Source organism: Nicotiana sylvestris, chromosome 1, assembly GCF_000393655.2.
Source record: "Nicotiana sylvestris chromosome 1, ASM39365v2, whole genome shotgun sequence".
In the NCBI taxonomy this organism is placed as follows: Eukaryota; Viridiplantae; Streptophyta; class Magnoliopsida; order Solanales; family Solanaceae; genus Nicotiana; species Nicotiana sylvestris.
The window spans coordinates 148119940-148192028 of NC_091057.1; the positions used below are offsets into that span (position 1 = coordinate 148119940).

At 32.6% G+C, this 72089-nt stretch overlaps 1 protein-coding gene across 1 annotated transcript; it reads left to right on the top strand.

Moving 5' to 3' along the window:
* Positions 1-9002: 9002 nt before the first annotated feature.
* LOC104222327 (flocculation protein FLO11-like) lies at positions 9003-26611 on the top strand. The gene is made up of 5 exons (XM_070154776.1): positions 9003-9179; positions 13599-13730; positions 13815-14575; positions 15328-15627; positions 26462-26611. Exons 2-5 carry the CDS (start codon positions 13604-13606, stop codon positions 26609-26611), a joined length of 1338 nt encoding a protein of 445 aa, XP_070010877.1. The 5' UTR covers positions 9003-9179; positions 13599-13603.
* The last annotated feature ends 45478 nt before the right edge of the window (positions 26612-72089 follow it).

The following is a 72089-nucleotide window of genomic DNA, read 5'->3' on the forward strand; positions in this document are numbered from 1 at the left end:
GGTTTCACGGACCTAGGAAAAACATCAAGCCCCCCTCCTTCATTTGGAATAGCATTATCCATGGTTGGAGCATTTGTAACAAAGGAATCACTTGATTCCCCAGCAAATCGTCAAGCCTTGGTGTTGGAATAGCCAATGGATCTCAACATGCCACCCATATGTCTATTAATGGGCCTCTAACTCAAAGGGATGAAAATCTCACTCTTAGTTTCAAGTATCTTCGGTCTATAATCCAGGGTAACAGGGAGATTGATGATGAGATCTCCCACCGTATCGGTGCGGGGTGGATAAAATGGAGGCTCGCATCTGGTGTTTTGTGTGATAAGAAGGTGCCACCAAGACTCTAGGGTAAGTTTTACAAAGTGGTGGTTAGACCTACTATGTTATATGGGGCTGAGTGTTGGCCAGTCAAGAACTCCCATGTTCAGAGGATGAAAGTAGCAGAAATGAGGATGCTGAGATGGATGTGTGGGCATACCAGGAGAGATAAGATTAGAAACGAAGTTATTCGGGACAAAGTGGGAGTGGCTCTCGTGGAGGACAAGATAAGGGAGTTGAGGTTGCGATGGTTCGGGCACGTGCAGAGGAGGAGTACGGATGCCCCTGTTATGAGGTATGAAAGGCTGGCCGTGGCGGGTCTGAGAAGGGGTAGAGGGCGTCCGAAGAAATATTTGGGGGAGGCGATTAGGCAAGATATGGCGCTACTTCAGCTCACTAAGGACATGATCCAGGATAGAAGGGTGTGGAGGTCGAAGATTAGGGTAGTTGGCTAGTAGGTAGTCGAGAGTTCCTCGTTCGCTCTGTATATCGTATGTTCCAGTGTGCTATTGTTCGATGCTATTCTCTGTTAGTGGTTTCGTTGTTGTTGTTGTTAGTGTTGTTATTATAGTTGTCTTTCTCCCCTTTTCCTTATCGTCCTTCGTCCCTCTATTTTTTTTTTCTTTCTTCTTCCTCTTTCTCCTTCGTCTTCTTTCTTTCTCTCTTCACCTTTTCTTGAGTCGATGGTCTATTGGAAACAGTCTCTCTAACTCGCTAGGTAGGGGTAAGGTCTGCGTACACACTATCCTCTCCAGACCCTACTTGTGGGATTATACTGGGTATGTTTTTTTTAAGGATATCTGGATTAATAACAATTGGGACTTATCCAAACTATCTATGACCCTCCCCCTAACTTTGACAAACAAAGTAATTGCTATTACCCCAAATCCTAACAATTGTGACACCCCATTTGGTCGCTTAATACAAACGGTTTGTTTACTATCAAGTCTTGTTACAAATTAATTAGTAGTCACACTCCTTCAAATAAGGACTTCAGCTGGATTTGGGACCTAAATTGTCCGAACAAAATTAAATTCTTAATATGGAAATGCTATCGCGAGAGACTGTCTTGAATAGCCTACTTATGTCACATTGGCATGAATGTAGATCCTGTATGCACACAGATCAAGCGAAGAAACCATTAAGCATATCTTTCTTGATTGTACCACTGTTAGGGACTTTTGGCGCCTTTTAGGTCTTGACCCTCGCACCCGGGTAAATAATAATAACTGGATAACTAATATCCGCGACCATAACTTTGACCTAAGGAACAATAGCATTAATTGGAAAGATTTTTTTCCGTTTGCGATTTGGAACATTCGGATCAACAGAAATAGTAACATTCATGACAACACTGCTTACAAGTTGTACTTAAATAATGTTTATAAACTAGCTGAGGAATACAAGCTGCTTGCATAGAAGGAAATCATTCCTTACAAAAAAGTGCCTATTACTGTTACATGGCTCAAACAACTTCGGGGAAGCTAAATAGGCCTGCTCACAAGCTGGCTAGGAATGCTTTACAAGAGACTAGGAGTGGCAAACGGTCGGGTCGGATATGGTTCAGGTCGAAAACGAATAATGAAAAAACGGATAAATTATCCGACCCTGCCCATATTTAATACGGATTAAAAACGGGTTAACCGACGGATAATATGAGTAACCATATTATCCATGACTTTTTGAATATGATCACTTTTGGGAGAACTCCTATTCTCCCATGAAGAACCCCCAATTTGAGGCTTTACAAATGTAAAAGTTAAACTCATTGGTTATCCATTGGTTACCTCTTGGTTATTCATTTTCTAAATGAATAATATGGTTGTTATTCATATTTGACCCGTTTTAAAAAAGTTCATTATCCAACCAATTTTTTGGTGGATAATATGGGTGGTTAACTGTTTTCTTCTAACCATTTTGCCACCACTACAAGAGACTAATGCCGGGATCTTAATCTTATGACTTATCCTTCTCTTTTTATAACTAATGCTTTGAATTTAGACTATGGAGGAACTGTTTATCTAGTTAAATATCTTAGTAAGGATGTTTGCACTAAACTTGCATCTCTAGGAAATTAAAATGTCCTAAGTGGCATGTCTAAGCTCTGTAATAGCCAAGTAAGAAATGTTCATATGGACAAATGTAATGGTGTGAACCTTATCTATCTATATAGAATAGGAGAAGCAAATTCATATTATTGTGCCAAGTGTCAACACAGAAAATGAACATGTGTCCGATTTTAGGACAAACCTCCAAATAATTTGGAGGTTCAAATTTATTTTTAAAAAAAAACGTAAAGGACACTTTTTTTAAAAAAAAAACATTCAAATTTTTAAAAATAATAAGTAATTTTACATGGCACAATTTAAGGACATGTTTAAAATATAAATAGGTTAAAAAAAATTAAAACATGCTAATCTATCTATAATTAAAAGGAGAAGAAAATGCATTATCATTACGCCAAGTGGCATCATCACAATATGCCACCTGGCACTTTAGGACAATCCTCCAAGAAAATAGGAACTATAAAATATTTTGAAAAAATTAAAAACTCCTCCACAAATTTCAGGTTTCTTTGTTTGTTTTTTTAAAATTAAATATTTCTTTATTTTTTAAAAATTAACTGATTTTAAATATATATTTTTTTAATCTTTAACTTTTAAAAAATAAATCTAATTTACACTATTATTAAAAAATTAAAAATTAAAAGTTGCACAATTTAAAAATACATTTTTTACTCTTTAACTTTGAACCATGAAGACCAAACTTTTTTTAAAGAGCTTTATTTAATTCAAAATTTCAGCTTTATTTTCTTCAAATTTCATATTTCTGTAATTATAACACATTAACTAATTTTAAAATATACATACTCTTTCACTTTAAAAAGAGAAAACTGTTGTAAATTAAAACAAAGGAAGTTACATATTTTAAACCCACTATCCCTAAATCTTCTCTACAAAACCTAATCTAAGGATAATGGACACAGTTGCTCAACCACGCATAACTCATGAAACATACGCACATGAAACTCACAAAACCAAACTGCCGCCCAACTTCTATTTCTCCGATTGATAGTGTTCTTAAATTCAAATCTTCCACTGCTATAAAAAATTCAAGAAACCATATGATTTCTGCAAAAATTGAATCAAGACTATAAAAATTTCAACAATGCAATATTTGGAAGAACCAGACCATTACAATTTAGACGCTACTTTCTCGATTGAATAGGTTCTATAAGATGAAAAGGTATTAAAAATCTGTTATTGTCTTATAATTTGTTTTGGTAATTCTGTCTTTTAATTTGCATGAGTGTATTCATGGGATAATCAGTACCAAAACTCGATTGAAGAATTTGTGCACCAAACATATGTATCCTCAAATATGTTTCTCAGTGATATACTACAGCATATATCAAGTTTGCTTCTACGTTTTTTTATTTTCAAATCTGAATTTTTTAATTTGCTCTTCGTGTATTTTTTAAATTTCTATGTGCATATTCATGGGATAATCAATAGCAAAAACATGTAGTTAAGTTACAGATATTCTTAAATCTATTATTTTTAGTCTTTTTCGAACTCAATAATTTTTTTTATATTTGTTAGGATCCTAACTTTAATACTATTCTAGGCGTAGATGAAGAGAAGGAATGCGAGGTAAGTACATGCTCACTTTTAATTTGTCCTTTAAGATGACACTTATTTTACTTATATATGTGGATAGATATATTTGACAATAAAATTTTAGATCTGGTCAAACCCGGGTTCTTCGAAGGATACACTAAAGAACTTGATTATTAGAATTCAAGGGTTTATATTCAGTAGTAAGTAGGCATATATGATGTATTAAAACTTAATAAACTGCATTAATATTTGTATCGCAAGATTGTGTTTTGTGATAAACTGGTGCTATCTTTGTAAGAAGGATGAGTAAGTCAATTATTATTTGTTTCTTTATTCTAAGAGGGCACAATCAGGTTTGAAACATGTTTCTTTTGTATAACATGCATTGGGTAGTGGTTAATTGTGGTAAGGCTTATTAGGGCATGGTTTGATACTAACATTTATAACTGGATAATAAAAACTTGGAGCACTCCTGTTCTTATCCCTGGTTGGAGCCTCCGGAATAAATTAAGATAGATCTCCAATGAGTTGCTTTGAAAAAACTATCTAAAGTTGTTTTTGGCTGGATTGCTTAATATTGTGTTGTTGAATCATACAAGTCACTGTATTAAAATTTTCGAAAATTTAAATTTTAAAGTTATGTCCTCTGTGTGTTAGCACGGAATATAATTTACTTTTGCCTTTTCAAATGAATAGGAAACTAAAATCTTTTAGTTACTGATTTGATTTATTTGAGCACGTTAAATCATTCGTTTTAACTAAATTATAATTATCGTCTTATCTATCCAATAATAACATTTAATTGTAATTATATAAACAACTCATATAATTATCAAATAACTTTTGAATAATACTCAAATATTGTAATTATATAGGCTATGCTACAAATAATATTAAAATATAAGATGATTCAAAACGAATAAATTATAAATAAATGAATCTAAATAATTCTTTATTTACTAATTTTCTAACTTCATTTGTTATTTATCCATCATCATCGTTACAATATTCAATCCCTTTCTACTTATAACTCGTGATGAAAATCATAAAGAGCTTCATTTGTAGATACATGTTTATTTAGAAATAGCCCTATATGAGATAATAATTCATCTTGACTTATAATGATGATAAAAGAATAATGTGATAGAAAAGAACTAAAGTCATACTATATGGATTGCGTTAATTCAAAACATGAGAAACTGATGATTCAGCCTCTCTGGTATTCCCAATTTTCTCAAAGTAACTTAATTTACTTATTTTGGTTTCTTCTGGCGGCAATACCTTAGGGCCAGAAGTGTAACAATTATGGTTATATCATTTCTTTGTATCATATTGCCTCAACTATTACAGGTTGAATCAGTTCATAAGTATTTTGACTAATGTTTTAGAATCTTCTACAGAAGGATACATGTTCCTTTAATTTACATTAAAGCTAAAGGATGCTATCAATCGATGCTCCTTTAATTTAATTTCCAAATCAAACACCCATAAGTTCTTTTACGTTCTCCAAATATGTTGAAATTTCTAGTGCAAAAGAAGGGTCATGCCAAAATAGGTGAGCATGGGCACAAATCCATATCAGATTCCAAGATGCAGAATTAAGGTTGTTGGAGAAGACCCTTGAGGCCCCGCAATTGAGCTAGCTTGCTTGATATAAATTGGAAAATATTTGCTCAGTAAGCTCTCTTTCTTTTCTTCTTGGTCTCATGGTTATTGGTAAAAATCAATCTTATATGTTCTTAGGAGCTTTTCATTCTTTTTTAAATTGGATGTCTCGAAGAGACCTATGAAGTTTTTCTTCCAATTAGGCAAAAGAACCAAAAAAGGAACGAGTGAATTTCTCATGTAATTTTTCCGAATTATTATGGCACTGTTACTTTTATGCAAGTCAAGGATATGGTACAGTTCGTTTTATGCAAGTAAAGAATATTAGACGACGACATATGATCTGGAGCATCTATGCAATATATTATTATCAAGAATATGGAAGAAAAGATTATGCATAAATGTTCGAAACGTACTCTTAAAGGTAAAAATAATACGCCTTTAATTGGTGCAATAATGGAGAGGAGTTTGGTCTTTCCCGTGGTTAATGCTATATATACTTCTTTTTCTATTATCTCTCTTTGCTCTTTTTCCCTTTGAACTAATCCGCGCATCGTGCGGGTATGTATACTAGTTCCTATATAATACATATTGATCCCTGTTTATCGGAAAAAAACCCGACAAAATAGAATAATCATTAATTATAACCGATTAATGTATTAATAGTGTGAATAATTCGTTACAATATAAGTGGATAAAATTCAAAACCAGACTGGAGTTTTTAGATGCTTGTAAGGTTACAACAAACCTTAAAGAATTTGAGATCCTCAGGACTAAAGCCATCCTTATGTTTCTCTGATTGATTAACAACAAAGAAATTTATTGCACACTAAAAGCAAGTTTTTTTCTTCAGGTACTTGAAAGATGAAAAAGTACGTAATTTTTTTTATTTTTTTTTACAAAGTAAACCAATCGACTGACACTAAGCAATATAACCTCATAAAGCAATCTTTCCAACTCGAGGTTAACTGAGTCCACAACACAATGCTAGTGTGAGAGTGCATCCCCAAAGTTGCAGGCCAACTCTAATATAAGAGAAATAAACACTCCAAGAGAGTGACCCCTGCCACTTTGTTCTAATGATAGTTCAACGACATAAAATAGAATTTCTCAAGGTCCATAGAACAAACAATCAGATGGAGATTCTAGACGAAATAACAAAAAAGAAGAATAACCTCTTCCCTTCCTTTTTGTCCCTCATCCAGTTCATAATAATTCATACATACCCATGATGAATGAATGGTCAAATGTAAAGCTGCATAAAGGCTTAAGAACCAAACCCAAATGAGAAGGTTGGAGCTAACAATTCCACCTCTACATAAAATCTCAAGCCTTCTTTTTTTTTTTTTTTTTTTTACATAATTGGTCATATTCAGCTCACTTCCGCTACATAGAGTTTTGAGGTACATCGAAAGCCCATCACAGGCTCACAGCCATAACTAGCATATATATAAGTAAATCCACTTCTGATCAATTCAAATTGTCTCGTTTATTAATAAATTTTCTTAAGCTCCTAAATGTACTTTCTGATTATGTTCACGGAAAGGCACAAACTTTAATCAGTTCATCAACATTTTAATCCAATGGGCAGACTCCAAGATTTTACTAACCCAATTTAACATTTTCTAAAAGATTTAAAAAGTTCCTCCCTAGTTTTAGTTTACCTAATGTATCATAATTACTCAAGCAAATTAGTACATGTAAAATGAACAAAAAGCATATCAAATCTAAAATTTCACATACTTGTATAAGGAACAATAATGTAGATACAAACAGAAATCAAAAGGAAATTTCGGCAAGAGTAAAGCACAAAAAAGGATATTTCGGTAAATGTAGAAAGCGAAAAAAATGAGGAAAGCGACCGTGATGAGCGTAGAGGTACGCGTTTCGCCATGAATAAATGTGATCTCCTGGCTTGAGTTCATCTTTTTGGATCTTGTTTGACAGAATTCCGATCATCTCCGGCACCGTCCACCACCGTGATCCCGGCTCCGGCATCACTTCCCTTTTTTGATAACTTAATTTTTGGGGATGTGATGTGACGGTTTGCTTAGTCTCTAAGAATTAACTCTTTGATCATGTTTTATGAAGCACCATCAAAGGAGGATTAACGCTACTTCAAGCATAGCTGCAAATTTTTCTATCTTTGATTAGCACAGGACTGCTCTTTATTCTCTGTCAATAATTCTCACTGCTTTCCTTAGAACTACACAACTTATCTTAAACTATCTTGCCTTCCCGTTAGTTATATGTGCCTTCTTTTGTCTTATGATGTCTATTTTTGCTTGGAACAAAGTCTAATTAGGGCTGCAATTCATGTGCATACATTAGCTGCAATTTTCTTTCTTCTGTTTGTTTAGCACAAGAGTGCTCTTAATTCTCAGTCAATTATTTTCATTTCTTTTGTCACAGAAATTAATTGATATGAATCTAACATAATATATATATTTTTTTAGAGTTTAGATTAGAATAATAATGTTATCCAATTTGGCTAGATACATCCTATCTATGTTCGAGATGGGTAGAGTTTGTTAGATAAGATATCTAAAAGAATTGGATTCTTTCTCCTTTTTTTTAATCTCTTCTCATTCAAACGGATTTGAATTCGTTCTTAAACAACTCTGATTAAGGGTGTTCATCTGTCAGTTTGGTACTATTTTTATATATTTTGATTCTGTATATTTGTTTTTGACTTTTTATAATGTTATACCAAATACTATACAAATATATTCTGTATGTTTTAGTTTACACTTACGGTTTCGGTGTGTGTAGGATTTATCAAGTAATCATTGATTAATTAAGATGTATGCTTACCTGAATTCTATCTCCTCCACCACCCTTGAAATTTTAAAAATCTTGGTTTCTCCTTGAGGAACGTGGAAATTGCTTTCTCAAAAATACCACCATACAATATACATCAACTTAAAGAATATTACGAGTCTATGATTTCTACATCATTGATTATCACTGTCAATTGCTTACGCCATCCAAATAATTTTTTTTCTTCTTCCAAATCTATGGGCCCATGATAAGTCCACTTGCGTCCGAATTATGGGAAAGAAAGTTGGGAATCAAATTATTTAAATAATTTTTATAAGGTCTACTTACATATTATTCTTCTTAGATTTTATTTGTAGAATTATACTGAATTTGTTGTATCTTTTTCCCGAACAAAAATGCAAACAAAATTATAGAAATGATATAAGTTCATTTTGTACTCTCTCTCTCCCTCTTATGGAAGGTCCTCATTTCAAATTTTCAATTATACATTTTATTTGTATTGGTGGATCACGGATTTCGAATAGAACAAATATGACATAACACATGCATAGATCTTGACCTAGTCCTAAATCTATGATCACAAACAAGAGACATATCACATATGGAGGACATTCCCATCAAAATAATTGAAGTTTATGGCATCGAGACATGTTAAAGGACAAGTGGTATTACATTTCAAAATCAACCTGGAAAATGCTCTCCCTTGAGAGATTCTCCTTCCCCATATCTTTTACCAAACAACTTACTAAACCTACTCAATTCTAAATGGCTTTAACTGATGATCACATGTCCGATCAAGAAGAAGATCTACTCAATAGAAGCACCAATAATTATCAGCAACCGACTGAAAACAAAGTAAGCTTCCGTGACAAACTTCTAATAGACAATTGCTTCATCCCAGTAGATAGCATACTACATGATGATTTTGCTCATTTTAATCTAGATGATGAATATGATAACCCTACTAAACACCCATTCTTTATGCCAATCTCCTCATCAGAAAAAACAAGACTCTATGAACCATGGCAACAGGCAATGACAGTAAAACTGCTAGAAAAACTGTTAGGATTCATGCTATTTAGGAATAAACTAAAAATTCTTTGGAACCTAAATGAGGATCTAAACTTGATAGATCTTGGTGAAGACTATTATCTAATCAAATTTACAACCTCAGAAAATTATGCAAAAATCTTAAACCAAGGCCCCAGGTTTATAGGATCATAATTTATATCCGTTAAAAAATGGGAGCCAAAATTCAACCCCACTGATGATCAAATGCTTTTTTCAACAATTTGGATACGACTGCCTGAATTGCCAACAGAATACTATGACTTGGCAATCCTCCGAAAAATAGGAAGTCAAATTAGATCAATACTAAAAATAGATAGTTGTACAAGAAACACTAGTAGAGGACGTTATGCAAGACTTTGTATATTAGTCCAGCTAGGAAAACCAGTGCCCAGGGATATAATCATTGGAAAGCACCTACAGAAGAATATTCACTATGAGAGCTCAACTCCTGTATGTCAAAGCTGTGGATGCCTAGGTCACACACTGTACCACTGCAACAGTTCAACAAGCATGGAACAAGGTACTTCTTCGAATACTACAAAAAATGAAAAAGAAAAAAAATGAAGAAAAAAAAAGAAAAAGAAAAAGATCAGAAAAAAAAATGGAAAAGAAAAAATTTACAAGGAAAACCATATTGAGATATCGGAAGGCCCGTGGACAACAGTAACCTTCCCCAAAAATAGCAAAAAACATTTTTTAACATCTACTACAAATTAAAATACCCAATTTTACCACCCAAGACCCATAACAATTTTTCCAAATTAGAAATCTACCAAGAAACATCCCTCCCAACTACACACACGGCAGCCAAAGAAACCAATCCAAAGATAAGTACCAACTCATTGCAAACAAACGACATCTTCAGTGAAGATGCAACCAAAAGCAAAAATCCATCATCAAGTACACAACCTATTATTACCAAACGGAGTCCCTATCTTTACTAAAACAACACAGCCCCATGATCTAGAACACATAAACAAATTCCTCCAACATACACCTGCCTTTCCAAACCACACGAACGACAAGGACACACCCCAAAGAGGGAAAGTACAAGCACTCATAAGTGCTTTGACAAACAAATCTCCAGAAATAACTATCCGAAATCCCTTAAAGTCCTCTAACAGTAGCCCTACACCTGCGCCCTCCCTCTCCTTTAATGCAAATCCTCACACAAATTAAAATCTGTAGCTCTCTCACGCAAACTTCTACCCAAACCTAAACGTAAATCCCATCATTTAAGACACCAAACCTTTCAGCCTTCTATAAAAACACCCTCATCTTCTCACCCTCCTTCACCATATCCAGTTAGCAACGAAGCAATACATCAACAAACCCCAGAAAATGCCTCGCTCAAAACACACTTCCACCGGCCAACCTCCACGTCTGAGGAACCAAAACAGACGATCAACCCAGTCTTCAACATCAACAATTCAAACAACTGCACCTCCATGCACACCCACGCTGCCTCCGCCTCCGCCATGCATGTTCCAGCTAGCACCCTCGACTCTAGGCACAAACAGTGTCACTCCCTTCCACAAACCAAACCACCACTTCAACTTCAACACAATCCAGGGATCACTCCCTCTACCACTAGACCCTTTCCAAATCCAGTCGCCCATCCCAAGCTGGAACAACAACTCGATGAACTATCATCCAACCATGCCATTAGAAATTTTTCCACTACAAATGACCACCCCAGAAATGATCCAAGCATACCAAACGCTTCTCTACAACCAAACTGTCCAGCAAGACGACCTACTATCTTTGGGAAACATGTTGATGAACTCCTCCAACCTCATGCAATACCAGAACTCCAACTCGCCCTCATACCAACTAAGCAACTTTGCCAATTTATCGCTAAATCAAGTACTCCAAACACTGCACACACCAGTCACACAAGCCCAACTGGAGCACTTCTCCATGGAACAGGTAGTACCAGTGATGGAAACATCACCTCCATCATTCCATTCAACTACTCAAAGTTCCCCTCCCCCGCAGGTCCCGGAACAGGAGGGTAGCAATCCAAACACTCAAGGCCATGTGATGGATCCCATCATTCTGACGGAGGAGTGTCTGACTCTGACCTTCCTAGAAAATGCAGAAGAAAAAATCTTGCTTCAAACTCCGCCAAACATTCGGAAAGTGTCGTTGAACATAAGGTCGTGTGCATGGTCGCCCATGCAGCAATATGTCCTAAACCAAACCAACTCTCAAATGAATTACCAAACCAACTCTCAAATGAAGATACTGCTATGGAATTGTAGGGGAGCAAATAATCTCACTTTCAGGCGTAATTTGGACGCCATCCTCCATGCAAACACACCATCTGTTCTAGCTCACATAAACTAGAATGGCTGACCATGATATGTTGCTACAACAGTTGCCTTTTACTGATTTACTGCAGGCACCAGCTTCCGGGTTCTCAGGGGTGTTTAACCAAAAATCTGAGTCTTTGGTCAAAGCTAAAAAGAAATTCGGGTTACTGATAATCAGGAGACAAAAATAAAATACTTTTGAGAACGATGGTAAAGAAGCAAATAGATGTGTATTTCAATAAATTCTCAATAGTATTCCGTGTCCTTACAAATGATGATACTTCTTCCTTTTATAGATAATTCTAGGTAAAGGAATGAAGCCTCAGCTTTAATGATATAATCATGAGTAATAAATGATATTAAATAAGCCGTTATACAATCATTCCTATTAAATACCAATTTCGTAACGTATCAAGTATTTAATAATGAATTTGGACTCCTTTCTGTCACCAGATCTTTGCTTTCAATGCATTCTATCCGTTGGCTGTAAATGATTTAAATTGGTACGAGACTCGTATCTATACGTCGTCTCGTGCCTATTTAAATTCTTCTTCCCGTAGCTGTTTCCATCCGTGCCTCTTAGTCAATTGCTGCGCTTTGACCATTTAACTAATCCACGTGTCATGCCACATCATCTTTTAATATAAACTCAGTTTTTTCCCAATACAGATAGTCCCCCCACTTTCCATTTTTTTATCAATTAAATAATTGGGAAGTGGATCTTCATGTAAAAGGAATTTTTGCCACAATTAATGCTCATGACAGTACTAACGTCTCAGCAGTCTTTTCCATTTAATGTTCTGCCCATGTGTCATTTTCTAATTGATTCCGCTATTCATACCCTTTTTCGAGACTTCTTCATTCTCACTATTTACGAAGTGATAGCTGCCTTTATTATAGGTTTTTCATCATTACACTTAAAAAGTTGACGGTTCCCATTTTACACATAACTTTGTCTTCCTTTGTCTTCTTCACAAATCTTCAGCACATACTTCCTTCTTAACAATGTCTTCTTCAAACCCTAACCGTAAAAAAGTTCCAATTCTAGATCAATTCCCCAACGCCCCTGTTAGACACAGAAGAGGCGGAGGAGGTAGGCTTCGAACAGGGTTAGAATCTACGCGAGGCGGCTCCTCTGGTTCTTCTTCAAGGAGTTCTATCCCAAAAGCCCCTTCTTCTAAAAGTAGGGAAATTCTTGATCCTTCTCAAGAACCCTCAGTTGATGATATAGTTCCCGGCGATTTGTCTTTTGAAAGTGACAAAACGTCTCTTCAAAAACAAATTAAAAATTTAGAAAGAGCCGATACTTACCCAACAATAGTAACCGAGCTTACAATCCCCACCATAAGAAGAGATTGTAACTGGAAGGATAGTCTCCGAATGTCAATTCCTTCCCCAAATCAAAGAATTTCCTCTTTTAGAAGTGGGTATTCTTCTGTTTACACTTACCCCTTCACTTTAGGTTTTAATCCTCCGATTGACCCAGTTATTCTCGATTTTTGTCGTTTCTTTACAATTTGTTTGGCCCAAATCGGTCCATTGGTGTGGAGAACAGTGGCTTGTTTGAGATATTTATCCTCCAAGGCCAATGTCAATTTCACCTTTTCTCACCTCATTCATCTATACCATCCTAACTTAATACGCCATGGGGTTTTTACCTTAACTGCAAGGAGCAAAAAAGTTTTGGTAAATCCTGAGGATGACAAAGATCGTGGATGGTATATCCGTTACGTTGCTGTCCGTACAGTGGACTTGATTGGCGAAACAAATATTCCCTTCCCTGAGAAGTGGAATTTTGAACGTAGGTTTCCTTTTATTTACCGTACCTACTTTTGAGAATTTCAAAAGAAAGTTGTTTTTAACCTCGTCCCTTCTTGGTTTTTTGTAGCAACCATGGGAGATGTGGAACCTATTCCCAACTTTCGTGGTTGGGTAGACTCACTTTTGAAGATTGCTTCTAGGGAGCAGAGAACTTGGAAATCAATTTCTTCCTTACATGGCTGGAAAGTCAAAACACATGGTATCCCCCTTTTATATGAAATTTTTTTTACATGTTAAGCACTTTTTCCTCAACTTTAATCATGTATATCCATCCTTTAATCAGGATTTGGAATTAGAGGAATGACGGCTGAAGTAGCTATGGTCATTCGCATGTCTGCGAATGCTGCTCTTGATTTGGATAAGGCTCGAGCCTTGCTGCCTAAAAAGAAAGCTACAAAGGAAAGTTCTGAAGAAGAAGATGAGGGTACCTCCCTAATTACCAGGCCAAGGATCAGGAGACGAATAATCATTGATGATGAAATTGAAAACACTCCTGCTCGTACCTCCGCCACCGAGCCTGTTTTGATTCAATCTGATGAGGACGCCGAACCAAGAGATAATAATGAGTCAATTCAGCATCTTTTTGAAAGTGGTTTCGGGAGTGGCGAGCTCGGTCCTGTTTTTGATGAAGCTCCTCTTTCCTCATTTGTTCCTATTTCCTCCATTCCTCTGCCAACCGTAAGTATTTCTTTACCAGTTTTGACGACTTCTGTTCTTTTGCCAGTTTCTACCGCTCCTATATTCGTTCCCTTGGCTGTTTCTTCCACACCTGCTTCCGCTCCGGTGTTGGTTTCTACATCTTTTCCTTCCATTCTTTCCACTGCTCCTCTTCCCTCTGTTCATCATACAGAGACAGGTTCTAGCAGTGGAAGTATGACTATGAGAAGTGTTACTTTGGAGGTTCCTGCCAATCATAGCCTCTTGAGGAAGACCGGCAGAGCCGATGTTTGGTTCGAACCTCTAATTGGAGATATCGAGAAAAAGAATATGGAGAGCCATAGTTGCTTAACTTTGATGAATGACGTAGTTCATTCTACTTTGAAGGTATTTTTACCAACAAGTTTTTTTTTTTTTTAAATTATCTTCAATCTCTCATTTCCATGACTTACCTCTGTAGGCTAACCTTATTGGCATGGAATTAATGGGAAGAATTTCCCTACTGGAAAGAAAAGCTCGTGAGTCTGAAAAGACTGTCCACGAGGCCGAGGAAATAGCTAGGGGAGCCCAGCTTGAAGCAACCAATTGGAAGGAGCAGTTCGAGAATGCTCAAGGGACCATAGAGGAGTTTGCAAGAAGATAAAAATCTCCTGGAGCAGCAAAACCGTGGTTTAACTTCTGAACTGGCAACTGTCAAAGCCTCTTCAAGCCAATTGAAAAGAGACAAAGAGCTTTTGGAATGCTCTTTGTCAGAACAATTATCCAGGGCTAGTGAAGAAGTTAGAGAGCTGAAGGCACTTTTGGCTAGGAAGGAAGAATATGCAGGAGAGTTAGTGCAAAGCTTGACTCAAGCTCAGGCTGACTTACAGACTTCTTCTGACGAGATTCATGCCTTGAAGAGTTCTCATGCTTCTCTTGAAGCTTCCCTTGATTCCCATTTAGCTGAATATCAAATCTTAAAAAACGATCTTGCTATGTGGGAAAAGGAATATGGACTTCTAGAGGAAAATTTTAACATAGAAGTGAGTTGGGCTTTCCTGAAATCTCGTCGTGATGCTTTGACGGAAGCTGCTCAAGAAGGTTTTGACTTGCAGTCTGAACTGGCCAAAGTCATAGATACCATCGAGAAAAGCCAACAGTCTGCTGATACTCCTTCTCCTGCACTTGAAGTTCCTGGAACAGAAGAACTTTTAAATGAAGAAGTGAATACTGTAGCAATTGGGATTACAATTCCTGCTTCAGCTAAAAATGTTGCAATTCCAGCTTCAGAGGGTGAAACTTCTATGACCCAGTCTGTGGAAATTGAAGCTTTCGTGACTCTTGTTTCCCTCATTGATCCTAACATTTCAAGCTCTGCTGAAATCGTTCCTGTTGCTGCTTCTTCAGAAGTTGCCACCGTGCCTGTGGCTGAAAGTGAAATAAATATTGCAACTTCTGATGTGCTAACCCCTTCAATTGGATGATGGTTTTATCCCTTAGTTTTTAAGGGATTTTTTGGTGAAAGTCCTCAGTTATCATAATGGGACACTTGTATAAACTTTTATTGACTAAGTTTCTACTTAGTCTTTTTAATTATATTAAGAAGTTTTGTTAGTACTTCAATGTGTTCTATTCTTGCCTTTTCCTTACTTATTTAGGACTTATAGAATAGTTTAGCATTTTTATCCTTTGAAAATGCTTTATGATTCTTCTCATGACTTATTAACATGAGGCTTATAAAAGAGGGCCCTTTTATTTTATCGACACTTAATGAAGAAGACGTCTCAACTTCATAATGGTGTTATAATACGATGAAAGTAATAGGAAAACACACGTTTTGTATGAAACAACTTTGGCAAGTTTTTATTCATAAACTTTTAACAAGTGTTTGACTGTTACATGTATTACAATACATCTACAACTTTCTCGTAACTGTTTTTCTTGTAACAGATTTGTAAATAACATAAAATAAACAAGGTTTTTCTTCATAACCTGTTTCAGTACATAGTCATGACCCTATCTTTACATGTTAAGAAGGGTTTGAGAGGTGACTTTGTTTATGAGTTTGAGAGATGACTCTGTTGTTCTCATGAATGTTGAAGACTTCGTAACTTTTTCTCAACACTTGCTTCTTTGTGGCCGATTTTTGTTCGATACTCGTATCTGTTTCTCTACACATATCTGTGTATAATATGTAGTCCCCCAAGTGTTTGAGCGGTGAAGTATGAAGCCTCGAGCACTTGTTTATTTCTTTTACTTTGGCCCTTTTCCTGAAACAGAAAGATATACGGGACTCGACGGTGCGATTATAGATGAAGACTGCCTAACTCGTGTGTATTTCCATCAGATTAATTGTAACCCTGGGCTAGGAATTTAAGAATACTCCATTTTGCCTTGCAGGTTGTGACTCATCATTTGGCACGAGTTAGGATATTTTGCCTAGCATCTAAAATCGTTAGTAAAATATTAATAAACCAAGAGAGAAATTTTAACATGATGATACCTGACCGTAGGTACTTTCTTAAAAGTAATATCTTTTTAAGTGGACAGCATTCCAATGTGAGGGTAAAACTTTACCATCCATTGTTTCCAACTGGTATGCTCCTTTTCCCGCAATGCCACGGACTTTGTATGGTCCTTCCCATGTTGGACTTAGCTTTCCTGAGTTAGCAGCTTTTGCAGATTGGAACACCTTTTTAAGCACGAAGTCCCCAATTTTGAAAAATCTGAGGCGTGCTTTCCTATTGTAATATCGTTCTATTACTTGTTTTTGTGCTGCCATCCTTATCAAAGCAGCTTCTCTTCTTCCTTCAAGTAAATCTAGGCTAACCCGCATCTCTTCATTATTAGATTCCTCCGTTGCCTGATCGTATCGTGTGCTTGGCTCACCTATTTCTACTGGAATTAAGGCTTCCGTACCATAAACCATCGAAAATGGTGTTTCTCCAGTGCCTGTTTTGGTCGTTGTACGATAAGCCCATAGTGCTCCAGGTAACACCTCAGGCCAATTACCTTTTGAATCTTGTAACCTCTTTTTCAAGTTATTGATAATAACTTTGTTAGTTGATTCTTCTTGTCCATTCCCCACTGGATGATATGGCGTAGACGTTATTCTTTTGATCTGCCAACTTCGAAGAAATTCTGTAACTTGTGCTCCAATGAATTGTGGTCCATTGTCACACACGATCTCCTTTGGTACTCCAAAGCGGCATATTATATTTCGCCATATGAAGTCTTTAACTTCTTTTTCTCGTACCTGTTTAAATGCCCCTGCTTCTACCCATTTAGTGAAATAATCTGTAAGTACAAGTAGAAATTTTACCTGACCTTTTGCTTGTGGAAGTGGACCTACGATATCCATTCCCCATTTCATAAAGGGCCAAGGGGCTAAAACAGGATGTAGTAACTCAGCTGGTCTGTGCATATTATTGTCGTACCTTTGACATTTATCACATTTGGACACGAAACTGGTTGCCTCTTCTTCCATCTTAGGCCAATAATATCCTGTGCGAATTAACGTTCTTACCAGTGACCGTCCTCCTGCGTGATTCCCACAATGTCCTTCATGTACTTCTCTCATGACATATTCGGTTTGAGAGGGACCGAGACACCTTGCTAGTGGTCCGCCGAACATCTTTCGATAAAGATTACCTTGATATAAACAATATCGTGCAGCTTTTTTGCGAAGCGCGTAAGCCTTTCCTTTGTCATTAGGCACGGTTCCGTGCTGTAAAAAGGCAACAATTTCATTTCTCCAATCCCATGTTAGATGATTAAAATTTACCTCGTTTTTATCAGGTTCAAGAACGGAATGAAATAGATGTATGACTGAAGCATCTGTATTGTTTGCCACGTCTGCTGCGGATGCAAGGTTTGCTAAAGCATCTGCCTCTACATTCTCATCTCTTGGGATCTGCACTACTTTCCAAGTTTGGAATTGCTTTATTAACTCCCGTACCTTTGCGAGGTATTCTTGCATTCGTGACTCTCTGGCTGTATAAGTCCCCAGCATCTGATTAACCACGAGTTGAGAATCACTCTTGATTATAATCTGTGTTATGCCGAGTTCTCGTGCCAATTCTAAACCTGCAATTATAGCCTCATACTCTGCTTCATTGTTAGTTATAGAATGACATTTTATAGCCTGTCTAATGGTCTCACCCGCAGGTGGTACGAGGACTATTCCTAAGCCTGCCCCTTTTACATTAGATGAACCGTCAGTGTATAAAACCCAAGTCCCCGGGTTCGCACCATTAAAAACTAATAATTCTTTTTCTGCTTCTAAATGCATCCCCTGGCTAAAATCAGCCACGAAATCAGCTAGTACTTGAGACTTTATAGCGGTCCTGGGTTGATAAATAACTTCATACTCACTTAGTTCTATAGCCCATTTTGCTAATCTTCCTGAAAGTTCGTGTTTATGCAAAATATTTCGAAGTGGAAAAGCAGTAACTACTACAATGGGATGACATTGAAAATAAGGTCTTAACTTTCTAGATGCCATGATCAAAGCTAATGCTAATTTTTCTAGCTGTGGGTATCGTGTCTCAGCTTCCAATAAGGACTTACTTACATAATAAATAGGAGATTGTTTACCTTGGTCCTCGCGGACTAAAACAGCACTTACTGCGACTTCAGATACGGCCAGATAAATGAGAAGTTTTTCCCCCACCTTCGGTTTTGCCAACAACGGTGGTTTTGACAAATAAGCTTTCAAATTTCTAAGGGCTTGTTGACAATCTTCATTCCATTCAAAATGATCTTGCTTTTTAAGTGCAGAGAAAAACTTAAAACACCTTTCCGAGGATTTGGAAATAAATCTCCCCAAAGCTGCAATTCTTCCCGTTAATCTTTGTACTTCCTTTTTATTAGTAAGTATATCCGGGATTTCTTCTATTGCTTTGATCTGAGAAGGATTCACTTCAATACCACGATTAGAAACAAGAAAACCCAAAAACTTACCTGATGCAACTCCAAATGCACATTTTTCTGGGTTGAGTTTCATATTAAAAAGAAGGGTCCTCATTGAGTTTGTGAGTCATCACATTTGGTGGTATCCCTGTCATATCAGCGTGGGACCAAGCAAAGCAGTCTAAGTTAGCTTTTAAAAATTCGATTATCATACCTCGCATGTTCGTGCTTAAATTGGCCCCGACATAAACCTTCCGTTCAGGCCATTGATCAAATAACATCACTGCCTCAAGCTCTTCAATTGTCGTTTTGATGCTTTCATTTTCTTCAGGTTCTTGAATTGTGTCAGGTCTTGAGTCCAAATCCGTCTTTTCCTGTTCAGTTGAAGTTTGATCTTTTTTACCTTCAACTGTTTCCTGTAATTGCTACTTTTCTTTATTCTCGGCGCTCGTACTTGTTACAGCGTTGACACTTTTAGCCATCTGCTGATCCCCACGAATTTGGCAAATTCCCCATGGTGATGGGAATTTAATAACCTGATGTAGAGTTGATGGGACAACGTCCATATCGTGTATCCATGGTCTCCCCATGATCATATTGTAGGCCATTTCCATATCAACTACCTGAAATTTAGTTTCCTTCACAACACCCATAGCAAAAGTTGTTAGAAATACCTCACCTTTTGTTACTACACTTGAATTGTCAAAGCCTGACAAGGTGTGCGCCTTGGGTATCATTTTGTCTTCAGCTTGCATTTCTCGTAGTACCCTTAGTAATATAATATTTACAGAACTCCCTAGATCAATCAAAACTCGTTTTACATTAGTATCATGTACAAGTAAAGATATTACCAGTGCGTCATTATGTGGAGTTGTCACTCCTTCGGTATTTGCGTCATCGAACGAAATACTTTCATTTTCAAGGACCTGCCGCACCCGTTTCCCGTGTGTAATTGTTACCTTAGAAACCTTGTTGGAGGCTGTGTAGGTTACGCCGTGAATGTCCTCTCCCCCGCTTATGACATTCACTGTCCTCTTGGGTGAAGGAGGTTGTGGTGGCTCTTGTCTGTTTTTCATATAAGCTTGTTTTCCTTTCTCACTAAATAACTCAGTGAGGTACCCTTGCTTCAATAAATGATCCACTTCACTCTGCAGGAATCTGCATTCTGAAGTTTTGTGCCCGTGATCGTTGTGAAATTCGCACCAATGATCCGGATTGCGTCTACTTAGATTTGACCGCATCTCTTTTGGCCACCGTACCTTATCTCTCATGCTTCTTAAAACAGCTACGAGCTCGAAGGTAGAGACATTAAAATTATATCCACCGAATCGTGCCTTTAAACTCCTGTCATCATCTCGTGATTCTTGTCTGTTCCGATCATTCCTGAACTTTGAAGAAGAGCCAGAATCCCGGTTCCATGATTTTTGATCGTATTGCTGGCTATCTTGTTTCGACCGTGGGTCATTTCCTGCGGGTCCCATATATGGATCGTACCTGTTTTTACCTGATCTTTTTTCGGTTTCTGACCTTCGGGTACCGCCCCTTTCTTCATGATGGAGCTTAGGTACGGTATCTTCTTCGATTCGCAGCTTCGTGCTATACCTGTTGTAAACATCATTCCATGTGGTTGCAGGAAATTCTCGAAGACTTTCTTTGAGTCGTCTCGTGGCTTCAGAACTTTTGTCATTTAAATTACTTGCAAAAGCTATAGCAGCCCAATTGTCAGGCACACGAGGTAGAGTCATTCTTTCACGCTGGAATCTATCAACGAAGTTTCTAAGCAACTCCGAATCCCCTTGTTTGATTTTGAAAATATCTTCCATCCTTTTCTCAACCTTTTGTGCTCCCGAATGTGCTTTAATAAAAGAATCTGCAAGCTCAGCAAAAGAATTAATAGAATTTTCAGATAAAAGAGAATACCAGGTTAATGCACCCTTGGTGAGTGTTTCTCCAAATTTCTTGACCAATACTGATTCAATTTCTTGTTTGGTCAAGTCGTTGCCTTTTACGCCGGTTGTAAATGCAGTCACGTGGTCACGTGGGTCTGTAGTACCATCATATTTCGGGATGTCAGGCATTTTGAACTTTTTCGGAATTGGAAGGGGAGCAGCACTAGGCTTCCATGGTTGTTGTGAGTATTTGTCCATGTCTACTCCTTTTATTACAGGTGGAACTCCAGGGATTTGTTCAATACGCTCATTTTGTTCCTTAAGCTGTTTCTGCAAGGTTAGTACTAAATTTTGCAAATACGAATTATTTAAATTACCTGGTCCCCCTTCTTGTGGTTCACTGGGGGTTTCTCCGTTTCCAGAATTATCAAGACCAGAACGGGGGTTCTCCAATGTATTATTATTAGGAGTTGGTGTAGGTGGCGCAGCAGGCAATCGACTAACAAGTGCCTGAAGAGCTTTGCCGACCTGTGCATCAATTAGCTTTTGCAAAGCTTCAGTTGTAACTCCTTCAAAATGTTCAGATTGCTCTTGTTGATCAGCACGGGATTCAGTAACAGGAGTGCCTTCACGAGATTGACGTGGTGAATTTAGAGGAGAGGGAACCACGTTATCTTGATTTTGATGTATTTGATTCTCATGGTTTCCCAATGTGTTATTACTATTGTTGTCGGCGTTGTTGTTTGACATGGTGACGCCAATAGATAAGATATAGCTTAAAAGGAAAGATTATCAGATTCCCGGTAACGGAACCAATTTGTTTAACCAAAAATCTGAGTCTTTGGTCAAAGCTAAAAAGAAATTCGGGTTACTGATAATCAGGAGACAAAAATAAAATACTTTTGAGAACGATGGTAAAGAAGCAAATAGATGTGTATTTCAATAAATTCTCAATAGTATTCCGTGTCCTTACAAATGATGATACTTCTTCCTTTTATAGATAATTCTAGGTAAAGGAATGAAGCCTCAGCTTTAATGATATAATCATGAGTAATAAATGATATTAAATAAGCCGTTATACAATCATTCCTATTAAATACCAATTTCGTAACGTATCAAGTATTTAATAATGAATTTGGACTCCTTTCTGTCACCAGATCTTTGCTTTCAATGCCTTCTATCCGTTGGCTGTAAATGATTTAAATTGGTACGAGACTCGTATCTATACGCCGTCTCGTGCCTATTTAAATTCTTCTTCCCGTAGCTGTTTCCATCCGTGCCTCTTAGTCAATTGCTGTGTTTTGACCATTTAACTAATCCACGTGTCATGCCACATCATCTTCTAATATAAACTCAGTTTTTTCCCAATACAAGGGGGAATCGCTTTGCTTTGGAATAATCATGAAGTCACCATAGAACCAGTGGTACTCACTGAGCAGGAAATTCATGCGACCGTGAAAGTAATCACTTCATCACCCACATGGATTATTTCTGTCATATATGCTAAAAATAATAGTAGATATAAAAAATCTTGTTCAAAAACCTCAAGAAAATGTCTTCAATTATTACTCTCCCATGGTTAGTATGTGGGGATTTTAATGAAGTTACAAATGCATCTGAAAAATTAGGAGGAAACCCCATCAAAAATAATAGAGTGTCGGCCTTTGTGAAGTGTATAAACGAAATGAACATGCTAGACCTAGGCTTTACTGGACCAAGGTTCACCTGGACTAACAAACCTAATAGCCAAAACAATAATTCCCTTATACTAGAAAGACTGGATAGATTTATGAGTAACGTGGCTACAAATATACCAAGACTCAAATGTTACACATCTCCCACGCACATACTCAGACCACTGTCCATTACTCCTAAACCTCATACGTCATTCTAACAAACCTGTTAGTGCTTTTAAATTTGAAACAATGTGGCTACATCACCCTACTTTTAAAAATTTAGTCTCAAGTTGTTGGCACCATAACGCCGACTATACAATTGCTATGGCCACCTTTAGCCCAAAAATGGAACTCCACTTGCTTTGGAAACATTTTTGTGTTATAAATATATTATATTATGGATGTTCATTTAGTACTCCGTTGTAAATAAGCTTCCTGAAGAAGCTTATCCATATGAGACTCCGCCGTAAATATATTTATCTATTTAGTACTCTATTGGAAATAAGCTTCCTGAAGAAGCTTATCACTTCGGTACCCGGTTATGGATAAACATTACCCCCGGTAGAAGATTATCCATACCGGGTATAATAAGCTTATCCTTTCGGTACCCAGTTATGGATAAACATTATCTCTGGTAGAAGATTATCCATACCGGGTACAATGAGCTTATCCTTTCAATACTCCATTATGGATAATCATTACCCCTAGTATAAGATTATCTATACTATGTACAATGAGCTTATCCATTCAGTATTCCGTTATAGATAAATATTGCTCTCAGTAGAAGATTATCCATATCTGGTATAATAGCAGCTTACACAACAGCTTGTAGTAGCAGCTTACACAGCAGCTTGCAGTAGCAACTTACACAGCAGCTTCTTTTCTTCTATAAGTGTGGAAAGGTCGTGGCCCCAGTCGTGGTCATGGCCGTGGTCGGGGAAGAAACTCTAATCATGGTAATAATAATGCACCAAAGAACACTTCTCACCACCAGCAGTGGAAAAGGAAGGAACAAAAGTATGAAGCGGTGCAAGCACCAAATGCAGAAAATGCATGCTATAGATGTGGAGGAAAAAGGCACTGGTCACGTACCTGTCGCACGCCAAAGCACCTGGTTGAGCTTTATCAAGCCTCCCTAAAGAAGACAGAGAAAAATGTTGAAGCAAATTTTATTTCTGAAGATAATTTAGACTTCATGCATTTGGATGTAGCTGATTACCTTGCACTCCCAGAAGGAGAAACAAGTCATGTAATCGGTGGTGAATCTGTAGAAATATAAATATTTTAATTTTTGTTGTTTGTAATAGATAGTATGGCTATGTAATTTTTACATAAAGAAAAATTATGATTTGATAATGATGTTTACTATAATATATCGTATTTATGTCATTTTGAAGAATATGGATAACATTATTAGATCAACTTAAACTCTAGCAGAGTTTGCAAGAAATATACAACCACCAGAAGTGGTTATATTTCGTATATCTCATTGTAATTATATTTTGTTAACCACCAGAAGTGGTATATGCCTATGATCACCATAAGTGATAATTTAGGCTTTCTATGGTTACAATTGAAGATAAGCTACATAAATATTCTCTATATTAAATGCATGCCTCGATTTGCTCCTGAGGTAGTAAATATTTTAAAAGAGATTGAAGCATCATAATTTGATGTGATTAATGCGCATTCAGATAATTATGTTCGATTTCCTGAAGGATGAGAACTTTTGATAATATTAATCCATTCCCTGAAGTGAATGTGACAATATTAATAAGTCGGGTAAATATGAGCGCGCTCTTGATGTGAATATATTACAATTCACCTCCACAAGAGGTAATATAATTGAGAGAATATATACTCAATATTTCGTATTTTAAATTTGCTCCTGAAGAAGTAACACAATTGAAATTGCCTCCTAAAGTGGAAAAATATTATGAAGAGGAGTTTTCGTGTGCTTAAACAATTGTTTTACATTGTTTATTTGATTGTAATTTTCTCTCATGATATCAGCAGTGTCTGAGCAATATTTGATAGTATAAAATGTATCAACAACTCCTGAAGAGCTAATTGTTTGCCTAGAGGATACATGACACCAGTAGTGCTCGATAAATATTAGATTGTGGATAATAAATGAAGTCTCTCGAAGAGCTTATATATACAAATATATCATTCATATTATATGATTATGGTCAAAATATATGTTGTAGTAAACCTGAAGTTTACTAATACAAATTGTTATCATATTGAGACTACAAATGATTGGAAGATTGATAATCTTCATGTTTCCACAATCATAGAGGGTAAAATAATATGTATATGAGAAGTTACCCGCCTTATTCTTTAATTTGTGCTATATCATGTATCACAGTAAACCAGAAGTTTACTAAAGCAAAAGTTTATGCCATAATAAACCAGAAGTTTACTAAGAGATAGCACATGCCATAATAAACTTGAAGTTTTCATTTGCCATTTTTAAATGAGCTATTTGAGAATTCAGATAAGCATATATTAAAGAACTAGAAGATTCTTCTGGAATTCTCATATGTTGTTTGTTCTCATAATGAATTGATTATACCAGCTAAAGTTGAGACTAAGACCACTGATTCTGAAATATATAAAACGTGAATATGGGCGCGTTCACCTATCATGTGAACCACTTATAGATGCATATATGAGATGGTTATATGTGTAATTATTGTCAACCTGCAGTTTGGCATTTGGAATTGCTTTTCTCGATTAAGAGCATAATTTTCAGATTATGAAATCAAGACAGTTCATCTTGATAATGCTGGTTTATATCCAAGCTGGTTTAGCATTGAATACCTCCTATTAATGGCTAAACCATTGCTTATGAGAACAAAGCTTCATGTGTTGGTCTAAGATTTTCTAAATTGCATATAGCAGCACTTGTATGCATCAGATCAACAATATATGATAAGTCCTCCCTTCACAATTGGTTTAGGATCAGAAACCAAATATTTTTACTATCTTTTGTTGTGTGGTATATGATTAATTTCTCTACCATAATACACAAAGATATGTTTCCCAAAGATGATTGGGGATATATGTTAGTTTTTCTAACATTTGGGGGATGGAATAAACAGTTGAAAAATATGCTATATGAATCGAATTATCATGATCCTCACTTAGAAGATAATTCAAGTCGAATGCCAGAAGCATTTGCTGATCCAAAATTAAATATCATATTTCAGCTGCAAATGCTCCTATTAAAATTAAAGTCCCTGAAGGATAGAGTTTACTGTACGCATGAAGCGTGGTAGACCAATCGGTTCCAAAGGTAACAATCCTTGAAAAATAGTAGGAGCTAATGATCAAAATGATCATAATGAGGAGGAAATAAGCTCTAGAAGAGCCCACGACATAACATTTCATGAAACTCCCGAAAAAGTTCAGGTACCTGAAAATAAAGAAAGTGATGAGATCTCCACAAGTTATGTCGCTTCGGAACTGACACAAAATGATCGTCGACGATATATTTAATACAATATAGTGCACAATATTGTAAAAGATTGTGAGGATCGGACTAGCAGTCCAGACACTTGAAGATGTCATACCATTTAGATACAAGTCTTAACCTATATGACTTATTTGGCTAAATCAATATGAAGATCCTTGAAGGATTAAAAATGCCTGAATCATATAATTCAAAGTCTTGAGAAATGTACTCGATCAAATTATAAAGATCTTTGTACGGTTTAAAGCAATCTGTGTGCGTATGGTATAATCGCCTCAGTAAATACTTTCTGAAAGAAAGTTACATAAATTATGTTATTTGTCCATGTATTTTTATACAGAAAATGTCATTAGAATTTGTTACACTTGCTGTTTATGTTGGTGACATAAATCTTATTGGAACTCCAGAAGATCCCCAAGAGGGTTTTAAAAATGCTTTTCATGGACAAAGTGTATCCATTAAGTACACCAATGGACATTCAATCACTTGAAGTGAATAAGGATCCGTTCCAACCTCTAGAAGAGGATGAGGAACTCCTTGGTCCTGAAATACTCTATCTCGGTGTAGATGGTGCACTTATTTATCTTGATAATGCTAACAAAAGTGGTGCAGATCGTATTGGTAATGCAGATACAGATTATTTATTCGATACCCATAAAGCTCGATCTCAAATCGGCAAGCAAGGACTGCATATGATTAAGATCAGTGATTCATTCGATAAATATGTGGGTTGGAATGTGATAAAAGACCCACAATATTATACGGAGACAATGTTTTATGCATAGCCCTATTAAAGAGAGGATTTATAAAAGAAGATAGAACAAAGAACATTCATCAGAATTATTCTACACACATGATCTTCAGGAAAATTGTGACATTGATGTGCATCAAATTAGTTCAAGTGACAATCCGGCAGATTGTCTTTACTAACTTCAACTTTTGAGAATATGGTATACAAGATTGGAATGCGGAGACTCAAATATTTGAAATAAGGTTTTCTTCAGGGGGAGTAAAATGCGCGTTGTACTCTTTTTCCCTTACTAAGGTTTTTCCCACAGGGTTTTCCTTATAAGGTTTTTAATAAGGCAATCAACAATGCGTATTACTAAATATGTGTACTCTTTTTCCTTCACTTGATGTTTTCCTATGTGATTTTTTCTAGTAAGGTTTTAATAAGGCACATTATCTTTTAATGAACATCCAAGGGGGAGTGTTATAAATATATTATATTATGGATGTTCATTTAGTATTCCGTTGTAAAAAAGCTTCCTGAAGAAGCTTATCCACATGGGACTCCGCCGTAAATATGTTTATCTATTTAGTACTCTATTGAAAATAACAAGCTTATCACTTCGGTACCCGGTTATGGATAAATATTACCCCCGATAGAAGATTATCCATACCAGGTATAATAATCTTATCACTTCGGTACCCGGTTATGGATAAACATTACCCCCGATAGAAGATTATCCATACCAGGTATAATAAGCTTATCCTTTCGGTACGTGGTTATGGATAAACATTATCTCCGATAAAAGATTATCCATACCGGGTACAATGAGCTTATCCTTTCAATACTCCGTTATGGATGATCATTACCTTTATCTATACTGGGTACAATGAGCTTATCCATTCAGTACTCCATTATGGATAAATATTACTCTCAGTAAAAGATTATCCATATCTGGTATAATAGCAGCCTACACAACAGCTTGTAGTAGCAGCTTACACAGCAGCTTGCAGTAGCAGCTTCCTTTCTTCTATAAATAGAAGAGATTACAGTTCATTATGTACATCAGTTTGAATTCGAATAATATATCAGTTTCTCTCTATACTTGTCTTTACTTTATAGTCTTTATTTCATAGCATTTTGCAAATAAAAGGAAAATTATCGCAAGAATTGAAAGCCTACAAAAAATGAATCTGATCTACAAAAGCACGTTTCACCACAATCTTGAAACAAAGCTTATTTTCGATTACAATAATATTCTTCGACAAGAAGAGGACTTCTGGAAATTAAAATCTAGAGTCCAATGGCTAAATGAAGGTGATGCTAACACGAAATTTTTCCATACGACTACAATCCATAAAAGGCGAAATAACAGGATTATGGGCCTAATAGATAATGTTGGCAACTGGACCTTAGATAAGGATGCCATTAAAAACACTATCATTGAGCATTTTTAAAAAGTGTATACTACTGAGCTTCCCTGTAGTGTTAAAAAATTCATACCCGCTGATATTCATGCACTAACACACGACGAACAACTTCAACTTACCAAACCTCTTTCAGATGCCATCAATTCTTTTAAACCTCTAAAAGCACCAGGGCCAGATGGACTCCACCCCATTTTCTTACAACAATTTTGGGGTGATACTCAAAGTGCAAACATTAATTTCTGTATGAATGTCTTTTCAACAAACCAAATCCCTTAAGATATTAATCATACACACATAGTATTAATTCCTAAAGTAAAAAACCCTGAAATGATAACTCAATATAGACCTATAAGCCTTTGCAATACGATTTACAAAACTATTACTAAAATAATTGTCCACCGTATAAGACCTCTTTTGCACAAAATTATTAGCCCTAACCAATGCAGCTTCATTCCCGGTTGCAGAACTACTGATAATTGCATCATTGTCCAAGAAGCTATCCATTCCTTCAATAAGAATAATAGTAAAAAAGGGCATATGATACTGAAAATAGATCTAGAAAAAGCCTTCGACCGTCTCAAATGATCCTTCATTAGATTTTCCTTGGCAAGCTTAAATTTCCCCCCAAAGCTCATTTCACTCATTATGTCATGCGTCTCAACTTCATCCATATCAATACTTGTAAATGGGAAATCTACCACTTCTTTCAACCCAACACGTGGGATTAGGCAAGGTGACCCTCTTTCACCATACCTATTTATCATTTGCATGGAATCTCTAACCTTCTTAATCAACCAAGCTATTAACTATAACCTTTGGAACCCTATCAAAATAGGAAGAGTCCAAACAAAACTATCGCACCTACTTTTTGCAGATGATCTGGTGCTATTTGCTGAAGCGGATACAAAAAATACATCTACCATTATAAATATTTTCAATAACTTATCATCACAATCTGGTAAAAAATAAACTTTGAAAAATCTAAAGTCTTCTTTTAAAAAAATGTCAATACCCACCCTCAAAGAATTATTGCACAATCCCTCAACATTAACTCAACCACTAAATTTGAGAACTATCTAGGATTACCAATCACTAACCACCACCCAAAAAGTGCTGACTACCAATACATTATTGACCGCATGAATAATCGACTTCAAGGTTGGAAGGCAAAAATGCTATCCATGGTCGGTCATGCTATTCTCATCACCAGTACTCTATCAGCAATCCCTAACTATGCAATGCAAATTGTCACACCTCCTTTTTCCGACCCCGCGAAGGGCGAAGGAGTTTTTTCCAATTAAAGGACAGTCGAAACGGGATTTGTTTATTTATTTCAGAGTCGCCACTTGGGAGATTTAGGGTGTCCCAAGTCACCAGTTTAATCCCGAATCGAGGAAAAGAATGACTCCATATTACAGTCCGCGAACCAGAAATCCGGATAAGGAATTCTGTTAACCCGGGAGAAGGTGTTAGGCATTCCCGAGTTCCGTGGTTCTAGCACGGTCGCTCAATTGTCATATTTGGCTTATTTATCTGATTTTAATACAATTATGAACCGATGTGCCAATTTTAACTCTTTACCACTTTATTATTATTATTATTTTAAAAAAAATTGTGAACATCGTTTAAAACATGTCTTTGGATTACGTCACATGAAATGCACCCGCAATCCGGAACACATTTTTATTCAATGTTTTAGGATTTAGATTTGGGTCGCATGAAATGCGCATCCGAGTTTAAGAAGGTAAAATTAATTAAATCGCGCCTAAAGAGTCTAGCGTATCATTATTTTGGGTAGGGCCGTGAAATTTGCTAAAACGGCTCCTCCCTAATTCTAAGCGATTAAATGTACATTTATTGAGGGCCCCGCAATCTATACATTTCATTAAGCGAGGCTCATCTCATTTATTTGGACAAATCTTAAAACGACTACATTTTTCTATAAAAATGAGTCTCTAAAATAAAGAAAGAAAATCCTAATTTATTACTAGCTTTTATTATTTTAAGAAGACATGACATGCTAATTGCTTGATTAATACAAATATTGATGAAAAAGGAATTTCACTCTTAATTTCGAAATTATAAATAAAATAAAAATTCAACAACTAATATTCAAAATAAACAAATATAGCTAGATTAAAACTCAGCATTGTTATTTTTTAAAAAAAATTATTGAGATTAATTATTCACAATCATTTGAAACTAGATTTAACCATAATTACTAAAGCTTATTAGAAAGTTTATTAGACTTAAACGTTCTCTTAATCTTGCTTAAGCTCAAGTCATGCCTTAATGCCTAATTTACGATGTTTAATTTAAATTCGTGTCTTAGCTAAATTTAGCTACTTGTTCATGATCAACCTATAATCTTGAAGCCTTCATAACTAGTGAATTAACCTATTTTGCCGAACTGATTTATTACAGACTAACTTATGATATTATTTTCTTATTCCAGTTATTATTTAGTAATTCATGAAATAGCTTAAATACAATCAACAAAAGGAACAAAGAAATAAAAACGAAATTAAAACTTCAAATTTTCATTCTTCATATGTATTCACGCTTCATATTTCGGATTACAATAACCAGCTTTTCAGTTGTGTACCTGATATTGGAAGCAAAAGAAAATGAATATGAGAATCAGCAGCAGCAGTAAAATCAGTACAACACAGCAACAATAGCCCAACAACAGTAACAACCCAGTAACAGACCGGTGGAGTAGTAATCCAAAAAAAACAAAAGCTTCAGCTTTTATGAAACAACAATCAATTCTGATTTCAAACAACAAAAGAAAGCAGAATATTTTTTTTAGTTTTTTTTTTATTTGAAAGCTTAAATATTTTTTTTCGGAATTTTCTATCTCTTAAATGTTCAGCCCTTTTCTCTCTTATTTTCAGATTTGTCTCTCTCTCTCCCGTTTTTTTTTTCTGTCTGTATTTCTTCTCCTCCTTTTTTCTTGTGTTCAAGACTTCACATATATATATCCCATCCCATAAATCCTTTAATCAATTAAATCAATACTTTTTCTCTACCCAACCCATTATCTTCCCACTCATCCCCATTACATTAAATAAACATATCACACCACCCCATTATATTTTGTCCCCCATGCTTTATTTAAAATAATGCAAGATTCCCCTTTAATTTAAATCTTGTCCCCCCTTTATATTAAATAATCATATCACAACCCACCCCATTTCATTTTGTCCCCCATGCTTCAAATAAACAATTTCAAAATGTACAATTCCTAAACTACCCCTTCCGACCTTACTGAAATTACCAAACTACCCCTGAACGTATTACAAATTTACCAAACTACCCATCAGCTATAACACATCAATTAATCAAACTTAACCAAAATATAGACAATATGATCAATTTCTAACAATGTTCAAACAACAATATGAACACGGATGAACATCATAACAACAATATCACATGAACATGATTTTAACAACATTTCAACAACAAATCATATGAACACGAATTGAACAACAAAGAACAACTAAAATTTGATTGAACAATATTTTAGCAACAAACAATCCTATTTTCGGATTCAACAACAACAACAAACAAAGTATGAAAATTTCTAAATTCAATCATATTGAACTTAACATCAACTCTAACAACATTACAACAAACAATTCTTATATTAAACTTTAAACAAGATTATGAGAACAATTCAAGCAATAATCATAAATGGTAAACAAGAAATCAAACTATACAAAATTCGGATTCAAGATCATCCAAACAAAGTAGGAACATGAATGAATCTATTTTAACAACAATAACAAACAAGCTTTATTCAACTTCGAATTAAACTTAAACAAAACAAATAAACATATTCAAATCACTAATCTTCAAATAATCAATTAATCTTTTTTAAATTAAATCCAACAAAATTATAACAAATATACATGATCCAAAAATTAAAACCAAAACATAACTTCACATTAAATCACTGAATTAAAAACGAACTTCAAACAAGATGAAACACGAATTAAATCTATATTAACAACAATCAACGGATTCAAACGATTTAAGCTAACACTTTTCTATATTAAAACTAAATCTTCTTAAAATTAATAAAACAAACTGAAAAAATAATTTAATTGAATCTTCAATTTAAATCTATCAACAATATAATTAAACTAACCATTTTTATCTAAAAATAAATAAGAAAAATGAAACAAACTTATACTAATTTCAAATCTGAAAATATCAAACAAATTATGGATGAAATAAAACTTAGAACAACTAACCGTAAATGACCAACGACGAACATCGAACGAACTCTAAACGAAACCAACGAAACTTGGACATAAACGGACTTGAAGACGACGAAGCAACAAGCATCAGTGAAAGATGAAGAAAACGCAGCAGCGACGAGCAAGCTCGTCCATGGTCAGCCGCGATGGAGCAGCTGCGAAGAAGAAAACGGGCAGCAGTGGCAGCAGCAGCGGCAACACGGCATCGGCAGCAGCAATCCGGCAGCGAAGGCAGCAACACGTCGCAGCAGTAGGGGAAGATGCTATGGTTTCAGAGAACGGACAGCAGCAACCATGTGCGATGGAGGTCGAAACTAAGGCAGCAACTATCATGGGTGTCGAGCTTCAAACTCGACGCCGGAGAAGACGAGACAGTAGCCATGGTTACGAGCAGCAGCAGCATGATGGAGGGGACGGAAACAAACTACCACGACTAGGCAGCCATGGATGTCGAGCTCAAGCTCGAGCTTGACGAAAGACGAAGAAGATGAAGTGACGACGCAGAGATAGCTACGCGGACAGCAGTAGCTATGGTTCTTGGGGTCGTTTGGTCATGACGAACTGTTTGTTGATGGTGTTTGGATGAGAGGGAGTGGGGTCAAAGGCAGCCATGGTAGCTCACTATTTTGGAGATGGAGAAGAAGAAGAAAAGAAGAAGAAGAATGATAGGGGGGCGGATGACTTAGGTTATTTTTAGGGTTTTTTTTTTGTTTTGTTTTTGTTTTGTAAAAATGAAAGACAAATGGGGTTTGAGTCTTTTGGGTTATGGACTGGGTCGACCCAGTTCGAAATGGACTGGGTCGTAGGGAAGATTGGGCCAATTTTTGGGCCTGTGGCTTGAAATTGAAGAAGAGGCCTAATTCCGACTTTCTTTATATTTTTGCTTTCTTTTCTTCTTTTATTTCTCTAAAACTAAATTATAAAAATACTTAAACTATTATTAAGAATTAAATTAAGTTATAAAAGCGCAAATTAACTCCCAATAACAATTAACGCACAATTAAGTATTAATTAAGCATAAAATTGTATATTTGGTCATTAAATGCTAAAAATGCAAACGATGCCTATTTTTGTAATTTTTAATTTTTGTAAAACAAATTTAATTATTATCAATTATAGAATTAAATCCTACATGCAAAATGCGACATATTTTTGTATTTTTTATTAATTTAGCAAATAAACACGCACAGACAACTACAAATAATTATTCAAAATATCACAAAATGGCACACCAAGAAAAATCATTTTATTTTTGAATTTTTTGGGAGTAATTCTCATATAGGGCAAAAATCACGTGCTTACAGCTGCCCCTCTTTGCCCGGATACACGAAGGGTTTTCGTGCAAAGATAAAGCGAGCGATTTTTGCCCATCCGAGTACTCCGTGTGAAGCATTTTTTGAAAAAGATTTGACCGAACCTTTGCTTCAAAGGTTTCCTACATATCCTGGGCTAAACAGGAATCAGGTCAATGTAGTTCGGGAAGTTTTTGGTAGCTGGGACTACCGTGGGACTGCGATGTTACTGCTGTTGCATGCTGTTATCACTGCTTACCGATCTCCTTGTTACACCGTGCTTAAAAGAAAACAAGAAGCTAGGCTAGACTAAAATTTGTTCTTGTTGCCTTGCTTTCTTGTCGGCTTGTGTTTCCTCCGGTGCTTTTCTTCCGATGCTTTTCTTCCTTTTGACACATGGACTTGAGTTTATGCTGGGACCTCTTGTTGCAACCTTCTGCTTCCCGGTGCTGGGGATTTTATTGTTTACTGCTGGGGATTCCTGTTGTAACCTTCCGCCTTCTGGTGGGGTTACTGATTCCAAACTCTGTAATACAAGACTAAAAAGTTGCTTCAATGCAAAATTATGAAATGTATGCCCGCATTATACTGGTGGGCGACCTAGAGCTGAAAGTATTCCCGCATTTTACTGGTGGGCGACCTAGAACATGAATGTATTCCTGCATTATACTGGTGGGCGACCTAGAACTGAAATGTATTCCCGCATTTTACTGGTGGGCGACCTAGAACAGAAAGTATTCCCGCATTTTACTGGTGGGCGACCTAGAACAGAAAGTATTCCCGCATTTTACTGGTGGGCGACCTAGAACTGAAATGTATTCCCGCATTTTACTGGTGGGCGACCTAGAACTGAAATGTATTCCCGCATTTTACTGGTGGGCGACCTAGAACTTAAAAGTATTCCCGCATTATACTGGTGGGCGACCTAGAACTTAAATGTATTCCCGCATTTTACTGGTGGGCGACCTAGAACTGAAAATGTATTCCCGCATTTTACTGGTGGGCGACCTAGAACAGAAAGTATTCCCGCATTTTACTGGTGGGCGACCTAGAACTGAAATGTATTCCCGCATTTTACTGGTGGGCGACCTAGAACAGAAAGTATTCCCGCATTTTACTGGTGGGCGACCTAGAACTGAAATGTATTCCCGCATTTTACTGGTGGGCGACCTAGAACAGAAAGTATTCCCGCATTTTACTGGTGGGCGACCTAGAACTGAAATGTATTCCCGCATTTTACTGGTGGGCGACCTAGAACTGAAATGTATTCCCGCATTCTACTGGTGGGCGACCTAGAACTGAAATGTATTCCCGCATTTTACTGGTGGGCGACCTAGAACTGAAAGTAAAAGGACAGAAATGTATGCCTCTATTATATGGGCGGGCTCCCAACTTCAATGCTAACTTAGGAGGAAATGCGTCTCCTATGGGTAAACTAAACTTAGGAGGAAATGCGTCTCCTATGGGTAAAAGTAAATTTAGGAGGAAATACGTCTCCTATGGGTAAACTAAACTTAGGAGGAAATGCGTCTCCTATGGGTAAACTAAACTTAGGAGGAAATGCGTCTCCTATGGGTAAAACTAAACTTAGGAGGAAATGCGTCTCCTATGGGTAAAACTAAACTTAGGAGGAAATGCGTCTCCTGTGGGTAAAAGTAAATTTAGGAGGAAATGCGTCTCCTATGGGTAAACTAAACTTAGGAGGAAATGCGTCTCCTATGGGTAAACTAAACTTAGGAGGAAATGCGTCTCCTATGGGTAAAAGTAAATTTAGGAGGAAATGCGTCTCCTATGGGTAAACTAAACTTAGGAGGAAATGCGTCTCCTATGGGTAAACTAAACTTAGGAGGAAATGCGTCTCCTATGGGTAAAACTAAACTTAGGAGGAAATGCGTCTCCTATGGGTGAAACTAACTTAGGAAGTGCGTCTCCTATTGGCAGAACTAGACTTAGGAAGTGCGTCTCCTATTGGCAAAGGCGTGGAATGTATTCCCTTGTTATACAGGTGGGCGCCTAAAATATGCAATGGACAGACAAGAAAAGTATTCCTCTCGTTATTCAGGTGGGCGCCTGGCTTCAACAACAACTTTGAAAATAAAATCCTATTCGAGGGCGGATGAACCCAAAATATCCTATTCGAGGGCGGATGAACCCAAAATATCCTATTCGATGGCGGATGAACCCAAAATATCCTATTCGAGGGCGGATGAACCCAAAATATCCTATTCGAGGGCGGATGAACCCAAAATATCCTATTCGAGGTCGGATGAACCCACAATATCCTATTCGAGGGCGGATGAACCCAAAATATCCTATTCGAGGGCAGATGAACCCAAAATATCCTATTCGAGGGCGGATGAACCCAAAATATCCTATTCGAGGGCGGATGAACCCAAAATATCCTATTCGAGGGCGGATGAACCCAAAATATCCTATTCGGGGGCGGATGAACCCAAAATATCCTATTCGGGGGCGGATGAACCCAAAATATCCTATTCGAGGGCGGATGAACCCAAAATATCCTATTCGAGGGCGGATGAACCCAAAATATCCTATTCGAGGGCGGATGAACCCAAAGCTATTCGAGGGCGGATGAACCCAAAATATCCTATTCGAGGGCGGATGAACCCAAAATATCCTATTCGAGGGCGGATGAACCCAAAATATCCTATTCGAGGGCGGATGAACCCAAAATACCCTTAAGACTTGAAAATGTCTTACCTCGAATACTTGCTGGGGATAACACTGTTGGGGAATTATTTACTTACCTGTTGGGGGGTAAAATGTTATCAGCTGGGGATAACGTTGTCGAGGATAACACCGTTGGGGGATTCTGATTCTTTCAGAACTAGTGCTTCACTGAGCTCAAGTTTCATCCCTTTGCTGGGGAACAACTTCCTCCATAGAACTTATTATGTTGGGGGCAACACTGGTTCTAAGACCACTTCCCTTGAGACTGGCGTTATCTTTATTCTTTCCCGCATGGGTACCTGACTTCCAGAAAATTTTCTAAGCGGAAGGAAAATTTTCTGCCCCAGTTTGATAATATCCCTTGCGGCATGCATTTCTGGCATCAATGCCATTTCCTTTACCTGTTTCAAATCAAACAAAATTTGTTAGTTTAAAACATGGTGGTTGGTTGTGATACCCCTACTGGGATGGCTTTTCCCTTTCTCCTTCCTTGCTCTGCGTTCCACAGCTTGTTGGGGATGATATTATGTGCTGGGGATAATCCCTTCCTGCTGGGGATATCCGTCTTCTTTTGTGACATAACTCGGAAGCTGGCATTTCCCCGACCTTTTAGTCCTAGTATGAATTTCCCAAATCATGCTCATTGCTCTCCTTGATTTGCCCACTGGCTTTGGCCTTGAGGTTTATAACTTTGGTTTTGGCAAGGATATCCCTTTTGACACTCGTCAATCCTTTTGTCAATTCCCTTTTGCTGGGGATATTTTCTTGACACTGGCCTCGCGCTTGTTCCTCGCTGACTACACCATTTGGATGCACTAGTCAGATCTCATTTTGTATAATTGGGAAGCTGATGACATATTTTGAAGTCATTTCATACTTGTTCTGACCGGACAGACTCTATTGGGGAAAATTTTTTATGAAAGGAGAAAGATAAAAGATACAAAACAAAAGACAAAGGAAATGATGACTCTTTTACAAAAGAAACTATAAATAAAAACCTATCAAACGCAGATACCGACTCTAATGGCCATGACATGCGTATGTGGCCTATCCTCTACCGTCAATCATCTTTCAAGATCTTCAATTGGCGATTCCCCATTGGATTCTTAATCTTATTCGACTTGTAGTGCCCAAAGGGTTTTCACTATCAAGTCTCTCTCATTTTTTGTTCTTCTCTCAGCTTTCATCGCCTTATGGTGCCTGTGAAGGTTTTCACCGATATGACTCTCTCATTTGTATCACTTTCCAGCTGGGGATTTGGAGTGTTGCCGGTATGACTCTCTCTGCTGGAGATTAGAGTCCTTTCTGCTGTGGAACAGAATGTTATGTTCGCCGGTAAGACTCTCATTTGTCTGACTTGGCATCTTTTGAAGACTGGTCAGAAGGTCTTTCTTTGGACCGTAATGTGGGTTTTGGATAGGGCTAGAAAAAAAAGGGTATTAAAGGCTCAAAAATGCATTAATTCTGGGTTATTAGTTACAACTTTCGGAACTAGATTTATTTACCACAAACGCAACTTTTGCCCCAGTTTCTTGCTTGGGGATATTTTACTTGATTGATTTATATTTTTTCAAAACTATGACCGAGCCGTGAAGCGCCTACGTATCCTCTTTGAGGAATCAGGTCAAACGTAGTTCCCAATTCCTCTTTTTTCATTTGACTTTCTTTTTTTTTTTATCACTTTTCTTTTCTTTTCTTTTTCGTTTTGTTGTTTTCTTTTCTTCTCTTTTTTTTTCTTTCTTTTTTCTTCTTTTTTTTTCTTCATGTTTTCATGCCATGCTCGCGTTTTCTAGTCGTTTTTACTGATTCCGAACGAGGGGTATGAAAGAAAAATAAGTAAGGCTCAAAAAGGGGTAACGAAGGATAAAGTGTTTAGGTAGCAGAACAAAATGCCTTCGTCATTCCAGTCTTCAAAACATGCCAAATGCAAACAACACAACAAACAATAGATTTATAGTCTCTTCCGACGGTGCTGGGCTTGACAATTATGTTAAACATTTGCTTTTCCCTTTGTTATTTCTAAAACATCGTTGGGCGACACTCTCATTATCATGAATGACCCTCACGCCAATTTGGCAAATCTTGATTTTAACGGTTTTTTTTGTGTTTAACTTGCCCCAGTTCCACATGACTCGGGCTTCAAATAATCCCAAACCGTTCTTATTTCCTTTAAATGGTCTGATCGCCTTTCCAGGGTTTTACGATTAACTTTTAAAGTTAGGCCCAAACTGTGTGCGCATGTCATGTCACTAGAATCGACACTGAACAAAAATGATAAAAGGACTAAACAAAGAGATGACTGGAAATAAAGAAAGACCGGATTTTGTATTAGACTACCGGTGAAATGGTTTAAATAACAAAACAAACAAAATAGTCCAGAACAAAATCCTAAAACAAACTGGACAAGACAATATCCAACTTATAACCCTAATAATCCGAACAACATAAATGTCAACAAAATAAGCCACCACAAGCTTCTTTCTTGTTAACCAAGGAACAGAGCGTCCTTCCACTTTATCAAGACTGACATCTTAGCCACTGAGCTTTGCATCGATACTGCCAAGACCATTACCAGCTTCAATATCATCAACATCCGTCGGCAAGTTCGCGAGGGGGCTCGAGTGCACCATGTCACTATTATTAATCACAACCCGCCCTTCTTGGATCATTTTCTCTACTTCCCTTCTCCAACTATGACAGCTCTCAATGTTGTGCCCTATGACATTGGAGTGGTAGACGCATCGCGCTGCCGGATCAAAGCTCCTTGCAAGTGGATTTAGAGTACATGCGGGGAGTGGCTCAATCGAGCCAGCATGCCTTAGCCTTTCAAACAGACTGACATAAGATACCCCGATGGGGGTGAGAGCCTTTCCTCGTTTCAGCAGCCTCTTCATTCTTGCATGTTGACAGGGCCGGAAACCTGATCCAGGTGGCTTTTGGTAGGCTTGTGTAGGTGGGTAGGCATTTTGTGGAGCCGGGTGCCTGGAAAGTGAAGTATGGCGGGGAAAGAAGTGGTGTTGGGGAGCGGAGAAGCATTGAGGAGTGATGGAGCTACTCGGGTAGCTGGGAAAGCTGTCATAAATGGGTTGGGATGGAGAGTATGGAGAATCTTCCATTATGGTGTTGGGTGCTTGGGAAATGACCGAGTTCAAGAGGCTTGGCGGTGGAGGGGGTGGTGCTTTTCCCGTTATCCATGCCTGATACATGTCTGCCACATGCTGTCTCAGCATTTTCACTTCTTCTACCAACCTGTTGTTCTGTTCGACCAATTGTTGTCGGTCATCAGTACCGATCCACTCGGTTCTGCGGTTCTGAGCCATTGTCCTTTGATTTTGCTTTGCAGGGAGGAGTTACCACAACCAACCACTTTCTATATATGGACACATCAAAGGGAAGCCATCACGTTAGTGTTAGGGCATTGGACAGACAATCATGTATCAGAGATACAATGTACCTAAGCAGTTAGACAATTGTGCCCCCTGAAAATCTTCCACACTCTCTTTTATTTATTTATTATTATATTTTTTATATTTTTTTTATTTTAGTGGTGGTCGAATCTTATGGAGATTGCCTACGTATCATGACCCCGCATGAATCAGACCGAGCGTAGTTCGGACCCAATAAAAGATAAACAATGCTAAACATTTTTTTTCAATTTTCATGTTAAAACAAACTGAGTTTCAAAGGTTTGAAGATGACCTACTGGAAAATCAAACAACCCACCTATTCTAATTAAAAGATTTACAAACGGCCAATTTCTTTCCCCGTTTGACAAATGCAACCAAACGGTTATTTTTGCAAATGTGGCCCCTTCCAACTTTCACATGAATTTGAGGTCGGGTAGGATTATTTTATGACACTTTACACACTTGTCCATTCTTTTACGAAAATAACCTTTCAACAACTGACAGATACTCTAAGGTTATTTCGGCAAGAATGGTTCAAGACGCGGCCGAAGTTGGCTCGGGTTATTTTGATTAAAAAAAAATCCAAACGGTATTCACCTGACCGCTGACTTTTTTTTTTCTTTTCAAATTATACTAAAAACCTGATGTTGCAAACACGGCCCTTCAGCGCCTTGGGGACGAAGATTTATATGGCTGTGTGGGTCAACTAGACCAAAATCCTAAACAGGACCCAAAAAAAGTGGCTGTTTATGCAAAGTCAGCCTTCCGGCGTCCCTCTCGGGCACATTCGGCTATTTTTGACAAAACAGCATCACCCGACTTATTTATGACTCTTTTTATCATTTTTCGAATTAGAAAAGTCAATATTGCAAACACGGCCTTTCAACGCCTCGGGGACGAAGATTTTTAAGGCTGTGTGGGTCAACTGGTCAAAATCTTAAAAATGACCCAAAGGTGGCTGTTTATGCAAAGTCAGCCTCCCGGCGTCCCTTTCGGGAACATTCGGCTATGTCTTCATAAAACAGCGTCACCCGACTTCTCTATGACAAAATTAAAATTTTGACATGTTTTTTTTTTTTTTTTTGCTATTTTAGCAAAAGGGAAGGTTGGACACCACCCGACTTATTCATGACAAGATTAAAATTTTTGATTTTTGGCTATTTTAGCAAAAGGTGAAGTTGGACCCGATGAGGGTTGCCTACGTATCTCACATCCGGTGAGAATCAAACCCGCGTAGTTCGAGCCTCGCGAATAAGTAAATGAACTAATATATATATTTTTTTAATTGGAACTGTGAAAGAACTGCTTCAAAAGAAGAAATGAAGTATATATATATATATATATATATATTTTTTTGATTGATTTCTTTTTGAAAGAAAGACTTGTAAAAATTCCTTTTCTTTTGATTTGAACTTTGAGAATTTCAAAAGTAAAAGGAAGTTTTTTTTTTTTGAATTTCCATTTGTTTTTTTTTCTTATTCTAAAGAAAAAAAAAGAAAATATTTTTGGAATTTTACTTTTGATAAAAGAAATGCTTCTAAAAAATATTTTTTGAATTTTGAATTTTCTTTTCAATTTTGAAAGAAGTATCAAAATATTTTCGGATTTTTTTTTTTTAAAAAAAAACATTTTTATTATTTTTTGTTTTATCAACAATGGAAAATAAAGATATTTATATTATTTTTTGCAAGACATATTTTTTTGGAATTTTACTTTGAATTTTCTTGGCAAGACAAATATTCTTTGCAACAAATAAAGATATATATATTTTGGAAATAAAAAAAAACTTTTCAGATTTATATATATATTTGCGACAAATAATGAAAGACTTTTTTTTTTTTTGCATTTTCATAATCAAATAAATAATAAAAAAAACCATTTTAAAAATAAGACTCTTTTTCATTTTCATTTTCATTTTCATGGCAAGACAAACTATATATTTTTTCTATTTTTTTTTTGAAAAACAAAACAGAACAACGACTCTTTTTTTTCTTTTCTTATCTTTTAATAAAACAAACTAATAAGATATTTTTTTTCATTTTCTCAAAATTTCGGCAGAGTTTTGACAGTATTTGGGCATTTGTTTTCTTTTCAAAATAAACAATCAATTCCCTAACCGCTATTTCTTTTTTTTCAAATTTCAAAATATTATTCTTGATATTCACAAGTCAGTCAACACACAAGTCCGAATCAAATTAATGCGCAAGTAGTAACAAGTAAGATGCATCAGGATGGTCATTTTCATTTTTGGTGCACCTGTCCTAGACAGACTCAACCCCTGTGTTGAGCCTCCAAAGTCAGATGCACGTGATGCAAACAAACGTTCCTACTAGGGATCCGGCATGTGGCTTTGTTATACTAGGTTCAGAACCTGGGTGTTTGTTCTAGACCTGGCTTACCCGAGCGGACAGCTCGAGCCGAGGGGGGTAGCGTACCGGGAATACAGAAGCTTCACCGGCTTAGCAACTTGTCCGAACCTCGTTCTAAATTGGGATTTGACACTATACAGAAAAGAAGTCGTACGAAGTACACCCTTCTTCATGATTTAGAAGACTCAGAGAGGAGATGGGTTTCGGCACAGTTTATACACAGTTCACGTAATATCAAAGCGGTAAAAGCAGCATTTAGCACATTAGGCTCAATCATGTAAAAATCAGATAAAACCAAATATAACAATTTATATGAGCTCGAATTTCTAACCCTGAACCACTGGTTCTGGGTTAAGTCCCCAGCAGAGTCGCCAGAGCTGTCACACCTCCTTTTTCCGACCCCGCGAAGGGCGAAGGAGTTTTTTCCAATTAAAGGACAGTCGAAACGGGATTTGTTTATTTATTTCAGAGTCGCCACTTGGGAGATTTAGGGTGTCCCAAGTCACCAGTTTAATCCCGAATCGAGGAAAAGAATGACTCCATATTACAGTCCGCGAACCAGAAATCCGGATAAGGAATTCTGTTAACCCGGGAGAAGGTGTTAGGCATTCCCGAGTTCCGTGGTTCTAGCACGGTCGCTCAATTGTCATATTTGGCTTATTTATCTGATTTTAATACAATTATGAACCGATGTGCCAATTTTAACTCTTTACCACTTTATTATTATTATTTTTTAAAAAAAATTGTGAACATCGTTTAAAACATGTCTTTGGATTACGTCACATGAAATGCACCCGCAATCCGGAACACATTTTTATTCAATGTTTTAGGATTTAGATTTGGGTCGCATGAAATGCGCATCCGAGTTTAAGAAGGTAAAATTAATTAAATCGCGCCTAAAGAGTCTAGCGTATCATTATTTTGGGTAGGGCCGTGAAATTTGCTAAAACGGCTCCTCCCTAATTCTAAGCGATTAAATGTACATTTATTGAGGGCCCCGCAATCTATACATTTCATTAAGCGAGGCTCATCTCATTTATTTGGACAAATCTTAAAACGACTACATTTTTCTATAAAAATGAGTCTCTAAAATAAAGAAAGAAAATCCTAATTTATTACTAGCTTTTATTATTTTAAGAAGACATGACATGCTAATTGCTTGATTAATACAAATATTGATGAAAAAGGAATTTCACTCTTAATTTCGAAATTATAAATAAAATAAAAATTCAACAACTAATATTCAAAATAAACAAATATAGCTAGATTAAAACTCAGCATTGTTATTTTTTTAAAAAAAAATTATTGAGATTAATTATTCACAATCATTTGAAACTAGATTTAACCATAATTACTAAAGCTTATTAGAAAGTTTATTAGACTTAAACGTTCTCTTAATCTTGCTTAAGCTCAAGTCATGCCTTAATGCCTAATTTACGATGTTTAATTTAAATTCGTGTCTTAGCTAAATTTAGCTACTTGTTCATGATCAACCTATAATCTTGAAGCCTTCATAACTAGTGAATTAACCTATTTTGCCGAACTGATTTATTACAGACTAACTTATGATATTATTTTCTTATTCCAGTTATTATTTAGTAATTCATGAAATAGCTTAAATACAATCAACAAAAGGAACAAAGAAATAAAAACGAAATTAAAACTTCAAATTTTCATTCTTCATATGTATTCACGCTTCATATTTCGGATTACAATAACCAGCTTTTCAGTTGTGTACCTGATATTGGAAGCAAAAGAAAATGAATATGAGAATCAGCAGCAGCAGTAAAATCAGTACAACACAGCAACAATAGCCCAACAACAGTAACAACCCAGTAACAGACCGGTGGAGTAGTAATCCAAAAAAAACAAAAGCTTCAGCTTTTATGAAACAACAATCAATTCTGATTTCAAACAACAAAAGAAAGCAGAATATTTTTTTTAGTTTTTTTTTATTTGAAAGCTTAAATATTTTTCGGAATTTTCTATCTCTTAAATGTTCAGCCATTTTCTCTCTTATTTTCAGATTTGTCTCTCTCTCTCCCGTTTTTTTTTTCTGTCTGTATTTCTTCTCCTCCTTTTTTCTTGTGTTCAAGACTTCACATATATATATCCCATCCCATAAATCCTTTAATCAATTAAATCAATACTTTTTCTCTACCCAACCCATTATCTTCTCACTCATCCCCATTACATTAAATAAACATATCACACCACCCCATTATATTTTGTCCCCCATGCTTTATTTAAAATAATGCAAGATTCCCCTTTAATTTAAATCTTGTCCCCCTTTATATTAAATAATCATATCACAACCCACCCCATTTCATTTTGTCCCCCATGCTTCAAATAAACAATTTCAAAATGTACAATTCCTAAACTACCCCTTCCGACCTTACTGAAATTACCAAACTACCCCTGAACGTATTACAAATTTACCAAACTACCCATCAGCTATAACACATCAATTAATCAAACTTAACCAAAATATAGACAATATGATCAATTTCTAACAATGTTCAAACAACAATATGAACACGGATGAACATCATAACAACAATATCACATGAACATGATTTTAACAACATTTCAACAACAAATCATATGAACACGAATTGAACAACAAAGAACAACCTAAAATTTGATTGAACAATATTTTAGCAACAAACAATCCTATTTTCGGATTCAACAACAACAACAAACAAAGTATGAAAATTTCTAAATTCAATCATATTGAACTTAACATCAACTCTAACAACATTACAACAAACAATTCTTATATTAAACTTTAAACAAGATTATGAGAACAATTCAAGCAATAATCATAAATGGTAAACAAGAAATCAAACTATACAAAATTCGGATTCAAGATCATCCAAACAAAGTAGGAACATGAATGAATCTATTTTAACAACAATAACAAACAAGCTTTATTCAACTTCGAATTAAACTTAAACAAAACAAATAAACATATTCAAATCACTAATCTTCAAATAATCAATTAATCTTTTTTAAATTAAATCCAACAAAATTATAACAAATATACATGATCCAAAAATTAAAACCAAAACATAACTTCACATTAAATCACTGAATTAAAAACGAACTTCAAACAAGATGAAACACGAATTAAATCTATATTAACAACAATCAACGGATTCAAACGATTTAAGCTAACACTTTTCTATATTAAAACTAAATCTTCTTAAAATTAATAAAACAAACTGAAAAAATAATTTAATTGAATCTTCAATTTAAATCTATCAACAATATAATTAAACTAACCATTTTTATCTAAAAATAAATAAGAAAAATGAAACAAACTTATACTAATTTCAAATCTGAAAATATCAAACAAATTATGGATGAAATAAAACTTAGAACAACTAACCGTAAATGACCAACGACGAACATCGAACGAACTCTAAACGAAACCAACGAAACTTGGACATAAACGGACTTGAAGACGACGAAGCAACAAGCATCAGTGAAAGATGAAGAAAACGCAGCAGCGACGAGCAAGCTCGTCCATGGTCAGCCGCGATGGAGCAGCTGCGAAGAAGAAAACGGGCAGCAGTGGCAGCAGCAGCGGCAACACGGCATCGGCAGCAGCAATCCGGCAGCGAAGGCAGCAACACGTCGCAGCAGTAGGGGAAGATGCTATGGTTTCAGAGAACGGACAGCAGCAACCATGTGCGATGGAGGTCGAAACTAAGGCAGCAACTATCATGGGTGTCGAGCTTCAAACTCGACGCCGGAGAAGACGAGACAGTAGCCATGGTTACGAGCAGCAGCAGCATGATGGAGGGGACGGAAACAAACTACCACGACTAGGCAGCCATGGATGTCGAGCTCAAGCTCGAGCTTGACGAAAGACGAAGAAGATGAAGTGACGACGCAGAGATAGCTACGCGGACAGCAGTAGCTATGGTTCTTGGGGTCGTTTGGTCATGACGAACTGTTTGTTGATGGTGTTTGGATGAGAGGGAGTGGGGTCAAAGGCAAGCCATGGTAGCTCACTATTTTGGAGATGGAGAAGAAGAAGAAAAGAAGAAGAAGAATGATAGGGGGGCGGATGACTTAGGTTATTTTTAGGGTTTTTTTTTTTTTTTTGTTTTGTAAAAATGAAAGACAAATGGGGTTTGAGTCTTTTGGGTTATGGACTGGGTCGACCCAGTTCGAAATGGACTGGGTCGTAGGGAAGATTGGGCCAATTTTTGGGCCTGTGGCTTGAAATTGAAGAAGAGGCCTAATTCCGACTTTCTTTATATTTTTGCTTTCTTTTCTTCTTTTATTTCTCTAAAACTAAATTATAAAAATACTTAAACTATTATTAAGAATTAAATTAAGTTATAAAAGCGCAAATTAACTCCCAATAACAATTAACGCACAATTAAGTATTAATTAAGCATAAAATTGTATATTTGGTCATTAAATGCTAAAAATGCAAACGATGCCTATTTTTGTAATTTTTAATTTTTGTAAAACAAATTTAATTATTATCAATTATAGAATTAAATCCTACATGCAAAATGCGACATATTTTTGTATTTTTTATTAATTTAGCAAATAAACACGCACAGACAATTACAAATAATTATTCAAAATATCACAAAATTGCACACCAAAGAAAACTCATTTTATTTTTGAATTTTTTGGGAGTAATTCTCATATAAGGCAAAAATCACGTGCTTACACAAATTAACATGATTCCCAAAAACGGTGTCGCTAAAATCGATAGCATCCAACGCAATTTCCTCTGGGGTTCCACTAAACATAAGAAAAGGACACACATAGTAAATTGGGAGACTGCTACACTACCAAAGAGTTGGGGATCCACAAAACTAATGCAAAAAACTCAGCCCTCCTTTCAAGCCTAACTTGGCGCCTTATCTCAAACCCGGATCACCTATAGGTAAAAAATTTAAAAGAAAAATACAAAAAAAAACAACTTCTAAATGACTTCACTATGAAACCTTCAAACTCTTACATCTGGAAAAGCATCACAAAGAATATTACTTTCTTTAATCATGGATTAGCTTGGAATATTGGAACATGTAATAATATAAGGCTCTGGCGGATAATTGGATAGGATCAAATGATTCACTAAGATCAATCATAGAAGGACCACTAACTCAAACCGACTAATTCCAATTTTTAAATAATATTATGCTGCCAAATAATGAATGGGACTTCTCCCAAATATCCGTGCAAATCCCTTCTACTGTCAAAGGTCTCATTAACAATATCTACATTTAAGAATCCAATCCAAAAATAGACTTTTTCTTCTGGAAAAATACCTCATCGGGATTTTTCTCCACCAAATCAGCCTACATAACTTATCTTCGTACTGCAACCCCCCTCGCAAACTCTAGTACTCTACTCAATGGGTATGGAAAATAGATGCTTTAAATAAAGTCAAACTTTTCATGTGGCTTCTCCTCAATAATAAATTACCAACTGCCGAACATCTATTCCATCGTAATATAATTGCATCAAACACATGTGCTTCCTGTCCAAATACCACAGAAACATTAAACCATTTATTCATAAATTGCCCAAAAGCAAGATCCATTTGGGATCATTTCAAATTGCACATCCCCGTAAATCAAATGAGTTCTCAACTACTTCACCTACGTACATCATCTACAAAACGCATTGTCATAAATAACCAATCACTTCCTTTAAAAATACTAACCCTCGTCATTCTTTGGTCCATCTGAAAAAATAGGAACATAACACTATTCCGAAATTCCTCTAAACCAATAACCCACTACGATATTATTTTCCAAACTATGGAGTATTATCATCTAGTGCATAAGCACAAGGTAAAAAATATCCGCATAACAAAAATAATTCGATGGGCTCCGCCACCAAACAGTTATTTTAAACTTAATATGGATGGTGCTTTTGATGCAAACACCAATACAGAGGGGGAGGTGGTCTTATCCGAAACAATAATGGGGAGTGGATTATTGGGTTCGCATCGCAACACCATTCACAATCTGCAATTCACATGGAATTAATTGCATTATACAATGGGCTAAAGCTGGCAATGAACAATACTTTAACTCCACTTATTATGGAGACAGACTCTCAGGTATTACTTCCAATGTTGTCATCAAATACCCTACTATTCTCACACATATTAACGGATTGCAGGCATCTACTGGAGGAGCTGGGCAGGCCACAGTTGGGCCATATTTTTAGAGAAGGAAATGTTGTTACGGACAAGCTGGCCTGCTATGGGAAAGCGGCCAGCCGGAAATACGAAGAAATATAATGATCTTTATATCCCCTCCCACTTTTATCTTAGATATACTAAAAGAAGACATATTCGGAACGGGGTCTACACGCCAAGTTCCTCCTGTGTAATAAGTTTTTGTTTTGAATAAAAGTTGCTTTCCTTAGCAACAAAAAAAAAAAGGACAAGTGGTCAAGTGGAATAAAGAGATTAGATAATAACACTTACCTACAAAAAAAAAGGAATAAAGAAAAAGTTTAATACACTTATAGACGTTTGATTCACATACTAGTTATGTAGAAATTATTACCTGGTATAAATGTGAAGTGAACAATAATAATAGAATTATTGAGCGCAATAAGATAGAAGAGTCAACCCAAGCTATTGCTCTACATCCTCTTCATATGTTATGGTAGATTTTGAATTCCGATAAAGTATTGTTATGTTGTTTAATAATGTTGTACTTAACATTCTTGAATGATAAATAAATTTTATAGTTTATAAATATAGTATCTCAAACAAAGTTCAAATTAATAATAATGCTAACAAGAAAATTCAATTGAATAGTATTAGGAATGATAATAGTGTTGGATATCTATTTTTTAGTTTTACATTGGTTTATAACGAAAATGCATAATTTAGTTTATTTTTTTTAGTGCTTAGATATGGAATTAATACTTTAATAGTACTTATTAGCTATACTTATTCTAGCATGTCATACATAGTATTTTTAGAGTATGATAATTTTCATTATAGCTTATTAATTAGCAATATTTATTTTATGCAATTTTATTATCTTTGTTGTTGAATATTTTCCTATAATGCTATGACCTATCTCATATTATTGTGTTATTTTCTTGGAATATTATATAGTTGTATATAACTAGGACTAAAGAAATATTTGGAGCACAAGTTACATATTTTGTGCTATGAAAGACTTTACCGGAAAAAATCCGAAAACATGAAAAAAAACGAGATTGAAAACCCAATTTTGTTGGTTTGGTTTGGTTATAGATTTAAAAACTCGACAACATTGATTTGTTTTGGTAAATGAAAAATTCGAACTCACCCGACTTATGTACACCCCTAAGTACAATTATCGGGTGGAGTTTTCTATTGAAAGAATTACAAGAAAATACGCATGACTTCACACCATAACAAAAAATGGCCATATTTTTAAATTTTACCCCACCTAACCCATATTGTACATATTTTGAAAACACTAGCTCTTGCAAATTTAAAATCTATGTTCTTACAACCATTGCTTCTAAAAATTATGGAGTTAAATTTGTGTTCTCACAACCATTACTTTCACTCTCTCTTCTTCTCACATCTTTTGCATATGCTTCAAGAGGTCGTCCGCCATTACTGTTTCTCCCCCTATGTCACCTGGTTGCAATGTAAAAAAATTGAAGAGTAGAAGCCCACCAATGAAGGTCATTCAAAGCTTTGCTTTTGAAAATAAGACTTTTTGAGTTTGTTTCGTTCCAATTGATTGAAAATATCAAAAGGAGTTCAAAATTTAAATTTGAAGTGATTTGGAGTAGATTTGAGCAAGATTTGAGTTAAATTTTAGAAAAGACGCAAGAAAGAAGACGAAGTCAGTTTTTTGTATAATTATGTATAATCTTGTATAATAGTGTATATGAGTGTATAAACACATCTTATACACTTTTATACACCTTTATACAAGCTTCTGTAGACGAACTTCTTCCACAATTTTCAGCTGCAATTCTTGTTCAAAATCAATCCAAATCTTCATTAAATGACTTCAAATTTTATATATAACCTCCTTATACTATTTCTAACAAGTCTAAATAACACCCACTCTAAATTTCTCACAAAATCAAATTGAAATTTAAACCCACATATTTAAGCTTGATAAAAATCTAATTCTCACCACCCAAATGGATTTGGTTTGTTGAACTAATATTTGAGTCATAGTTACTGATTCGAAAATTAATTTAAAAGCTTGAGCAATCTTTTTAAAAAATTAAATAGTAATCTTGAGAACCTATTGGAATTGAATGTTGAATCTTAGCCTACTATTTTTGGGTTAATTGATTGTAAATTAAAATATGAGCTATAAAATTGAAAAGTAGGGAGCTCAGTGAAATTTTTCCTTTCCTATATATTATAACATTGTTAAAAGGCTGATTATCAATATTCACGAATCACGACCTTGATTTTTGACAAAACCCATTGCAGATATTTCTAAGTAATCGATAATCATATAGAGCGATAAGTACCCAAATTCTATTTTATTTTTCTTATTTAAGCATAACATGGAGAGAAACTCGTTTAGTGGTTTTTGTTAGACGAATATTTTATTTTCGAACATTAGTGGAATATCGATTTCGTTAAGCATAAATCTTTTGGACATATTATAAGAACTGTTGCTGTTGGTATATATTCTATATAACCCTTGATTTTTCTTGAGTTTGCATCGTCTAGGAATTCCAGCATAGACTAATTACGATAATTTCTAGTCAAAGAGATTTGTACTAATTACGATAATTTCTAGATAGGTGGTACTCTAATGCATATATAATTATATACACACGCAAAATCACTACAATTATGTAGAATTAATCAAGACTGGTAATCTTAAATTGTTTAGTATTTTGATATTATTTGCTAGTTTCTTTAGTTTATGTCTAAACAGATTTTGCAGCCAAAATAATATGTGAATATGTTTTCTAATTTCTAGTAAAATAAATTTTCTATTATTATAAAAATGGGTAGTGCTTTCTATTTAATTACGAGTGAATGATCAACCTCCTATCTCATTTTCTCACTTGTGAATAGATTTGACTAAATTTTGAAGTTAAATTGGATTAGTTCAACAAGATATTTTAAAGTTAAAATTTAGATATTTAAAAATTATATGAAAAGTACTATAAGTTGTAATTTTTCTCATATCAATAAAAAAAACATTTTAAAATATTAGTCAAAATTCATACAGTTTGACTCTTGATAAGCAAATGTGTCATGTAAATTAAAACGAATGGAGTAATATATTTTGAGGTATTTAAATTCAATTGATATCAAAGATTTTAAATTATTAACCGAAAAATTCCAATATATCTTCAGTCCAACTTGTCGAAGCTCCATGCATAAAAGCATCTCAATACTCTAAAGGAGCTTTTCATCTCTTCACTAAATTTACTTCTTTCTTCTCCAAAAAAAAAAAAAAACAAACAATGATTACTCAACCTTTACTTCTTAAAATCACAACCCAAATCTACTTTTCAATCCTTTTCCAATCAACCCCAATCTTGGCAAATTGTACATGTGAACCCCAAGACAAAGATCATAAAAAAAAAACATGAAGCCTTAACCTACAAACTAGTAGCCATAGCTTCAATACTTTGTGCAAGTGCACTTGGAGTTATCATTCCCAATTCTCTTAAACAACTTCAAATCTTTTCATAACAGATGGGACTTTTTAAATTTAATCATTTGATATTTGAAGTTAATTTATTGGCCTAACTAATCTGAATTCATGCTGACAGACTCATGCACTAAAGGGTAAAGCCTCTCTATTGGAAAAAACTTCATTCCCATTTGAACTTAAAATTTCTTGTACACAATAAAAAAATTTCAACTATGTATAAAGAGTCAATTATATTCCTCTCGTCAAGTGCGACGTTTGCAACTTCATAAATGTAGCCTTTTTTTTTCTTCCTCCTCCTCTTTTTCCTTCAACAAGTGGGATGTTACTTGACTAAAAGTGTTTAATTATAAATTTAAAATATTAGAAAAAAGAATAAAGTGCATTAAAATTTTGGAAAGTTATATCCTAAGTCAATAAGGTGAATATTTAGTTATGTTAAGCTATAATATAAGTATACAACAACTATTTTCTCTTTAAATAATTGGAAGATCTTTTTGTTGCTTTTTTTCTCTTTTCATGGAAAAAATTTAATAATTGGAAGATCTAGTCTACTACAGGATATAAGTAATGCCAAAAGAGAGAATAAGGACAACTTATCTGGTCCTTCAATCTCTGTTTGTGGAGGTGTAAAAACGGAGTAATTATCTTAGTATTCCCGTCCTTTCTTTACTTGGAAAGTAAATTTTCATATCTATATCTATCTATATTATATTAAAAGGAGAGAAGTATGCATTGTGGTTAAGCCAAGTGGCAAGCTAAAATGAAGTCACTTGGTAATTTTAAGACAACATTAATTAATAAAAATTATAAATGGAAATATAATTAAGGAAAGTAGTTTAATGAATCTTATAATAATCTAAATATATTTTAAATAAATCTAATCTCTCTCTCTCTCTCTCTCTCTAATTATAAATAGAAATATAATTAAGGGAAGTAGTTTAATGAATCTTACAATAATCTAAATATACTTTAAATAAATCTAATCTCTCTCTCTCTCTCTCTCTCTCTCTATATATATATATATATATATATATATATTATTTATTTATATTTGTATTTGTATTTGAATGTATATCTATATCTATATTTATATCTATATATTGATTCCTTAATTATATTTCCTATAAATTGAGATAACCTATAACTATTTATACTTTGGAGTAAGTTAAAATATAGAATAAAACTAAAATTTACTTAAGATATTAAGGATTTATTGAGTTTAAAAATTAAATAATTTCAAGCAGCAAAATAAGATCTTACATAAAATATACAAATTATTTATAAGGTAAGAGAAAAATTAAATAATCAACAAAAGATATTTTAATAACAAGAATAATAAATTCATATTAATACTGATAAATCGTGCAAACGAATATTTTATACGTAAATATTACTACAACATTTAGATATAATATGTTCGAACAATTAAGAAAAATATTTTTTCTATAATTATATTTGAATTAAGTTCAATTAGTTCAAATTTGAAAGCATAACATAATTTTTTTAAAATATGGTCCAATTAAAAAAATAGAATGATAAAAACTATTTGAATTTGAGATGAGAAATTTTTTAAAATTTTATCTATATTATATTAGAATGAGTGTGGCAAAAATAAATACTAAATTCAAACAGACTAACAAAAATTCATATGACAATGTAATAATATTAGGTATTGAATAATATAAAATCAAAATAACGAATAAATAGAGAAAAAATAAAAATTTAGATTTTTTATCATAGGAAAAAAGGGTCAAACTTATTTAAATTCCAGATGAGAAAGTTTTTTATATTATACTAAGAAAAGTCATGATATATGTCCACATAACTCAAGTCTAATAGTTAAAATCAAAAACTAAAAAAATTGAACAATAAAAATAAATTAGAGATAATGTAAGGACATTTATAAATCATAAGTTTAGAAAATAAAGTAAAATAAATATACAATACTTAAAAATATTATTAAATTTTAAATAATTTAAAATTTTCGAGCAATGTTTTTAAAACAAAATAAATATTTATTTCATAATTAAAAAAATTATATATTTATATTATATTATTAAAGAAAAGTAGTTGATAATGATATTAAATAAATTTACAAGTTAATAAAAAGCCACAAAAAATGTAATAAGACTATATATTAGATTAAAAAATAGTAAAATTATGTTAAATTATTAGAAAGTAAAAGAAAAGGCTATTTGAATTTGAGATTAGAAGGTTCTTAAAACTATTATGCGAATGCTCAAATTATGGATAATACCACGAAATTGAAGTCTTACTTATGAAAAATAAAACAATAATAAAAAATAAAAAATTTAAATGACAAAATAAATTTCTAATAGAGGTAATTTTACAAAAATTAAATTTGTATCTTAAAACTAAAAAAGAAAGAAAATTAATGTAAAAAAATAAAATGACAGTGAAAATAATAATAATAACATTTAGATATGTTCAAACAATTACGAAAATATTTTTCTATGATTAATATCTGAATCAAGTGCAGTTAGTTTGAGTTTGAATGCATAGCATAATTTTTTAAAAATGCGGTCCATTTTAGAAAATAGAATGATAAGAATTATTTGAATTTGAGATGAGATTATTTTTTTGTTTTTTAAAATATTATGTAAAGAACTAAAATGACAGTAAAAATATTACTACAATATTTAGAAATAATGTGTTCAAACAATTAAGAAATTTTTTCTATGATTAAATAAAAATTTAAAAATACAAAATAAATTTCTAATATTGGTAATCTTACTAATGAAAATTAAAAATTAAATTGTATCTTATAGCTAAAAAAGGAAGAAAATTTAACTGGTCTAATACAAAATTAATTATAAGAGAACTCAATACATTTAGAATATGATAATCAAATAACTTGTGTATTAATATTTTAGACTAATTAAAAGTTACAATTTAAAACAAAATATGACATTATTTTGGCTCTAGGTAAAACATTAATATAAAAACTAATTAACATTTGTAATAGGAAGAGAATGTACATAAAAAAAATAGAGGTAGTGTGAGGATACTTATACTTTAAATTAATTTAAATAGATAAAATAAAAAAATTAAATTATATTTAAAAATATTACTAATAAATTGAAATAATTAAAATATTATAAATAAGAGGATAAAAGCATAAAAATACACCAAATTTCAAGAATAAAATATTTATTTTTATTAAATACTATTAAAAGGATAAAAGGTAAGACATTAATTTATTTATAAACTAATAAACAAATTATATGATAGTATAATAATATTAAATATTAAATAATACAATAACTATAAGAAAAGAACAAAAAAAAGAATTTATGTAAAAGTGATGTGATGAATAAGATATATTTGACTTCCAGATAAAAATAAAGTGATAATAAAAATTTTGTTAAGATAATATGATCTAATGTGCTCGAACAAGATAGATCACAATATGGCATGTTTAGTATTCTTAATATCGACAGCGAAACGAAATACAAGTACCAAAATCAAGGGGTTAGGTTGCTACAAATATATATTAAAAAAATTGGTTGTTCACTACGAGATTTGAACAATAATTTCAAATCATGTTTCATAATTAAATTCTCATGTTATATAATTTTATCTGAGAGGTTTATATTTTAAGGTTATTTGTACATGATTCAAACAACCTACATCGCAATTTGAAATAATTTGTCCGTGCATCGCGCAGGTACTGATACTAATTATATTAAAAGGAGAGTAGTGAAGCATGAGGTTAAGCCAAGTGGCAAGCTAAAAAAAAGCCACTTGGTAATTTTTAGACAACATTAAAAATTTGAATTATAAATGGAAACATAACTAATGGAAGTAGTAGTTCAATAAGAATTATTTTTTAATTATGATACAAATCTCTATTAGTAGTATAGTTTAGTTAATATTTTTTTGTATAATTATGGTAGGTACGAAATAAATTATGGTAGGGACGAATTTTAATTAATTGATCAAGCTTTGTAACTGACCTTATTTTGGTACAATATACATTACTGTATGTATCTTTAATTAAAATTTTATGTATAATTCAGTTATGGTAGGTATCCTTTTTTGAGAAAGAATCAATTAAATTTTTATTTTGTATCTTACACATTAATTTTAAGTTGAAATAATAATTCTTTATTTAGTACAAGTTTTGTATCTGACCTTATTTGAGTGCAATATACATTACTGTAGGTATCTTTTATTAAAATTTTGTGTATAATTCAATTATGGTAGGTATCCTTTTTTGAGAAAGAATTAATTAAATTTTTATTTTGTATCTTAGACATTAAATTTTAAGTTGGAATAATAATTTTCTATTTAGTACAAGCTTTGTATCTGACCTTATTTGTGAACAATATACATTACTATAGATATTTTAATTAAATTTTGTGTATAATTCAATTATGGTAGGAAAAATAATTAAATAGTAATATATATATATATATATAATGAGGTTATATTAATGTTCAAAATTCGGACAAATAAATATTTTATACACAAATAAATATTTTTTTAAAATAATAGTGAAAATATTGCTACAACAATTAGAGTTTTTACGATTAATATTTGAATTGAGTATTGCTAGGTTAAATTTGAAAAAGTACAAGATGATTTTTGAAAATGTGGTCCAATGGAGAAAATAGAAGAATAAGATATATTTGAATTTGAGATGGGACTTTTTTTTAATAAGATAAGAAAAATCATATTTAAGAATATGAACAATAGAGTCAAAGTTACTATTGAAATATTTTTTATTTATTGTTTATATTATATTAAAATGAATGTGATAAAAGTGGATATTAAATTCAAGTAAACTAATAAAAAGCACATGACAATGTTAATATGGATAAAACAGAGAAAAAATATACAATAGCAAAATAAGAAACAAACAGAGAAAAAATAAAAAATTCTATCATAAAGAACAAAAAAGGATAAAACTTATTTAAATTTGATATAAAAAAGTTTTTTTAAGTATGATAAAAAAGGTCATGATGTGGATAAGGCCATATAACTAAAGTTTAATAGATTAAAAAAATTAAAAATATCAAAATATTAATAAATTAGAGATAATGCGAGGTTATTTATACTAAGAATTAGTTTTAAAAAATAAAGTAAATATATAATGCTTAAAAATATTATTACTGAAGTTAAACTATTTAATAATTTTGAGTATTAATTTTAAATAAAATAAATATTTTTTTCAATATTAAAAAATCATACATCGATTTATATAATAATATTAAAGGATATAAATAGATTATGATATTAAATAAAGAGGCATGTTAATGAAAGCCACATAAGAAAATAAAATATGACTGTACATATTAGGTAACTTAATAGCAATAATAAAAAATTTAAAAATATTTAATATTAGAAATAGAAGGGAAAGACGATTTGAACTTGAGATTTAAATTAAAGTTATGGTGAAAACGCTCTAACTATGGATAGGACAACAAAATTAAAATTTTACTAGATAAAAAACTAAAAAATTGGATAACAAATTAAAACTAAGGAAATACAAAATAAATATCTCATGTGGGTAATATTGAAAATTAAAGTCTAATTTGTATCCTAACGTTAAAAGTGAAAGAAAATTTAATTACACGTGATACAAAAAATAATTATAAGAAAATTTAATAGATTTAAAATATAATAAGAAAAAAACTTATCTATTAATATTTAAACTAATTAAAAGTCTTAAAATAAAACGTGATATTATATATTTTATTTATTGGTAAAATATTAATGTAAAAAACTAATTAAAAATTCATAATAGGGAAGAGGATGTATAAAGAGGAAAATAGAGACAGTGTGAGAATATTTATTCTTTGAATTAATTAAGTATAAGGAAATTAAATAATTAAATAATGCTCAAAAATATTATTGAAAGATTTAAATGAAAAAAGAGTTCCAAGTAAGAGGATAAAAGTACAAAAATAAATTAACTTTTAGGAATAAAATTTTTTATATTTATATATGTTTATCAAAAGGGAAATAAGCAAGATATCAAGTCAATTGGTAAGCTAATAAAAGATTACATGAATATAATATTATTAAGTAATAGATAATGCAATAACTAGAAGCAAAAATTAAAGAAAGAGTTGTTTTGGGTGAAAATGTAGAAGGATAAGACTTATTCGAATTTGCGGTGAAACGCAAAGTGGTAGTAAGAATTTTGTTAAACAATATGCTCAAACAAGACATATCACAAACATGATATGTTTAGTATTATTTAATATTGACCACAAAATAAAATACAAGTACTAAATCAAGGAGTTGGATTGTTACAGATATAAAATAAAAATATAAATAAAAAGAAACATGTTATCTGGAAGTTTTAAATTTTAAGATAATTCCAATAACTCAAATTATAATTTGATATTTGTGTCTGCGCATCGCGCGGGTACTAATACTAGTATTATATTAAAAGGAGAGTAGTGAAACATGTGGTTAAGCCAAGTGGCAAGATAAAATGAAGCCACTTGATAATTTTAAGACAACATTAATTATTAAAAATTATAAATAGAAATATAATTAATGAAAGTAGTAGTTCAATAAGAATTATTTTTTAATTATGATACAAATCTCTATTAGTAGTATAATTTAGTTAACATTTTTTTGTATAATTATGGTAGGGACGAATTTTAATTAATTGATCAAGCTTTGTAACTGACCTTATTTTGGTACAATATGTATTACTGTAGGTATCTTTAATTAAAATTTTATGTATAATTCAGTTATGCTAGGTATCCTTTTTTGAGAAAGAATCAATTAAATTTTTATTTTGTATCTTACACATTAATTTTAAGCTGAAATAATAATTCTTTATTTAGTACAAGCTTTGTATCTGACCTTATTTGGATGCAATATACTTTACTGTAGGTATCTTTCATTAAAATTTTGTATATAATTCAATTATGGTAGGTATCCTTTTTTGAGAAAGAATTAATTAAATTTTTATTTTGTATCTTACACATTAATTTTAAGTTGGAATAATAATTTTTTATTTAGTACAAGCTTTGTATCTGACCTTATTTGTGAACAATATACATTATTATAGATATCTTTAATTAAATTTTGTGTATAATTCAGTTATGGTAGGAAAAATAATTAAATAGTAATATATATATTATTTTAATGTTTACAATTCGGATAAATAAACATTTTATACATAAATAAATATTTTTGTTAAAATAATAGTGAAAATATTGATGCAACAATTAGAGTTAGTATTGCTATGTTAATTTTGAAAGTATAAGATGATTTTTGAAATGTAGTCCAATGGAGAAAATAGAAGAATAAGATATATTTGAATTTGAGATGAGACTTTTTTTTTAATATGACAAGAAAAATCATATTTAAGAATATGAGCAATAGAGTCAAAGTTGCTATTGAAATAATTTTTATTTATTGTTTATATTATATTAAAATGAATGTGATAAAAATGGATATTAAATTCAAGTAAACTAATAAAAAGCACATGACAACGTTAATAATATTAAGTATTGAATATACAATAGCAAAATAAGAAACAAACAGAGAAAAAATCAAAATTTCTATCATAAAGAACAAAAAAGGATAAAACTTATTTAAATTTGATATAAAAAAGTTTTTTTAAGTATGATAAAAAAAGTTCATGATGTGGATAAGGTCATATAACTGAAGTTTAATAGATTAAAAAATTTTAAAAAAATATCAAAATATTAATAAATTAGAGATAATGCGAGGTTATTTATACTAAGAATTAGTTTAAAAATAAAGTAAATATATAATGCTTAAAAATATTATTAATGAATTTAAACTATTTAATAATTTTGAGTATTAATTTTAAATAAAATAAATATTTTTTCAATATTAAAAAATCATACATCAATTTATCTAATAATATTAAAGGATATAAATAGATTATGATATTAAATAAAGAGGCATGTTAATGAAAGCCACATAAGAAAATAAAATACTACATATTAGGTAACTTAATAGCAATAATAAAAAATATTTAATATTAGAAATAGAAGGGAAAGACGATTTGAACTTGAGTTTTAGATTAAAATTATGATGAAAATGCTCAAACTATGGATAGGACTACAAAATTAAAATTTTACTAGATAAAAAACTAAAAATTGGATAACAAATTAAAACTAAGGAAATACAAAATAAATATCTCATGTGGGTAATTTTATGAATGAAAATTAAAGTCTAATTTGTATCCTAACGTTAAAAGAGAAAGAAATTTTAATAACACGTGATACAAAAAACAATTATAAGAAAATTTTATAGATTTAAAATATAATAAGAAAACACTTATCTATTAGTATTTTAAACTAATTCAAAGTCTTAAAATAAAAGGTGATATTATATATTTTGTTTATTGGGAAAATATTAATGTAAAAAACTAATTAAAAATTTATAGTAGGGAAGAGGATGTATAAAGAGGAAAATAGAGATAGTGTAAGAATATTTATACTTTGAATTAATTAAGTATAAGGAAATTACATAATTAAGTAATACTCAAAAATATTATTGAAAGATTTAAATGAAAAAATAGTTCCAAGTAAGAGGATAAAAGTACAAAATTAAATTAACTTTTAGGAATAAAAAAATTTATATTTATATATGTTTATCAAAAGGGCAATAAGCAAGATATCAAGTCAATTAGTAAGCTAATAAAAGATTACATGAATATAACATTATTAAGTAATAGATAATGCAATAACTAGAAGCAAAGATTAAAGAAAGAGTTGTTTTGAGTGAAAATGTAGAAGGATAAGACTTCTTCGAATTTGCGGTGAAACATAAAGTGGTAGTAAGATTTTTGTTAAACAATATGCTCAAACAAGACATATCACAAACGTGATATGTTTAGTATTATTTAATATTGACCACAAAATAAAATACAAGTACTAAATCAAGGAGTTGGATTGTTACAGATATAAAATAAAAATATAAATAAAAAGAAACATCTTATCTGGAAGTTTTAAATTTTAAGGTAATTTCAATAACTCAAATTATAATTTGATATTTGTGTTCGCGCATCGCGCGGGTACTGTACTAGTATTATATTAAAAGGAGAGTAGTGAAATATGTGGTTAAGCCAAGTGGCAAGCTAAAATGAAGTCACTTGATAATTTTAAGACAACATTAATTATTAAAAATTATAAATAGAAATATAATTAATGGACGTAGTTTAATGAATCTTATACATAATCTAAATAGATCTTAGACAAATCTAATCTATATATCTATATTTATATGTATATTTGTATCTATATGTATATCTATATACTGATCCATTCATAGATTTTCTTTTATATTAGCTAGAAATATGAAAGTGAAAAATTAATTAAACGTTAAAAAACTATAATAGAAAAAAAATAAAAAATATAGAAATACGTAAATTGAAATAATCTATGACTATTTATATTTTGGAGTATGTTAAAATATAAAATAATATTAAAATTTATTTATGATATTAAAAATTTATTGAGTATAAAAATTAAATAAATTCAAGCAGCAAAAATAAGATTTTACTCAATATATCTATATTATATTAAAAGGAGAGTAATGAAGCATGAGGTTAGGCCAAGTGGCGTATTGAGAAAAAACCACTTGGCACTTTTATGAAATCTATTTGTTGGATTCTATTTGTATAACGTTGAAAAAATATTATTTGATATTCTTTTGTATCTAATTATTAATTGGATAAAAATCTGTTGGGAAAGAAAGATGAAATCGAGCTATCCGTGAACATATATTACCATATCCATATTATATTATATATAAGTTCATGGTTTTCGTCAAAAAATTATTATTTGATGTTCTTTTGTATCTAATTAATAATTAATATTTTTGGGTGGGAATGAAATATGAAATAGAGATGTCCGTGAACATACATAACCATATTTGGAGTAACATTACATATGACAAATATTCTGTTGAAATATGAAATTAATGCTTTGAGTTAATATAGGTAAGAGAAAAAGGTATGAAATATTCTACTGACATAAAAATGGAAAGAAAAAATTCTTTCCAAAAACGTGTTATGGACCAAAGGCCAAAAATAAGTAAAAGAAAAAGATCATTGTGACATGACAATATATGATTACTCACACTTGCCATATAAAATTACAGGATCATCGATTTGTAATACTATTAAGGATTTCTTTTATGGTAGACATCCTTTTTCGAGAAAGAATCAATTAAAATTTTATTTTGTATCTTAAACATTAATTTTAAGTTGAAATAATAATTCTATATTTAGTACAAGCTTTGCATCTGACTTTATTTACGAACAATATACATTAATATAGGTATCATATACATTACTATAAGTATCTTTAATTAAATTTTGTGTATAATTCAGTTATGGTACGTATTCTTTTTTTAAGAAAGAATCAATAAAATAAATATTTTGTCTTACATCTATATTATACTAAAGAAAATAGACTGAAAAATTTAAGAAATAATTAATTAAACTAAAATGTTCTCTTTTTAATGACCAAAGTAGAATCTTTTGGTCGTACACAAAATAAAAAGACCCAATTTTCATTATGCAGACCAATATACTATAATTATAGGTATCTTTAATTAAATTTTGTATATAATTCAGTTATGGTAGGTATCCTTTTTTTTGAGAAAGAATCAATTACAATTTTATTTTGTATCTTACACATTAATTTTAAGTTGAATAATAATTCTATATTTAGTACAAGTTTTGTATCTGACCTTATTTACGAACAATATACATTATTACAGGTATCTTTAATTAAATTTTGTGTATAATTCAGTTATTATAGGTATTCTTTTTCAAGAAAGAAATAATTAAATAAACGTGTTGTATCTTACATCTATATTATATTAAAGGAAATAATATTGAAAATGATCAAGAGGACAAAGGAAAAAGACAAGAAAAATTAAGGTTTGGTGGTTAACAAACTTTTAATTAACCACAAAAAAAAAACGTTGAAAATTAAAATAACCCAAAAACTAAAAAATGAAGATCCGTATCATTTTTTGCGCACTTACTCATACAAATTCCTGAGTTGTTGTTGTTGTTGTTGTTGTTGTTGTTGTTGTTGTTGTTACTCATACAAATTAATTTACACATACCTTTTTAAATATTAGGATTTCATATACTTAAAAATTGATTTACTAGATTGTCTTTTTCTTAGAAATATTTATTTAAACAATTTTTGCTTAGGTTTGGCTTCTCTACATTACTTAGAGTTTAGCTTCCACACAAACTTCTGCAAAATATAGCTCCAAACTATAACTCTATCAGCGAAATAATAATGTCCAAAATGAGTTGGAATTTGAAAGGCCGTGTTGTTAGATTATGGCACATTCCAGACCGCGAGAAACCAGAAATTTTAATTTAATTGAATTAATTATTCAAGATGAAAATGTGCATACTCTTTTACATGTTATTTTTTTCGAGCTGGGATGTATTTTCTTCAACTTATGCGCCTTACTAACTTAAATTTCTTTTCAAATTTTTTATTTTAGGGAGATCGAATTCATGCAACTATTGGGATTTTCGTACTTTCAATACAAGCATTAGGAAATGTAAGGTGTCTTACGCATAATTAGGTTTTCAATTTTCCAAAATGTTAGTGGCAGGGGTTCACCGGAAATTCTTGAGTTTTTACCCATATTTTTTTGTAGTGATAAACCTCAATACAGAGGACAACTTCTGGAAAATGCACTGCAATATGTCATGAGCATTTGCTACAAAAATGTTCCCTTAGGCACGTGCTACATATCAAGCAAATTGTATAGCATTATTATTTTTTGTGGAACATTCATATCACACAAATTGTATAGTATCATTATTTTTTATGGAACATTTATTAGGAGATGAAATGAAAGTTTTACTGGAGTCTTAAAATATTTTTAATGTTTGGTTGTAAAGATGGTATTAACACTAACATATTAAACTTTATGGTGTAGATCGTTCTTTTTACTTATCTGTGCATCGCGCGGGTACTAATACTAGTCTATATTATATTAAAAAGAGAGTAATATGTATTGTGGTTAAGTCAAGTAGCAAGCTAAAATAAAGTTACTTGGCAATTTTAGGACAACATTAATAATTAGAAATTATAAATGGAAACATAATCAATGGAAGTAGTTTAATGAATCTTATACATAATCTAAATAGATCTTAGACAACTCTCTCTCTCTCTCTCTCTCTCTCTCTCTCTCTCTATATATATATATATATATATATATATATATATATATATATATATATATATATATATATATATATATATGTATATATATATTGATCAACTCATAAATTTTCTTCTATATTAGCTAGAAATATTAAGGTAAAAAATTAATTAAAAAAACTATAATAGAAAAAAATAAAAATATAGAGATACGTAAATTGAGACAACCTATTACTATTTATATTTTGGAATAAGTTAAAATATAAACAAAACTAAAATTTACTTAAGATATTAAGATTTATTGATTTTAAAAATACAAATCTAATCTATATATATCTATCTTTATATATATATTGATCAACTCATAGATTTTCTTCTATATTAGCTAGAAATATTAAGGTAAAAAATTAATTAAAAAACTATAATAGAAAAAAAATAAAAATATAGAGATACGTAAATTGAGATAACCGATTACTATTTATATTTTGGAGTAAGTTAAAATATAAATAAAACTAAAATTTACTTAAGATATTAAAGATTTATTGAGTTTAAAAATTTAATAAATTCAAGCAGCAAAATAAGATCTTATTAAAGTATACAAATTATTTATAAGGTAAGAAAAAAACTAAAGAATCAGTAAAAAAATATTTTAATAACAATAATAATGAAGACATATTAATATTGATAAATCGGGCAAACAATTATCTTATACGTAAATATTACTACAACATTTAGATATAATGTGTTCAAACAATTAAGAAAATACTTTTGTATGATTAATATTTGAATTGAGTACAGTTAGTTTAAGTTTGAAAGCATAACATAAATTTTTGAAAATGCGGTTCAATTTAGAAAATAGAATGATAAGAAAATATTTGAATTTGAGATGAGAAAGTTATTTAATTTTTATCTATATTATATTAGAATGAGTGTGATAGAAATATATATTAAATTCGAACAAGATAATAAAAATCCACATGACAATGTAATAATATTAGAAATTAAATAATATAATATCAAAAATAAAGACTAAATAGAGAAAAAATAAAATTCAGATTTTTTTATCATAGAGAAAAGGGGTAAAACTAATTTAAATTTGAGATAAGAAAATCTTTTATATTGTGATAAAAAAAGTCATAATATGGGTAAGTTCACGTAACTCAAGTCTAATATACAAAATCAAAAACTAAAAATATTGAATAATAAAAATAAATTAGAGATAATGTGAGGATATTTATAAATCATGAGTTTAGAAAATAAAATAAAGTAAATATATAATACTTAAAAATATTATTAAATTTTAAATAATTTAAAATTTTCAAGCAATATTTTTAAATCAAAATAAATATTTATTTTATGATTAAAAAATTATATATTTATCTATATTATATTAAATAATAATAGTTGATAATGATATTAAATAAAGTTACAAGTTAATGAAACGCCACATAAAACGTAGTAAGACTATATATCAGATTAAAAATTAGCAAAATTATGTTAAATTACTAAAAAATTACTATTCGAAATGAAAGGGAAAAACTATTTGAATGTGAGATTAGAGTTCTTAAAACTATGATGAGAATGCTCAAACTATGGATAATACCACAAAATTGAAGTCTTATTTATGAAAAATAAAATAAAAAATAAATTTCTATGTAGGCAATTTTACTAATAAAAATTAAAAATTAAATTTGTATATTAAAACTAAAAGAGAAAGAAAATTTACATAAGTAAATAATATGACAGTGAAAATATTGCCACAATATTCAAATATAATGTGTTCAAAATAATTATAAAATATTTTGTTATGATTAAAATAAAATTTTAATATAGTTAATTTTACTAATAAAAATTAAAAATTAAATTTGCATCTTAAAGCTAAAAAGAAAGAAAATTTAACTGCAGCTAATACAAAAATAATTATAAGAGAACTCAATACATTTGGAACATAATAATCAAATAAATTAATTCAAAGTTACAATTTAAAATAAAATATGATATTATTTTGGTTATAGGTGAATTAGTAATATAAAAACTAATTAAAATATTGTAGTAGAGAAGAGAGTGTATAAAAAATAGAGGTAGTGTGAGTATACTTATACTTTAAATTAAATAAAATTAAATAAATTAAATAATTAAAATATTACTTATAAATTTAAATGATTAAAAAATTTCGAATAAGAGGTTACAAGTATAAAAATATACCAAATTTTAAGAATAAAACATTTATATTTATTAAGGACTATTAAAGGATACTAAGCAAGACATTAATTTAATTATTAAGCTAATAAAAACTTATGATAGTATAATAATATTAATTAATAAATAATACAATAACTATAAGAAAAGAACAAAAAAAAAAAGAATTTGCATAAAAATGATGTGATAAATAAGACATATTTGACTTTCAGTCTTTCAGATAAAAACAAAGTGATAGTAAGAATTTTGTTAAAATAATATTATCTAATGTGCTCAAACAAGACAGATCACAACTTGGCATGTTTAGTATTTTTTATTATTGACAACAAAATGAAATGCAAGTACTGCAATTACGGATTATGCTAATACAAATATATATATAAAAATAGGTTGTCCACTACGAGATTTGAACAATAATTTCATATTCTTCATAATTAATATCTAATGTTATATAATTTTTATCTCAAAGGTTTATATTTTAAGGTTATTCGCACATGATTCAAACAACCTACATCACAATTTGATATGATTTTTGTCCGCTCATCACGCGGATAGTAATACTAGTTATATTAAAAGGAAAATAGTATGCATTGTGGTTAAGCCAAGTGGCAAGCTAAAATGAAGTCATTTGGCAATTATAGGACAACATTAATTATTAGAAATTATAAATGGAAACATAATTAAGAGAAGTAGTTTAATGAATCTTATACATAATCTAAATATATCTTAGACAAATCTAATCTCTCTCTCTCTCTCTCTCTCTCTCTCTCTATATATATATATATATATATATATATATATATATATATATATATATATATATATATATATATATATGTATGTATGTATGTATGTATGTATTCACTCATGGATTTTCTTCTAAATTAGCTAGAAATATGGAGGTAAAAAATTAATTAAAAAACTATAATTGAAAAAAATAAAAAATATAGAAAAACATAAATTGAGATAACCTATGACTATTTATACTTTGAAGTAAGTTAAAATATAAAATAAAACTAAAATTTACTTATTATATTAAAGATTTATTGACTTCAAAAATTAAAAAATTCAAGCAGTAAAATAAGATCTTACATAAAGTATACAGTTATTTATAAGATAAGAAAAAACTTAAATATTTATATCTTCTATATATACTATATTAAAAGGAAGGTAGTGAAGCATGACATTAAGCCAAGTGGCATATTTAGAAAATGTCACTTAGCATTTTTAAGACATAATCTAAATAGATTTTTAGACAAATTTAATAAGAATTAAAACAACTTAGATTTGATCAAATTTAATTTATGGCAGAAATCAATTAAAATTGACTCATATTCTTAAGTAAATAAATTTTTATAGCTTTCCAAATATAATTATTTACTAACCACTTGATCTGTTTTCTTTCATTTCATAATTTTATTATTTTTAGAAATAGTACATAGAGAAATAAAATGATAATGAAAATATTATCATTAGATATAATGTGTTCAAATAAATAAGAAATTAGCTTTTATGATTAATACTAAAATAAGTGTGGTAGAAATAGATATTAAATTAAACAAGCTAATGAAAGCCACATAACAATGTAATAACATTATGTATTGAATAATAGAATAACAAAAATAAGGAATAAATAGAGAGAAATTAATCAAAACTTTCATCATAAAGAAAATGATAAAACTTATTTAAATTTGAGATGAGAAAGCTATTATTTATATATTATGATAAGAAAGATCATATTGTGGATAATACCACGCAACTTATGTCTAACAGATAAAATAAGAATTTAAAAATATTTAAAATAAATTAGAAATAGCGTGAGAATATTTATGCTAAGAATTAGTTTAGCAAATAAAATAAAGTGAAATAAAATACTTAAAAATATTATTGATAAATTTAAATAACTTAAGAATACAAGAATTGTTTTTAAAATAAAATAGATATTTATTTTAAGATTATAAAATTTCTAGATTATCTATATTATATTAAAGGATAGTAATGGATAATAATACTAAATAAAGTGGCACCAAAAATTAAAGTCTTACTAGATATAGAATTAAAATTTAAAAAATATAAAATAAATATCTAATATAAGTAATTTTATTAACTAAAATTAAAAGTCAAATTTTGTATCTTGAAACTAAAAGAGAATTTTTTTTATTGCATGTAATACAAAAAATAAATATAAGAAAACTCAATAGATTTGGAATATAATAATCAAAGAACTTATATATTAATATTTTATACTAATCAAAGTCACAACTTAAAGTCAAATATGATATTATTTTGTTTACGGGTAAAATATTAATTAAATATTTCTTAGCAAGGAAGAGACTGTATAAAGAAAAAATAGATATAATGTGAGAATATTTATACTTTAAATTAATTTAAAATAAAATAAAATAAATAATTGAATTATATTCAAAAATCTTATTGATAGATTTAAATAGTAAAATAGTTTTGAGTAAGTGGATAAAAGCGTAAAATATATTAAATTTCAAGAATGAAAAAATAATATTATAATTATTAAAAGGATAATAAGCAAAATATTAAGTTAATTAGTAAGCCAAAAAAATCACATGAAAGTATAATAATATTAAATAATAAATAATATAATAATTATAAGCAAAGAATAAAAAAAATTGTGTAAAATTTAAAAGAATAAGACTTATTTAAGCTTGAGATAAAAAATAAACTAATACTGAGAATTTTATTAAAATAATATAATTTAATATGTTCAAAGGGGACAAATCACCACATGACATAGTTAGTAAATTTCAATATTGATAACGAAACGAAATTCAAGTACTAAAATTAACCTATTGGATTATATAAATATAGAAAAAGAAAAAGGTTATCAACTATGAGATTTGCGAAATGGTTTCATGTCTTGCTTTTTAATTAATATCTAATGATTATCAATAACTTTTATCTGGAAGGTTTATATTTTAAAGTTATTTATACATAATTCAAATATTCCAAATCACAACCCGATATAATTTGTGTCCGCGCATCGTGCGAGTACTAATACTAGTAAAAGTTTAAAAAGTGATCCATGCTAGTAGATCTTTTTTCTCTCAATAAAGATCAAAGATTTTTAATTGACAAGTCAACCTTTGCGATGGATAGATATACATTATGTTTTATGTACATAGTATATATATATATATATATATATATATATATATATATTATGTATTGAATTTTCTTGACTTTTTTATATCCACACCTCGAATCTTTGATGTATTCCAGACGCCGATCGCCACAACAATCAGGAAGGCCGCTCCCTTTATACCGCCCGCCTGAGCTCGGGCTGGAACGCCGAGCCTGCGAAACATGGACGTTTCATTCAAATGATAAGGAGCACACCTCCCGGAGTCGACTTCGACCACACTCCGCCAAAGGGATGAAACTCCACAATAGAGGTTGGGCTAAAGTATTCGACAAGGAGCTACACGCGATGAGAGAAAATCCCTCACCATATGACCCATCGTCGGTATCAATGCCTCCGCACTCGAAGGGATCAAAGGGTGAGCAGAACCATATCTTCGGCCAAGCCTGGTTGAACACAACAGAAGAACTACTCCGCTCCCTTGTTGTTTCTTTTCTTTTGCTAACTTATATGCAGGCGAGTCGAGGCATTTATAAGTTCTAACTCCACTCAGAGATCTGAGGCCTCTGCGGGGCCCGCCATTCTCTCTTCCCTCGACCGGACTTCCAACCTAAAGAGGGTCCCGCCAGCAAGATTATTAGTAGAGCAGCACCCCCAAAAGAGGAGCCGCACCCACGTGGTCCAAGCTCACAGCAACGAGACAACATGTATTTACAGCCTATATTTATGCCAAGCAATTAAGAATATCTTTTCGGCATTTCATACTTCGAAAAAGGCTATTTCGGCATATTCGCAGCAAAGGCCTCTCCGCTGAATACGTCCCGAGATACTCGGAGACTTAAATGGTTCAACGCCCATAGGGCCCTAGGGTCGGAACCCCGGGCTCACAAAGCCCTCACAATTCAACTCTGAGTTCACGAGAAGCGGTCTTCAAGCTTATACAAACTCGATGACTTGGAAACTGTCGCCAATCGCCGAGCACTGGAAGATCCGAAACTGTAAGACCCCTAGTGGGCAGACTCGGCATAACCAGATCTATTCTACATCATACAAACTGTAAGACCTCAATAGGCATAACAAACTGTAAGACCTTAACATGCATGAAAACCCCGAAGTTTAGGTTATGCATTGCATTTGTAAGAATCCCTAAAGGGCATACCCTTGGTGTAGACGCCTAAACTATCGCTTGGGATAAAAAATGGCTACAGCCAAACGCACATGACTATGGTCAAAACAGCTAATACAGCCAAAATAATGCGACTCGGGGACGCCCGACTGTCACTAAAAATCGCAGGCCACTACTTCGAATTTACTTCGGAAAGAACCGGTTAAAACAGGCTTCCCTTAACAGGCAAAAATGAGCTCCGACCATATCGGCTCCAAATCGCAAGAGCGTCGATCTACTCGACCTATGAGCTTTGAACCTTACGAGGTTCTCGAAACATCGCCGACAACGACTTGAAATCGAGGTTCCTCTGGAACCGACGACAGTTCAGACAAAAATACTCTAAAAGACCTTAACGAGCGAAAACAAAGCCTACAAAAAAGCCCACGGGCAAAAACAACGTAAGAGCCATTGTTGCTAGCTAAGCAAGCCCACGAGCCTCATATTGAAAGCTCTCTACGACCAAACAGCATAAGAGCCATTATCGCCAGCTAAAAGAATTTGACAACTTGAGGATTAAAATGAGCTCGAATTGTAGCCCGATTTGGAGACCGGATCCAAAATAGTTAACTATGCAAGCCTTCTGGCCACATACTGAAAGGTCTCTACGACCAAGCAGCATAAGTGCCACTATCGCCAGTCCAAAAATACTTTGGGATCAATTAAAGCTCGAGCCGCAACACGACTCAGAGACTGGACCTGAAGCTGTTGAAACAACCAAACGCCCAAGAGCAGGAAATAAAAAAAAACCATTATCGCCAACCCGAACAAACGCAAAACTCGAGGGTATATTAAGCTCGAGTCGGACACCGACTCGGAGACTGAACCCGAAGACAGTTAAAGCATTCAAGCCTAAGGGAAAATCCGGGATCGAATCGACCCATTGGAAACTCCAACAAGCAAACATACAGAAGATACAAGTTGCGGGGTTTCCCCTCTTATTACTACATATTGATGACAAAGCGCAATCTCGGCTTGCGTCGTATAATGAAAGCTATATATGCACAACGAAGAAGGCATGGAATATTCGTTCCCCCTTTTTTTTCCGGCAGCTACGGCCCGGCGGTCTCCTCCGCATCATCCTCATCATCGGACATCAGGAACTTGGCATCGAACTCCTCTCCTTTGGCTTGTTCGATCTCCTCCGAAAGATCAAAGCCTCTAGCATGAATCTCCTCAAGGGTCTCCCTCCGGGATCTGCACCTCTTGTACTCCCTGCTATTATTTGTACGATCAAGGGTCTTCTTCAGCTCGGCCTTAGCGGCAGCGACACTCCTTGAATGAGCCGCCATTTTTTTCCCCGCCTTGGTAATATTCATTACAACCTCTGTTCGGACATTCACCACCCCGGTTTTTGCCTTTGATAACTTGGATGAGAGTCTCGCGATCATCTTCGCCCGAGCGGAATCATTCGTACGAGCGACCTGAATTTGCGCCTCTGGAACAGATGTCATGGCCTGAGCCCTCTCTTTGACCTCAGAATGGGCACTAACACGC

Bases quoted from the DNA above. Each gene is read 5' to 3' on its own strand.
- LOC104222327 (XM_070154776.1), top strand. From the start codon at position 13,604: ATGGGAGATGTGGAACCTATTCCCAACTTTCGTGGTTGGGTAGACTCA. The intron at 13,731-13,814 runs GTATCCCCCTTT...TCCTTTAATCAG, and splicing joins CTGGAAAGTCAAAACACATG to GATTTGGAATTAGAGGAATG. The intron at 14,576-15,327 runs GTATTTTTACCA...AAAAGCCAACAG, and splicing joins TAGTTCATTCTACTTTGAAG to TCTGCTGATACTCCTTCTCC.